We start from the raw sequence: 71,460 nt of genomic DNA, 5'->3' as shown, positions 1-71,460 counted from the left end.
TGTCTGCGCCTCCCTAACCTCTTTGTCAGCTTCAATCACCTCTTCTTACTTTCATGAAGCTTGCTGATTGATTACTTCTTACTGGCTTGTCTGACTTTCCAGCCCTTTGTCTAAATTTAAAACATCGGAGCCCTCCTTCAGAAAACATTCCAGTGTCAATCAGTTGTGTGTGCTCATAAAATGGCTTTTGTTTTTTGGAACAAAAGTTTCTTGATTCTGACTCATTTCCATTCCCGTTGCCTCTGTCTGAGTCCAGACCTTCGTCTTGCCTGCAATATGTTGGTCAACTCTTAATTAATCCCCATGGGTAGTTCATTTTCTACTTTATTGCTGGATTCTAGAAACAGATTTTAAAAACCAGATTCGTGCACGTGTACATGCATTCATCGGTTCTTCAATCATTCATTAAGTATCTCCTTTGTTTCCGGCATCATGCTAGGAAATGGGAACACACACCCTTATTTTTCATAGTCAAGCACGTTCCTAGAGTCTCAAGTTTAGAGAAGAAGGCAGGTAAGGAGTCCTGTATCCACAGCCCATGGCCATGGACACAGGAGGTTCTGATAGCACCCAAGAGGGAAGGCAAGTTTCCAGGATTCCTTGCTGTGAGAGCTAGCTGGAAAGAGCCAGGTAAAGAGTCACGGGGCCATGCTGTATAGGAACAAGCAGCAAAGGCAGTGGTTGCACAGTGCGAAGGTGTATCTGGTCTCTAAGGCTGGCCAGTTGCCACAGATGTGGGAAAGTCAGCACGAGGCAGTGGAGGTGGTCCTAAGTGTCCATGCAAAGGAGTTTAGCACAGTTTTTTTTTTTAAGAGGAACAGACATGTGGTCAGTTTGCCTCTGTGAAGATGATTATTAGGATTTCTGGAGGATAGTAGAAGGGTAAAAGCCCGGAGTCTGGGAAGAAAACTAGGAAGGTATTATTTCACCCATCTAGCTAAGAGTGGCAGATAATCCAAATCAATAGAGTCCTGGTAGCAATGGGGAGAAATGGACAGTGGGGAGATTGTTAGCAAAGAATCTGATTGGGTCTGAAGATCGAATTGTCCTTTTGGGAGTTTGTGGGAGAGAAAATTTAGATATTGATATGCGCATACTTGATTCAAGCCCATGGGATGTTGTGAGGAACAATGGAGAGGAGACTGTTTGGGCAGAGAGAGTATGGTAGTAGCACTTGAGTATATGAGCTGGCTCTCATCTGAGGGGTTTTCATTGAAGCATTTATTCACTCAACAAATAGGCATTATTTGTACATTGTATGATCCGCAGTACCGTAAGTACTTGGGGTACAGTGAAAACCAACCAGGGCAAAGCATCTGTTCCCACGGCACTTTCAAACAAGTAAATGAGTGTGGAAGATCAATGAGGTATATACTTTGAAGACAAAGGAGGTAGAACAAGAAGACACAGTGTGGGGAATGTTTATGTAAGGCTGTCCAGCAAGAGTGTCTTTGAAGAAATCATATCTGAGCGTGCATCTGAATGAAGTCCCCAAGGGAGCTAGAGGAGAGAGTTCAAGGAATAGCACACAAGGAAGAACCAAGAGGGGTAACCAGCTCCCTAAAATGGGTGGGAGAAGCTGTAGGGAAGAGGAGAAAGGTGTTTGTGTAATAGGACCTCTAATAGCACCTGGAAACCCTTCCAATAGACTTCACTAACCATTTTTCACAGTTTGGTTGCCCGTGATCGACTATGACCTGAAAATGTTAAATGGAACATTCCAGAAATAAGCAATCTCTACATTTAAAGTTGTGTATCATTGTGAGTTGCATGACAGAACCTTGCTTTGTTCTGGTCCATCTCACCCTGGGGGTAAATTATCCCTTTTTCAAGAGTATATGCTATACTCATTTTATGTGCTACCCCACTTGGTAGACACTTGACAGACATTGGTTACTAGATGAACTGTTGCCACATCTCAGTATTTCTACTTAAACAACCTTTATGTGATTAAAAGTGTTCCAAGAACACAAGGGAAGTGACTCAGACAGTTCACATATGCGGAAGAGAAGCCATACACAATGTACTTCCTCTCACGAGAGGAAGGATAAGCACAGTACAATGTGGTATCTGTGGAGAGAGAAGGTAAGCACGTGTATCCTTCTTATGGCTGTTGTAATTGTTCTATTTCATTACCACCAACGTGGAGCTCTTACGGGGCCTAATTATCAACTTCAATTATAGGCATGTGTGTGTAGGAGAAAAAAGAATGTACAATGCTTGATATTAACTGCAGTCATCCATTGACAGGGGTCTCGTATCATATTGTATCCTTTGCAGATAAGGGGGAGCTGCCGTGCATCTTGAGTGCTCGACACTTTCCTTCCCCCTGAAGCCCTCCTTAACTCCAGGGGCAATACTAATTCCTTCCTCCACTGTCTGGTGGGTTTTCTGTTGAATGTCATAGAAGTTTACGTCACTTAAATGTTACCTGTGTGTGAGCCGAATGTTTCCAAGTTAAGAATGCTAGTCATCTTGGTGAGTGCCTTTCCCCTTCTGCCTCTCGGGGACTCAAGGAGCTGGGTGCTTTCTAGCCTCACCCTTGGAAGAATGATTAGGCACTTGGCTAATCACCCAGGTAATTGCGGTACCCGCTATGTTTGCTAGGAACTTAAGAGTGTCTGCAAATGTGTGTTGACAAAACAATGACAGTGTGGCACAGCAAAAATCCAGTTTCCTTCTGGGAAGTAGATGGTGATAAATAGGCATGAAGAACTAATGTTTTTAAAAGACAAAATTGCACATTGTAAAGCTCCGTAGTTAGATTCGCTTCCCTTTGATGCCCTTTAGTGTTCAGTTCCAGATAACTGCCTTTTTTTTTTTTTTTCAATTTTAGGCTTTATTCATTGACTTTCCACCATAGAAGATTAGGAATCAATTTTCTGAGTATCCTCTTCTATCCCAAACACACACACACACACACACACACACACACACACACACACACACACATGCACGCATGCACGCGAGCACACACACACTTCCTATCCCAGTATCAAACCAATATCAGTGCCTTATAATTTTGGTTAAATTAACATTTCATATGCACATTTTACTACTTCATAGATACTCTTCATAGTAGAATATTTGGTATGTTATATTTTTCAGCAGTGACCTTCCCCCCACCCCCACCTCCCGCTACACTTTCTTGCACAATCTTTCCAGTCAGTATCCTTTAGTTTTTGGTAAGTTGTTTGGTTTCCTAGTTTACTACAGCTCCAGCGAGAATTAAGGTCAGGAGGCCTGGCTTTTTTCATGAGATCTGAGGATCAAGCTCAGGTCCTCATGCTCGAACACCAAGCACTTTACTGGCTGAAGTTTCTGAAGTATCTCTGCAGCCTCTGTGTGGACTTCCATATACTTGGGAGACCAATTGCTGTTCTTTCTCCCTCCCTCCCTTCTTTCCTAGCTTTCGGAGTACTTTTAAGTACGCAGGGATATTGCCCATTTCAAATGCCTTTGCTCCATGTAGTTACACAATTATAAGCATTTTCTAATTTTTAAATACAATTAACTATGTTGATTTTTTCCCTTTTTGTAATTGAAAATAGATTAGTCTCTCATACAATAGGTCTGGACCACAGTTTCTCTCCCCCCTCCCCCGCCCCCCCCTCCCTCCCCCGGCAACTCCTCCCAGCTCCTCCCTACCTCCTTTCTTCCCCAGATCCACTCCCCCTCTGTTTCCTCTTCAAAAAAGAGCTGGTCTCCAAGAGACCACAGCCAAACATGACAGAACAAGATACAATAAGACAAGGCAAAAGCCCTCATTATTGAGGCTGGACAAAGGAATCTTGTCCAGGAGGAAAAGAGTCCCAATAGCAGACTAAAGAGTCAGAGACATACCTGTTCCCACTGTTAGGAGTCCCACAAAAACACCAAACTAATAGCCATAACATGTATGTAGAGGACCTGGTGCAGACCCATACAGGCCCTGTGCTTACAGCATCAGTCTCTGTGAGCCCAGGTAAGCCCTGCTTAGGTGATTTGGTGGACCATGTCCTCCAGGTGTCCTCCAACCCCTCTGACTCCTACAGTCTTTCCTTCCTGTCTTTTCCTGGGTTCCCCAATCTCCAAGGTGAGAGACCCAGTGGAGATTTCCGATTTTCGACTCTCTGTCCGCATAATGTCTGGCTGTGGGTGTCTGCACCCGCTCCCATCTGCTGGTGGAGGAAGCCTCTCTGATGATGGCTGGACAAGGCACTGATCTATGAGTATAGCAGGGTATCATTAGGAATCATTTCATTGTTTGTTTTGTTTTGTGTTTTTCTTTGCCTGTCACGTTTGGTTCTACCCTAGGTCTCTGGGCTATCCACTCTCTGGTCCCTGACCCTTCAGGCAGTGTAGGGCACAGGTTCCCTCTCATAGTATGCACCTCAAGTTAAATCAAACATCGGTTGGCCACTCCCATAAGTTCTGTGCCACCATTGCCCATCTTGCAGACAGGACAGATTGTAGCTCGAGGGTTTTGTGGCTGGGTTGGTGTCCAGGCTTCTCTTTCTGTAGTCTGCAGAATATTTTCTTGCACCAAAGACACTAGATCACAGCGGTGAAGCCTTCCATGTAGACACCAAGACGACCTCTCTACACTCAGTGAGCTGTGTGGATGTTGTCCTTGGCAGTGGGGCCCTGCGGTCACTTTTTAGAGCGCCACCTTCTGTCCTAGCATTAGCCTTAGGGATCTTCACAGGACCTCCTTGGCCAACAACTCAACCAAATGAAACCCGGTCCCACCACTGGAAGCCTTGTGGGCTACAAAAGACGGCCAGTTCAGACTCTGTATCTTCTCTATTAGTAGGGGTACTCACTAGGATCACCCTCATAGATTCCAGGAAGTTTCCACAACACTAGGTTTCCACACTACCTCTCAAGTTTCCCCCAATTCTCCCTCCATCTCCCCACGCCCTGATCTCTCCCACTCCTGTCCCCACCCATCCCTAGTGTACTCGAAAAATCTATTCTATTTTCCCATCCCGTGAAGGTCCATGCATTCCCCCAGAGCCCTCCTCGTTACCTAAACCCTCTGGGTCTGTGGATTGTAGCTTGATTATCATTTACTTAAAAGCTAATATCCACTTACAAGTGATTTGTCTTGGGTCTGGGTTACCTCACTCAGGATGATCTTTTTCTAGTTGCATCTATTTGCCTGCAAATTTGATGATGTCACTTTAAACAGCTGATTTACACTCCATTGTGCAAATGTACCACATTTTCTTTATCCATTCTTCAGTTGAGGAACATCTAAGTTGTTTTCAGTTTCTGGCTATTATGAGTAAAGGCACAATGAACATAGTTAAGCAAGTGTCCTTGTGATAAGATGGAGCATTCTTTGAGTATATGCCCAAGAGTGGTGTAGTTGAGTCTTGGTGTAGATCAATTTCCAGTTTTCTGAGGAACTGCCATAGTGATTTCCATAGTGGCTGTACAAATTTGCACTATCACCAGCAATGAAGGAGTGTTCCCCTTGCTCCACATCTTCACCAGCATGAGCTGTCACTTATGTTACTGATCTTAACCATTCTGATAGAATCTCAAAGTAGGTTTGATTTGCATTTCCCTGATGGCTAAGGATGTTGAAAATTTCTTTATGTGTTTCTCAGCCATTTGAGATTCTTCTATTGAGAATTCTCTGTTTAGATACATACCCCATTTTTAATTGGATTATTTGTTTTTTAATATCTAGTTTCTTAAATACTTTATATATTTTGGATATTAGCCCTGTATGGAATGTGGAGTTGGTAAAATGTTTTTCCCATTCTGTAGGCTGCCTCTTTGTCCTATTGATGGTGTCCTTTGCCTTACAGCAGCTTTTCAGTTTCATGAGGTCCCGTTTATTAATTGTTGATCTTAGTGCCTGTGCTAATAGTTCAGAAAGTTGTCTCTTGTGCCAATGAGTTCAAGGCTATTCCACACATTCTTTTCTATCAGGTTCCGTGTGCCTGGTTTTGTGTTGAGGTCTTCGATCCACTTGGACTTGAGTTTTGTGCAGGGTGATAAATATGGATCTATTTGCATTCTTCTACATGAATACATCCAGTTTGACCAGTACCATTTGTTGAAGATGCTGTCATTTTTTCAGGGTGTATTTCTGGTTTCTTTATAAAAAATCAGGTGTCCATAAGCATGTGAATTTATGTCTGGTCTTCAGTTAGATTCCATTGATCAACATGTCATATGTTTATGCCAATACCATATGGCTTTTTATTACTGTAGCTCTGTAGTACAACTTGAAATTGGGAATGGATGTATATCCAGCAGTTCTTTTGCTGTTTAGGATTGTTTTAGTTATTCTGGTTTTTTTGTTTTTCCATGTAAGTTAAGAATTGTCCTTTCACGGTCTGTAAAGAATTGTGTTGGAATTTTGATGGGGATTATGTTGAATGGCCATTTTTACTATGCTAATCCTACTGATCCATGATCATGGGAGATCATTCCATCTTCTGATATCTTCTTCAATTTCTTTCTTCAAGGACTTGAAGTTTTTATCATACAAGTCTTGGTTAGAGTTACCCCAAGATATTTTATATTTTTGAGGTTATCATGAAGGGTGTTGTTTCCCTGATTTCTTTCTCAGTCTGTTTGTCATTTGTGTATAGTAAGACTACTGGTTTTTTTTTTTTTAGTTGATCTTGTATATTCCCACTTTGCTGAAAGTGTTTATCAGTTGTAGGAGTTCCATAGTGGAATTTTTAGGGTTGCTTATATATCCTATCATATCATCTTCAAATAGCAATTCTTTGACTTCTTCCTTTGTAATTTGTCTCCCATTGATCTCCTTCAGTGTCTTATTGCTCTAGCTAGAAATTCAAGCACTATATTGAATAGATATGGAGAGAGTGGACAACCTTATCTTGTTCCTTATTTCAGTGGAAAATTGCTTTGAATTTCTCTCTATTTAATTTGATGTTGGCTATTGGCTTGCCATAAACTACCTTTATTATGTTTAGGTATGTCCCTTGTATTCCTATTCTCTCCAGGACTTTCATCATGAAGGGGTATTGGATTTTGTCAAAGCCTTTTAGGTATCTAAGGAGATGACTGTTTTTTTTTTCTTTCAGTTTACTATATGGTGGGTTACATTTACTGATTTTCATATGTTGAACCATCCCTGCATCTCTGGGATGAATCATACTTGATCATGGTGGATGATCTTTTTTTGTGTGTTCTTGGATTCTGTTTGCAAGTATTTTATTGAGTATTTTCACATTTATGTTCATAAGGGAAATTGGTCTCTAATTCTCTTTCTTTATTGAGTCTTTATATGGTTTGGGTATCAGAGTAACTGTGAACTGCGGCCTCATAAAACAAACTGGGCAATGTTCCTTCTGTTTATATTTTGTGGAATAATTTGAGAAGTATTAGAGTTAACTCTTCTTTGAAAGTTGGATAGAATTCTATACTAAAATTGTTTGGCCCTGGGCTTTTTTTTTGTTGTTGTTGTTGTTGTTAGGAGATTTTAATGACTTGCTTCTATTTCACTAGAGGTCTATTTAAATTGTTTTTTTAAAATTTTTTCTTCACTAAGAAATTTTCTACTCACTCCACATATCATCCACAGATCCTCCCTCCTCCCTCCCCTAAACCCCAGCCCTCTTTCTCAAGCCACCCCGCATCCCCACATCCCCCAAATCGAGGTCTCCCATGGGGAGTCAGCAGAGCCAAGCACACTGAGCCTAGGCAGGTCCAAGCTCCTTCCCACTGCACAAAGGCTGTGCAAGGCATCACACTGCAGGCACTGGATTCCCAGAAGCCTGACCATAGACCAGGGACAGATCCCAATCTCCCTGCCAGGGTGCCCCCCAAACAGTTCTAGCCAAACAACTGTCTTCCGTATCCAGAGGGCCTACTCCAGTCCCATGGGGGCTCCACAGCCATCAGTCCACAGTTCATGGGCTTCCACTAGTGTGGCCGGTCATCTCTGCATGTCCTCCCACCATGATCTCGATGTCCCTCGCCTGCAGAATCCCTCCTCTCTCTCATCAATTGGATTCCCAGAGCTCAGCCTGGTGCCTGGCCGTGGATCTCTGCATCTGCCTCCATCAGTCACTGGACAAAGGCTCTATGATGACAGCTAGGTTATTTGCTAGACCTGTCACCAGAGTAGACCAGTCCAGGCACCCTCTGGACCACTGCCAGTAGATCAAGGTGGGGTCATCCTTGTGGATTCCTGAGAGCCTCCCAAGAATCCTGCCTCTTTCTTATCTGATCTTGATTCAACTTTGGTAAGTCGTAAGTACCTATTGGGAAAATTATCCATTTCTTTTAGATTTTCTAATTTGGTGGATAACAAGTTTTTATAGTATGTTCTTATGATTCCCTGATTTCCTCGATGCCCATTATGTCCCCCTTTTGTTTCTGATTTTATTAATTTGATATTTTTTCTCCATCCTTTAGTTGGTCTGGATAAGGGTTTATCTATCTTGTTGATTCTCTCAAAGAACCAACTCCTTGTTTCATTGATTCTTTATATTGTTATCTTTGTTTCTGTTTTATTGATTTCACACCTCAGTTTGATTATTTCCTCCTGGATGTGATTACTTCTTTATATTCAAGAGCTTTCAGGTGTGTGGTTAAGTTGCTAGTATGAGATTGCTCCATTTTTTTTTGTAGGCACTTAGTACTATGAACTTTCCTATTAACTCTGCTTTCATTGTGTCTCATAAGTTTTGATATGTTGTGTATTCATTTTCATTGAATTCTAGAAAGTTTTTCTTTATTTCTGTCTTGACTCATTTTTCATGCAGTAGAGAATTGTTCATTTTCCATGACCACGTAGTAAGCTTTCTGTTATTGCTATCAGCTTTAATCCATGGTGGTCTGATAGGATGCAAGGAGTTATTTCAGATTTCTTGTCTCTGTTGAGACTTGCTTTGTGTCTAAGTATGTGGGTCAATTTTGGAGAATACCCCATGAGGTGCAGACATGAAGATATATTCTTTTGTATTTGGGTGAAATGTTCTGTAAATATCTGTTTGGTTCATTTGGCTTATAACATCAGTTAGCGCCAGTGTTTCTCTGTTTAGTTTTTGTCTGGATGACCTGTCCATTGATGAGAGTTGGATATTGAAGTCTCCCACCACCAGTGTGTGAGGGTCAATATGTGATTTAAGCTGTAGTAGTGTTTCTTTTATAAAAATGGGTGCCCTTGTGTTTGGGACATAGATGTTAAGAATTGAAATGTCATTTTGATGGATTTTTCCTTTGATGAGTATGTAGTGTCCTTCCCCATCTCTTTTGATTAATTTTGGTTTGAAGTCTACTTTATTAGATATTAAAATGGCTACACCAGCTTGCTTCTTAGGTCCATTTGCTTTTTATAACCCTTTACCCTGAGGTAATGTCTATCTTTGATGTTGAGGTGTATTTCTTGTATGCAGCAGAAGGATGAATCCTGTTTACAAACCAATCTGTTAATCTGTGTCTTTTATATTGGTGAATTGAGACCATTGATACTGAGAGATATCAATAATCAATGATTTTTAATTACTGTAATTTTTGTTGTTGTTGGTGGTGGTTTTGTGTGTGTGAGTGGTGTGTATTTGTGTTTCCCTTCTATTGGCTTTGTTAGTGTGAGATTATTTATTCCCTGTATTTTCATGGGTGTAGTTAACCTCCTTGGGTTGGATTTTTCCTTCTAGCACCTTCTCTAGGGCTGGTTTAATAGACAGATATTTACATTTTACTTCATCATGGAATATCTTGTTTTCTCCATCTGTGGTGATTGAAAGTTTTGCTGGGTATAGTAGTCTGGGCTGGCATCTGTGGTCTCTTAGAGTCTGCAGCACATCTGTCCAGGCCCTTTTGGCTTTTGCAGTCTCCATTGGGAAGTCAAGTATAATTCTATAGGTCTACCTTTATATGTTACTTGGCCACTTTCTCTTCAGCTTTTAATATTCTTTCTTAGTTCTGTATGTTTAGTGTTTTATTTATTATGTGCCAAGAGTACTTTATTTTTCTGGTCCAGTCTATTTGGTGTTCTGTTTGCTTCTTGTACCTTTATAGGCATCTCCTTTAGGTTGGGAAAAATTTCTTCTATGACTTTGTTGAAAATGTTTTCTAGACATTTGAGATGGGTTCTTTTCCTTCCTCTACTCCTATTATTCGAAGGTTGTCTTTTCATAGTGTCCCAGATTTCCTGGATGTTTTGTGTCAGAAGTATTTTAGTTTTAACATTTTCCTTGACCAGTGTATCCATTTCTTCTATTGTATTTTCAGTGCCTGAGATTCTCTCCTCTGTCTCTGTGTTTTGTTGGTGAAGCTTGCCTCTGGAGTTCCTGTTTGCATTCTTAAATTTTTCATTTCCAGAACTACCTGAGTATTGGGTTTAGGGGAACAGAGAGAGTGGAGATGGTCATAGGGCAGCTTACCTGTCTTTTGGCAGGCATGGCCTGTGGTTGAGCAGTCTATGACCACTTGAGGGGGGAGGCTGGAAAACAGTTGGGGGTGGGTGGAGCCCAGCAGGGATGGTCTGTGGGATTCACAGGAGGTGTGGAGAGGGGGAAGGAGAAGCTGCAACTGGTGTTCTTTTGCAGTGCTAGGGATGATCCTGAGGATTGGGTCTGGGGGAGCATCAAGAGTGGAGAAGGTCCAAGCTAGCCTACCTCAATTATATTGATTTTTTATATCAGACTTGAATTCATGGAATAAACCTTACTTGGACATGATACATATATATATGGTATTGGATTTGTTTGCATATATACATGTATATCTATATATAACATTGTCTTATATATAGAGGGGTATGAATCTATGGTTGTTTCTTCTAATGCCCTTTTCAATGGTTAGAATCAGAGTCATATTGTCTTTTATAAATGAGCTTAGGGTATTCCCTCAACTTCTTTATCATGATTGTGTTTACTGGTATTATTTCTTCCTTACATATTTGATAGAACTCAACAGCAGCTCAGGCTGACCTTGAGCTTGCAATCTGAGAGCTTGCCATCCTCCTGCCTCAGCTGTGGTGGACCAGCCGCCACTTTTATGACCCAGGGTACTCTTGAGTAGGGAGAAGTGAGAAATATTAGCTAGAAAGAGATACCTAGACAACAAGAGGAAAGACAGAAAACACAGGATAGTCTCGGGAGGGCCTGGGTCTCAACCTACCAGCCCTGAACTTTATTCCAAAGGGCTTTTTATCACAATGCCAAGGAGAGGAGCAAAGACCTCTCCCTTGTGAGATACAGCCAAGTGTAGACCCTTCCAAATACCTGCTACTCAGGCCCGTGGTCCAATAATCCTCTTTATGCAGACCTGCTGGGCAAAGCCACCAGGAAACCCAGATGGGCTCCAATACTCAGCCCCTAGCATGCTGAGATTGCAGGTGTGCATCACCAAACCTACATCAATTTGTAGGTTGTGTTTTTTTTTCATCTAGTAAAATGTTTTCTATTTTCATGATTTATTTCTACTTTGATCCAGAGTTGTCTAGAAGTTAAAGTTGTTTAATTCTCAGATGTTTGGAACTTTTCTAGATTCTTTATTATATTCTATTTATGTTTAGCATTATTGTGATCAGAGAACCTGGTCTGTAAGGTATATTCTTTTATAAATCTATTAAAACTTGTTTAATTCTTCAGCCTTTTATTTTTACAGATATGTAGTTGAAGAGGATGGTAATCTTGTCATAGTTGGGGCAAGGGGGTAAAGTCCTCTGTGCATGCAGATAGTTGACTGTATCCCAGTCTCTACTTCACTAGCGATTCCTCCCTCCCTGATAGGAGAGAATTTCGCTCAAATTTTCAACTGTGATCATGGAATATGCTCACTCCTATGATGGCTATTCTTGGTTGTCCACTTGACTACATCTGGAATGAACTAAAAACCCAAGCTGCTGGGTGCACCTATGAGGCACTTTCAGTTAACTGGATCATTTGAAGTAGAAAGACTCACCTTAAATCCAGATCACTTGAGGTCACAAGACCCACCTTAAATTCGGGTCATTAGATCTCAGAGGACACACCCTAAGTATGGGCTACACCTTCTCCTGGCAGCCCATACAAGGAGCAAGGAAGAAAGAATCTGACCTTTATTCTCAATGGTGAGTTCATTCCTTCACTGGGATAATTCACTACTTCTTCAGGACTCTGACATATGCTCAAGACCAGAAGAGACATCCAGCCTTGTGGACTAAAGAGCTACTGGATTCTTGGACTTTCTGTTGTTGGACTAGTTGGACCACAGCCAGCAAGTCACTCTAATAAAGCATATATATGTATACATATATATATATTCATGCTATCAGTTTCATTCCTCTAGAGAATCATATTTACTCCTGTTTTCTTTTCACATAATGTCTTTCTGTGTAGCTCAGGCTGGCCTTGAACTCATGGAAATTCTTCCGCCTCAGTCTCTTGGATGTTGGGGTTACTAGTGAGAGATACTGTGCTCAGCTTATTTACTTTCATTGTTACGGAATCTTTCACTTTTAATAGAGGGATAGTTTAATGTCAACATTTCCCCCCACCATATGATACAGTCTTAAGTATTCTTGCTGGTTTCACTGTCAGAAACTTGTCTTTTCTGTTCGAAGCATTCTTATCTTCACTCGCCCCAGTTCTTCCTTATTCTGCTTTCTCAGGTCTCAACGTTTTAGGCCAAATCCCCAGCAAACATCAGATGATAAAACCCAAAGCTGCCAGTTACACGAGGCAGATACTACTCACTGCCTTCGTATTTTGCTTGCTCCCCATCCCTCTCCAGAAGCTGAGTAGGACTTCATCTTCCCCTCTGGGGGAGGTGGGGACTGAGACATCGTAGGTTTCCAGTTGGGCGATACGGGTGTAGATATCTGGGATATTATGTATCCAGTTCTGAAACACATCCTGTGTGCACCTGGGACAAACGAGTGAACTTTCCATTAGAAACACCCTCTCAGGAATGGAAGTGGGAATTGTCACTAGAGCAGTCTCTTAGCAAGGACCTTGGAAAACTCAGGTCGCTCGCCCCTTTTCACCCTGAGATAAATTTCCTTCAAAAGAATAACCACCGAGACGGCGTTCATGGAACTGACCCAGCAGCACATGAGGCTTGGCATTTGAAGACAGTTAGCTCCAGAGGCTTAGGCCACCTCTGAGTTTGTTCTCAACCTTCAGGGTGAAGGGTTCGGTTTGGGTTAGATGTTTCGTAATGATCAGCTTCCCATGGCTTCCTCTTTATGGAGCCCTCTCCTAAACCAGCATCCATGTTAATTTCCTCTACTAGGGACTCTGTCACATCTTCTTTTTGATAACTGCGATACCTTTTTTGTGGTAGCTGGCAGTTGCCCACGTTGGCTTCCAATTTCCCACCTTTTCCTCTGTTATTCTTTGTCCTTTACGTTTACATACAGACTTGTTAATACTACACTGGACTGTGAGCTCCATCAGGCCAGGGACCTCTGCGTGTCCAAAGATCTCTTGTTCCTCTCGGCTAGTTCCGCCAGTGCACACCCACAGCCTAACACAGTGCCTGGCATACAGCAGCCAGCCCACAAAATAAGTGACAAAACACAAAACAAAACAAAGCAAAGCAAAGCAAAACAAAACAAAACAACAACAACAACAAAAAAACCAGCTACAGGAAAGGATAAACTTCCTCTGCACCGCCCTAGTCCGGGCTCCCACCCAGTACCCGCTGGGCAGGACGCTCCGAGTACGGCCTCTCCCGTGACGTCACGCGGGGCGGGACTTCCGGCCGCCCAAGTTTAACAGTCCAGGCGGGAGCCGGAAGCGCAGCGCGGAGCGGGTGGAGCCGGGGCCCCCCGTGTGTGCTCCCCACGCCTGAGAGGTGAGGTTCCGCCGCCGGACGAGGGGGTGGCTGTGAGCACCCGGCTCAGGGCCGCGGCGGGCGGCGGCGGCGGCGGCGGGGTCCCCGGGGTCAGCCGCGCGCCCCCGGCGGAGAGTGGCCCGGGACGGGACGGGACGGGCCGGGACGGGGTCGAGGGCCCGGCTGCCCCGGGCGGCTCGCTCTCCTCCTTCGGGTCCGCAGCCGCCCAGGGCCTGGGGGTGCGTCCCGAGGGAAGCGACCCCGGAGAACTCTTCAGAAGAAGTGCAAGTTGGTCGCTGTCACTCGACTTCCGCGGGACCTTCGCTGAGCGACTGATGCCAGGTCCCCGGAGTCCTCGCTTAACTCAGCTTTTGGGGGGACCTTGTTCCACCCGCTGCTGCACCACACTGCCCAGTAGGCAGGCACCTTGTGTTTGGTCGTGGAAGCGACCTGTTGCACTTGTGTTGACTGCGCTTCAGAGTTCGGCTTTCCTACGCTTTGTTCTTCCTTGAGCAGGGGAACAGGGGGGCCTAGGGTCCATGTTCAGTCACCAAGTCGAAACAGTGTCGACAGTCCAACAGGTGACGCTTTTTAGCAGCCCCTGGATCGCACACTTTTACACCCGAACCGCCCAAACACTTCTGTATCTCGAAAGCACAGCCATCGCGGGAGTTTCTGGCTGAAAGTTTTATCCTTTCCCTAAACATTAAGTATTTTTGTTAGCTTAAAACATTTTTCTTGCCGGGCGGTGGTGGCGCACACCTTTAATCCCAGCACTCAGGAGGCAGAGCCAGATGGATCTCTGTGAGTTCAAGGCCAGCCTGGTCTACAGAGTGAGTTCCAGGACAGGCGCCAAACTACACAGAGAAACCCTGTCTCGAAAAACAAACAAACCAAAAACATTTTTTTTTTTCTCTTGGGAATGAACGGTTTCTACCTTAAGCATTTTATCTTGCCCTCTGGAGCCCATTAGAGATAAGTGTGGGGCTTTGTTGATGATATGGGGGGTCCCGTCTGTGACCACTGTTGGTCTGTGGCATTGGTGGATAAATTCGGCCTCCACACGTCAACACGTGGAATCAGTTCAGTATGTTGGAGCAGTAATAGTAGCCTTAAAAAAAAAGTAACCACTTTTTATTAGACTTCAAATATCAATGAAACTGTGTTGACCTATAAAGAGAGATATATTTTGTGTGGCTACCATAGATTTAAAAAAAAAATCACCAATTTAAAAAATAGTGTATATGCTTGTGCCCTGGTTTTTGTCTGTTGATTTTATTTACAAAAAAACTGATTGTGACCTACTTCATCCAAATTCATTGCTGTATATTAGTTTTTAGATAGAGGCAGTAGAATTAGTTGTATTGCTGACAGTTTATTATTGAATAATAATACAGTACTCTGGTTTGTTTTGTTTTTTGAGAAAGGGTTTCTCTGGGTAGCCCTGACTGTCCTTGGAACTCACTCTGTAGACCAGGCTGGCCTTTAACTCAGAGATCCAACTGCTTCTGCCTCCAGAGTGCTGGGACCAAAGGTGTGCACCACCATGCCCAGCTCTATAATAATAGTCCTCTTTCTTGTACCACCTATACTGAGTGTGGGAGTATATTTCTTTGTTTTGTTCTTTCCTGTGTATTTCTACATACCCTGTCTTCCACACCACCTGTTGCTCTTCAGAGTGCCTGGAGCAGCCCCTTGGATGTCTTTCTAGATCGCTTTGGCTTGCGACATCACTTTGTTAGAATTATGCGGTGCAGTATCACACTGAATAAAAAATGAGAGGCGGTGGACCAAGAGTTGGTATTGGGACACAGTGGCAACTTCTGTAACCATGTTGCTAATTGTAGAGTTTGGAAAATTTGGGATACTGGGATTGAGACTTCCAGGAATACTAGATTATGGTACATTTTTTAAAAGATGAGAACATGAGTACTGTGTGTGTGTGTGTGTGTGTGTGTGTGTGTGTGTGCGTGCGCGTGCGTGTGCGTGCGCGTGCGTGCGTGTGCGTGTGTGTAGTACTGGATCAGGAATGTTTCAAATCTTCTATATGAGGAGGCAGACATTGTTATGGGAACAAACAGGACAGCAGAAGTTTCATGAAGAAAGTTGAGTTGGGTGGTGGAATATAGGGTAACTGATAAAGGGGCTACTTTTGCTACAGTAGATAGGCAACCCACCTTTTTGTAGGAGACTAGCCCGCACACTTATTTACCCCAGGAACTCTTGAGGAATGACTTAGTTAGAAATAGACAGTGGAGAGAAAACACAGGATAGACTCGGGAGGGCCTGCATCGTTATCCTGCATCGTTATCCGGCGGCCCAGAACTTTATTCCAGAGGTCTGTTTATAACAATGCCAAGGGGTGGAGCAAAAGACCTCCCCCTTGCTAGTTAGATCCTTACAAACACTTGGTACCCAGGCCTGTGGTCCAATCAACCTCCCATGCAGTCCTTCTGGGTACAGCCACTATGAAACCTCCAACACCTGTTAGAGGCAGTGATGTTTGAGCTGAGACCTGAGTGATAAGAAGATGTTTAGGGGAATCTGGGGGCAACTTTTCAGTTAGAGGGCCAGGAAGTGAAGAGGCACTAAGGTGAGGATGACCTTGGCTTGATACATAGACACGAAGAAGGCCAGTGTTCAGGTCTAGTGGTCCCAGACAAGAGAGGTAGGAGATCTTCACGTGCATACCCATCCTATAAGGTGGGCTGAGGAGGTTGGGTTTGTTGGAGTTTCTGGGGGAGACGCTTGGAAGGATGAGCTAAGAGTATGTGATTTGGCTGGTCACTGGATTAGATCACTGGAACTACCTTCTAGTGTGTGCTGTTTGGAATAAAAGTGGACAGAAATGGGCAAGTAAAACCACTGCCTTTACATTAGGGGCATTTCAGCTTTTCCAAATTGCTTTTCTGTAATGTGTATGTTGTTCTAAACTTTTTATAGGTTCAGTCATGCAGGAAAACCTCAGATTTGCTTCATCAGGAGATGATATTAAAATATGGGATGCTTCATCTATGACATTGGTGGATAAATTCAACCCTCACACGTCACCACATGGAATCAGTTCAATATGTTGGAGCAGCAATAGTATCCTTTTAAAAAACAGTAACCACTTTTTTTTTTTTTTCGAGACAGGGTTTCTCTGTGTAGTTTTGCGCCTTTCCTGGAACTCACTTGGTAGTCCAGGCTGGCCTTGAACTCACAGAGATCCGCCTGGCTCTGCCTTCTGAGTGCTGGGATTAAAGGCGTGCGCCACCACCGCCCGGCGAGTAACCACTTTTTATTAGTCTTCAGTAATCAGTAAAGCTGTGTGGGCCCATAGAAAGAAAAGTGTTTTATGTCGCTGCCATAGATTAAAAAAAAATACAGATAAAAGCATTACATGTGCATATGCTCTTATTTTCTCTGTTGAGTTTATTTTAAACAAATTGGTTGTAACCTCCTTCATTCAAGCTTGCTGTGTATTAGTCTTCAGATACAGGTGGTAGAGTTCTGTTGTCTACAGTTACTGAATGCACAGAATAAGGAGGGCAATAGGAGAGCAGGGGGCGATTTGAGAATAATTTTCTGTATCTCCACTTGGGTATTTGTGAATCTGATGTGGAATTCAGTGAGAGCTTGGGGGCAGAAGCAAGATGGGGAGGAGATTAAAACAGCTGCCCAGCGTTCACATCTTCCTGATGACAAGGAGATTGAAATGAAAACAACCATTCATCATTGGCATCTTCCTGATGCCATGTTTGGATTTGTCTTTACTGTCCGTGATGAAAAGCAGCACCGTTTCCCAGCAGAGGAAACAGGTTGAGGATTCCTGTGCTTTCCTGATTGCTACCCTCCCTGTATTGACGAGCTTCCGAGTGGGTATGGGGGGGCGGGGGGGCTGTAAGCTGGGGTCTGTCACCCCCACATCATTGGCAGTTTGGCCTGACAGTTCTTCGTGGGGACTTCCCTGGGTGCCGTCAGATGCTCGGAAACGTTCCTGGCCCCCTCCTCCCCAACCTCTGGAGGCTTTTCACTCCCCGTTGTGATGGTCCAAAGTGCCTCAAGTTGCTGGACTCACTCAGAGGTTGAGGACCTCTGCTGTCGATGAAGTGCTCTTCGTTGTCTTGATGTGAAAATAGTCCATGTCATTGGTATGCTAGAAATTAATCTTCTGGGAAACACATACTGTTTTGCAACAACCATTAAGTGTTAAGAATTGTCTGGTTTTTACCAGTATCAAAGTATTAATATTCTTCCTGATGAAAGGGAAATGACAAAGCTTTAAAATGTGACTGATTTATGAACAAACGTATTAGGATTTTTTAATCTCCAATGCCTGTTCTTGCACATACATAACAAATGACAACTTTTCTTATTGAATTAAATTTCCCTCTTGATCATCCCTTGATTTCTGCACTGGAGCAGTGAAACCAATTACTTTGATGCTCTATTAATCAAACTTGTGTGAAGAACTCTCCAGCCTGTCATGTGGAAACTGTTTTAAGGAGAGTGGCAAGTGTGTGAAGTTGATCCTCTCTGTTTTTAGTTTATTTTTTTTTTTTATTTTTTGGTTTGTTTTTTTTTTTTTGTTTTTTGAGACAGGGTTTCTCAGTGTAGTTTTGGTGCCTGTCCTGGATCTCACTCTGTAGACCAGGCTGGCCTCGAACTCACAGAGATCCGCCTGGCTCTGCCTCCTGAGTGCTGGGATTAAAGGTGTGCGCCACCACCGCCTGGCTTATTTTTAGTTTTTAATTGTGTTAACAGTTTCTTTTTTTTGGCGGGGGTGGGGGGGGATAGGGGACTGTTTAAGAAAAGAAACAATTCTTAATAGGCTGTGTTTTTTTCTGCTCAGCTTGGTTTCAGGGAGTGTTACCAGGAGCTGGCATTAATGACTGGTGTGGCAGTGAGGGAGTGCCACGTGACTTTCAGAAGCTGGTCCTAGTTCTGTTCCCGAGAGCTTCATGTTAGCCGTACTCCATTCATGAGGCTGTGGTCCTTCCATGCCAGTTGTTACTGAAGAACAGAGTTCTAAACTCAGCAACTTAGGGTTCCAGTGTGTAAGATTCAAGAGCAGCTTTAGGACGAGGTGCCAGGGAAGTTCTTTATTCTTTTGGTTTCTTTAGCTGATGCTCCGCGATCCTCTCATAACTTCTAAAACTACAAGAACAACTTAGAAATTAGTTTCCCCTCTTCTTTTTCTGTGCCCTAAGGGGTGAAATGTAGTAAACAAAGGAAGAAGCCAATGGCTTCTTTCTGTGGCGCTGTGTTGGTAGAAATTATTGTATTTCCCCTAGAAGTGATATGCGCATATTGCCCTGTAATTGGTAGGGGAACTTCCACTCAACACTTACCAGGGCTTGCTTATTTCAGAGATGTGCAAATACTGGGCCTGTAAAAGCAAGCCTGTAGTTGAGTTTGAAAGGAAGAGCATTGGTGACTAGCTCTGTGGATTTCGGCCCTGTGCTGATTCATTTGATGATCCACAAACCAGAGAAACTTGGACTCTTGTGTTTTTACGATGAGCAGTTCATGTCAATGTCAGCTTGCCTGTTAACCTGGAGTCTTCATTCTCAGGGTAGAAGATGCCACTCCATCCTTGACTCAGATGGGGACTTGTTTTCTTAGCTAGAAGGTGACACTCTGTCCTTGAGTCCAGTGGAGACTTCATTCTCAGGGTAGAAGGTGACACTCTGTCCTGAGTCCAGTGGAGACTTCATTCTTAGGGTAGAAGGTGACACTCTATCCTGAGTCAAGTGGAGACTTCATTCTCAGGGTAGAAGGTGACACTCTATCCTGAGTCCAGTGGAGACTTCATTCTCAGGGTGGAAGGTGACACTCTGTCCTGAGTCCAGTGGAGACTTCATTCTCAGGGTAGAAGGTGACACTCTGTCCTGAGTCCAGTGGAGACTTCATTCTTAGGGTAAAAGGTGACACACTCTCCTTGAGTCCAGTGGAGTTCAAAATAAATAACTTCTTAATTTTTTAAATAATACATTGGCTGGGGGTGTAGCTCAGTTGCTAGAGGCTTGCCTAGCATGAATGAAGCCCTAGGTTTGATTGTAAGCATCATGTTAAATCAGGCGTGGTGGTGAGTGCTTGTAATCTTAGCATTTGGGAGGTGAAGATAGGAGGGTCAGAATCTCAAGGTCATTCTAGGCTGGAAAATGAGTTTTGAAGCCAGCCTAAGATATTTGAAGCTGTCTCAAAAGCAACAACAAAAAATTGTTCCAATCCATGGTCTATTCATAAAATATCAGAGTATTATACTCACTGACCAAAATAATAGAGTAAGGATCATCTAGACATTTCCATTGCTTCCATACATAGACTTTGCTTCCTGAAAGTTGTAAGTTTAAAATTCCTGTATTCTGGAGACAAGAAGATGACTCAGAGGGTGAGGATCCTTCTTAATCATTCTGGTTTAAAATACTTACATTGTTTTGTGTTTACTTATTACTCATGTGTAATTTATATAGACTAAGGTAATTAACTTAAAATGAAGCTAAATTTGCATAACATAAGCAGTTTCTATTTAACCACACTCATTTGTGTTTACTGTACTCTCTAATACTCGTTCTTAATATATCCATGGTTGAGGCGTCTATGACGGTGAGTCTAGTCCCGAGAAGACATCATCTTCGTTTTCTGCTGGAAGGAGTAGAGTGGTGTGCATACTAGCTTTCTAACTGAAGTTGGTACTGAGCACTGGGTTAGTAAGTATGTCCCCTGGGCAGACTTTGTCCACGACAAAGCTGGTTATTATTTGCATGTGCTGCTTTTATCATGTTCTCACTCTGAAGGATAAAATTAGACCTGGCCCACCCTGGGAAGGGAGTAGTGTTTCACAAGGGCTAAGTGGCTTTCAAATGATAGCCTAGCCAGAAGGGATGGTTCTCCCTGCCATCCTGAAAAAGAGAATTCGTAGTTAGCGACGGGAACCATTTTGAAAGCTGTGTCTGACCTGTCTTGGTGTTGGCTTACTTGACTGTGCTCTGTGACCATAGTTGGGTGCTGTGGGTGCCCACGGACTGTTTGATGCTTCTTAACTCTCCATTTAGATAACTTCCTAGTGACAGCCTCTTCCAGTGGTGACAAAATAGTGGTGTCAAGTTGCAAATGTAAACCCGTTCCACTTTTGGAGCTTGCTGAAGGGGTAAGTTTGCTTTTTAAACCGTTTAAAATCTCAGTTTCGCTTAAATGACAATGACTTACTTGTCTTGGTTCTTTGTGTTTAAAAACATTTTTCTCCTCAACCCCGACTACTACAGTACCAGGTGGCGTGTGTATGCTTACTTGAAAGGCTGTGAACTGAGGTTATATTGCGTCCCTAGCTTCTGTGTCCCCTCCTGTTGATGTGTGACTTAGGTCACTAGGTTGACTTGGCCATATGAACCCTCATGATGGAACTGTCCTGCTGACTGGGTGCATGATCATCAACAGAAGACTAGTTCTCAAGGTATCCTTCCACTTTAGATGCTGAGCACTTAGGACGCAGGGACCTGCTGGGGCCTTAAGCACCTGGAACAGATCAGCTTTTCAGTGAGTCCTGGGCCCATGGCACACAGTGACTACTGTGCCTTTATCCTTCTGTTTTTTAAGTTCATTCAGTATAATACTGGTTTCTTCCTTTCCATTCATACAGTCACAAAAGCTATTCTTCGAAGAGAATACACCTAAACAAAAAGGAGTGCTTTACTCTAGTCTTGGTGCTGCCTCTCTCTCTCTCTCTCTCTCTCTCTCTCTCTCTCTCTCTCTCTCTCCCCCCCCCCCCTCCCTCCTTCCCTCCCTCCCTCCCTCCGCCCAGGCGAGGAAGCTTAGACAGACAGAATGTCTAAGGGTAGACTGGGAGTTTGAGGCAGATGGGCCTAAGTAAAGTTGAAGAAGAGACTCTTCCTGGTCAGTAGGCAGACTGCACTCTTCAGGACAGGAAGTACAGCAATCTTGGTGTCTTTGGGACCTTGAAAAATGGCCAGCAAGCTGCCATTGAATTTAATGGTGAAGGCAATTCAGTTCCTCCAACTTTCATAACTGGATGCTCTTTCATGCATTGTGTTTTCAAATCAGTGTTAGCATCTCTGCCCTCTTTTTACCCCCTTTGGATCTGTTCGTTTATTAATTTGTTTATTTAAGACAGAGTCTCCGTGTAGTCCTGGCTGTCTGGAACTTGCTATTTAGGCCAGGCTGACCTTGAAGTCATAGAGATGCACCTGCCTTTGCTGCCTTAGTGTTTGGATTATTACTATGATACCCTACTTTTCCTACTTTTAAAAAACGTATACTTTATACTTTTATACTTCAAATTCTATTTATGCTTTACTACTTTAACAGATGATTATACAAATGTGAATCAGTCATTCTGAGGACTTGGTGAATACTCCATTTATTCGTGTAGTTTAGCCCTCCCCACTTTAACACATTACATTATGAAGCTGGTACACAAATACTTATAAAAGCTTTTTGCAAACAGTGATTTCATACTCTTTATTAGGAATTTCTTATAACATATCTGGCCATTATTTTGGTGGGGTCCCAGCCTTGTTAATGCACATGCCACTTAAGCTTTCAGGACTTTTCTACTTGGGGAAAGAAATTTCCACCCTACTTATTTTAAAATTATTTTCAGAATGAAATTTAACTTCTTGATTTTGTTTTTAATTCTGTGTATTTCCTCTTTGAAGTGGCCAGATTGATGTTAGTAGTATTATGATGGCTTTGGTGGGCTACAAAATAACTTTTAAATTTAAGGTTTAAAAAAGAATGTCTGTTGATTTTTTTCCCCCTATGGGTACAGGATTCCTATATAGCATGCAATTTCTGTTAATTATTTAAGTTAATTAGATGCATTAATAATACATTAACATAAAAAGGAATTCTTTCTCTCAACAAGGTAAGCCAGTTTTAAGTGTAGGTTTTGTTTTGATACCTTAACAATAATTGTACTATGACAGCTGGCATCCAGTATATCAATATTTGGTGGACACCATTCTTATTTATTTCTTTTAAAAGTTATTTTAATGGTTATTAGAAATTTTTGATTTGCAATGTGGTAGATTCTAAAGTAAATCTTACTCCTTCAGACCTGTTCTTTCCTAGGATGGTGCCTGCAAGGACATTTTTACTAGAGTTAAAACACTGATGGTGTGTGTGCGTGTGTGTGTGTGTGTGTATGTGTGTGCACGTGAGTGTGTGTGTGTCTTGCTCTTTTTTATATGTGTTACTTGGTACTGTTGGTTAACACCCAGTGGGGTTGTGGAAAGGGGACCGTCTGTAAGAGTCTTTGGAGCCCAGGCTGTTCTGGGGATGCCTGACTCTCAGGGTAGCAACAGTTGATCTAGTACTCATCTCAAAAGTGTGAGGTGACTTGCCTCAGCCTGCACAGCTTGTCGTTTGGCTAAGTCAGGGAGTCTTTCCTTTGGACTTCATTCTGAGTTTGATAGCCTAGACAAATATTGGCTCTGACAGCAAGTTGATGGGTTTGGGGTTTCTTCTAGGTGTGCTTGTGAGCCACTGAAAACCTTTATACCCAGCTCTGGCTGGCTTTTTACATTTTTTTGTCCACTGTATTTGTGGGGCATGGGCTTTCAGGAAACAGGAGTGGAAACAGGAAAACTAGCTGGGAGACTGCTGCCATTTGGGTTAGTGCTAGTAATAGATTTGGATGCAGGGAGGCATGTAGAATTTATTGTAGGATTGGAGTTTATAGACCTTGTTGGTAAGTTAGGACCAGGGTGACAAGGAATTGAGGGCTATTCAGCACCTTCACCTTGATAATTTGTGCCCTCGCTAAGTTGAGGAAGGATATGTGGCCAGGTTATTTTGTTTACATGTTTATGCATGCATTTTTGGTGGTATTTGGTGGTAGATTTCTCAGCGACCTCACAGTCACTCAGAAAATGCTCAACTACTGAGTCATTCCACTAGCCCCGAAGTCTGGATTTGCTGAGATGCTTAAGACTCCTTGGGGTGAAATTGGCTAGGAGACTTGGGACATATGTCCTGATATGTTTAAAACCTTTTCTCATTTGTAAAATGGGGGTCTGTGCTAGAATTAATTAATTAATTTGGTTTTTCAAGGCAGGGATTCTCTGTGTAGCCCTAGCTGTTTGAACTCACTCTGTAGACCAGGCTGGCCTCGAACTCAGAGATTGCTTGCCTCTGCTGAGATTAAAGGCATGCACCACCACTGCATGGCTTAGAAATTATTTAAAGGTCTTATGTTTAGCATTTTCTGAGCAGAGATTAATTTTAAGATGTTGTATAGAGATCCTAGAGCAGGTCTTAGCAAGGGGAGATAGTGAGCTCATGCTTGATGGGAGGCCAAGGCTCACTGGTGTTTCTTAGGCTTCCTCTCAGGCTACCCTTCAGTAAAGAACACCACCTTCTTTGATTTTCTTGACATCTGATAATGAATAAGCTGTTGGATCCCTATGAAGGATGAGGAGAGGCGAATTTTTAGTTGCGGAAACTTTTAGTTGCAAGTATCAGCATCCTTTTGCCTGTAATTCAGCATATTCATTGTCCTGCTTACTGTGTTGGGTGAGACTGTATCATCTCTGGGCCCTGGTAAGCTAATTTTGTTTGTTTGTTTTGTTTAACTAGCAAAAGCAGACATGTGTCGATTTAAATTCCACATCAATGTATTTGGCAAGTGGAGGCCTAAATAACACTGTTAATATTTGGGATTTAAAGTCAAAACGAGTTCATCGGTCTCTTAAGGTAAGTGAATATATTTTAAATATTTATAGAATGATCAGTTCACACTCTGTTTAGGATGGTTACCAAACTTTGCCCTCATAATTGAAGTGCTTTTTAATTAAAGTGAGACTTATTAGGGAAAATCTGGGTGCTGTCTCGCTGAATTTTTTTCCTCATAAAAATTGTTGATGCATGTTGCCTTTTTCTTATTACTTTTTTTTTTTTTCCCACGTATTCACATAGTTCCTCTGTTTTGAATGAACTACTTCCTTGGGCTTTTCTATTCCGGAGGTGTGGTTTTGTCATCAGGATTTTTTTGTTTTTGTTTTTTTTGGGGGGGGGGGTTGGAAAAGTGTGTGGTTCTGGAGTTCAGTAACCAGAGTTGAGGGTTCAGCCTCTTAGTTCTGGGGTGCGTGTGGCCGCCACTGTTGATGGTGTTTTTGCTTGTGTATCTTTAAACTTGGTAATGAAATAGTTCTTAAGATAATTTACTATTTAAAATTCGTGTTCCCTCAGGCAGTTCTTTGCAGGTTCAGAAAATAAACTTTCATCTCAGGAAGGCCTGTGGTCAAGACTTTCTTCACTCTACTTTTTGCCTTTTTAATGTTTAGAAGGGGAACTACAAAGTTATTTTTGAGTTTGTCATTTAAAAAGATTTAATATGAAACATATAAATAGTTGTATCTTTGTACTCCTCGGCATACACAGAAAAGAACTTAATATGAAACATATAAATAGTTGTATCTTCGTACTCCTCTGCATACACAGAAAAGAACTTCCTTTAATTGTTACATTATGGCCAGTACTGTTTTCCCTGCTCTCCCGTCATCCCATCTCCAGACTGTTTTGTAGTAAATACATCTTAGCATCATTGAGTTAATTCTAAAGGAGCTATTTTGAAGAGTGGTTCTCTCTCTCTCTCTCTCTCTCTCTCTCTCTCTCTCTCTCTCTCTCTCTCTCTCTCATAACTAAATGGAAAAGTGATCCCATAATTGCTTTTGTGTTCCCTTTGGAAGGCTCTTGTTTAAGTGTAGCTAAACTTGAAGCCTCTTTAAACTCGGCTGTGGGAAAAGGCAGGTGATTGAAGAGTTGCTGCTCAGGAAGTAGTTAGCTTTGGTCCCTTTCCTTAATGTGCTAGCCGTTGTGCTCGCAAATGCTGCTTCTGTTTATTTCGGTAACTGCAGAGCAGAAAGCAGTATTCTCATGTGCTGATGGAGAAACCGAGTATGATGTTAAAGATCTGGTTCTTTGTTAGCTTCACAGAGGTCCATGCAAGTGCAGACCCTGCCCTTCGTTTAGTATTTTGATTGTGCACTCTTTGAGTTCACACGGCTTAGAGGGGTGTCTCATTCTGAATAGGGGGTGTCTTACAGAGCTGAGAAGAGGCGAGTCTTTGATCCGTTGGTCAGTTTTTTGACATTTGGTTGGTGCATAGTAGATGTTTCCTGATGATGTATTTTCCACAGCTGGAATTAGGAAGACACCTGCTCCTTTACTAAGTGGCAGAAATTCTGTTGGATGACATGCTCTTAGTTCCCCATGACAACATTGCACACAGTGTTGCTTATTTTTCTGCATCAACCCCCCACCCCCTAGATACTTGTTCTTTGGTGGAAGAGAGGGAATGTTTGAAGGATCGTTTGATAAAGTTGTAATGTAAGTGTGATGTCCTGGCCACACTAGTTTTGATAGTCTGTTAGTTATTTTGTATCAAGTTTAGTATATTTATCTTAGTAAATAACAGGACACTATATTGTTAAAAAAGCAAAACAAAAAACCCACCCTTCTAACTCAGGTCAGTGTTATTAAATGTTCCTGCTAAACACCTCTGACTTGATGTTTGGAAGCAATCCTGTGACTCAGTTTCTTCAAAGTCTTGGACTTTTCACTCCCTCAGAGTAGATGCTGTTCATATTTAAGAGGCAGTCTGCTGTGTTGGGAGGGCCGAGGGCTTTGGAGTTTGACTTGGAGTTGAACACTAGTCTGTCTCTGAGCACGTATGTGAGGTGGCCCCAGTCTCCTAAGCTTTAGTGTGTCGTGTGCCTCATCTCTAAGTGGGGAAATGACAGCTCTTAGGACTTTGAAGGATTGACTAGTTGGCATGTGAAACCCCAGCAGAGGAGGTAGTCGGCCAGTGGCAGCAGCTGCTGTCCCATGGCTCAGATGTGTCTTTGCTTTTCTCCCACTTTGTCATGTCTGCCGTCCTTCCTTTCCCCGTAACTTACCTCTTCTTTTGTTTATTTGCTCGTTTGTTCTTTGAGATAAGACTTGCCATGTAGCTCAGGCTAGCCTAGAACTCTATGTAGTACAGGCTAGTCCTGAGCTCTTGATTACATGTGTCTTTTGCCACTCCTCACTCTCATCCTGTCTCTAAGGTTGGACTCAGTTTTCTCTCTCTCTATCAGTTCAGGTGAAGTGATACCTTTCTTCTTCTGACCCCTTGACACCACTGTTTATTTAGCATTTATTTATTCTGTCGTTTTGGTGCTAATTTCAGTGTCCTCTAGTTGAGCAGTAATATTCAAGAGCAAACATTTAACGTGAAATAAATGTTGTCTGTCAGGGGAAATCAGTTCTCTAAGGTGAACTGTAAATAAGTTACCCTTCGAGAATGGTTATTGTTTCAGAGTCCGTGGACATATAATGTGGCTCTGAAAACCTGTCTTCTGAGGAGCCTCCATGCTGATTGTGTGGTTTCCTGATCGACGCAGTAGTGTGGTGGTGGAAGGGAAATGTTAGCACAGGTATTGACTGGCAGTCGTGCTCTTTCCGTTCACCACAGTATGGGGGTTAATGCTGCTGTTCTTGTGTTTGTTTCTTTCAGGATCATAAAGGTGAAGTAACTTGTGTGGCGTACAATTGGAATGATTGCTACATTGCTTCTGGGTCTCTTAGTGGTGAGATCATTTTGCACAGCGTAACCACTAATATATCCAGTACACCTTTTGGCCATGGGAGTAGCCAGGTACAGTATGGTTTCTTTTAAAAATAAAGCTGATAAATTATATTTTGAATTACTTTATATAAGAAAATAAGTTTATTTTTTTCTTTTAGAAAGATTTTTTTTTTCTTTTTTTTTTTTTTTTTTTTTTTTTTTTGGTTTTTCGAGACAGGGTTTCTCTGTGTAGCTTTGCGCCTTTCCTGGGACTCACTTGGTAGCCCAGGCTGGCCTCGAACTCACAGAGATCCGCCTGGCTCTGCCTCCAGAGTGCTGGGATTAAAGGCGTGCGCCACCACCGCCCGGCCTAGAAAGATTTTTTTTATTAAGAGATTTTCTATTTGTTTTACATATCAGCCACGGAGTCCCCTGTCTTCCTTCCTCCCACCCCCCAGCCTACCCCCCCACTTCCCACCTCCTCCAAGGTAAGGTCTTCCCTGGGGAGTCAGCCCAGTCTGGTACATTCAGTTGAGGCAGGTCCAATTCTCTCCTCCCTGCACCAAGGCTGAGCAAAATGTCTCAGCATAGACCCTAGGTTCCAAAAAGCCAGCTCATACACTAAGGACAGGTCCCGGTCTCACTGCCTGGGGGCCCCCTGAATAGTTCAAGCTAAACAACTGTCTCACTTATCCAGAGGGCCTGGTCCAGTTCCATGGGGGGTCCTCAGCTATTGGTCCACAGTTCATGTGTTTCCACTAGTTTGGCTAGTTGTCTCTATACTTTTTCCATTCATGGTCTCGATAACTCTTGCTCATATAATCCTCCTCTCTCTCATCGATTGGACTCCTGGAGCTTTGCCTGGGGCTTGGCCGTGGATCTCTGCCATCTGCTTCCATCAGTCACTGGATGAGGGTTCTATCATGACATTTCTGGTGTTCAGCCATCTGCTCACCAGAGTAGGTTAGCTCAGGCACCCTCTCGACCATTGCCAGTAGTCTATAGTGGAGTCATCTTTGTGGATTCCTGGGGACCTCTCTAGCACTCTGCTTCTTCCTATTCCCATGGTGTCTTCATTTATCATGGTATCTCCCTCCCTGTTCTCCCACTCTGTTCCTGATCCAGCTGGGACCTCCCACTCCCCTAAGCTCTCTTTCTCCCGACCCTTGTTCTCCATTACCTCCCCTCACCCCCAGTTTGCTCATATAGATCTCATCCATTTCTCCATTGCTGGATGATCCATATACCCTTCCTAGGGTCATCTTTACTAGCTAGCCTCCCTAGAGCTGTGAGTTGCAGTCTGATTGTCCTTTGCTTTACATCTAGTATCCACTTATGAGTGAGTACATACCATGTTTGTCTTTCTGAGTCTGGGTTGCTGTGGGATGTCCTGTATGCTGTAAATATATGTTGCTATGATTGATAAATAAAACACTGATTGGCCAATAGCCAGGCAGAAAGGGTAGTGTAGGTGGGACAAAGAGGAGGAGAATGCTGGGAGGTGGAAGGGTGAGGCAGGGCTTCCATGAGGAGCAGGATGTAAAGTACCAGTAAGCCATGAGCCATGTGGCACGGTATAGATTAATAGAAATGAGTTAATTTAAGATAAGAACTAGATAGCAAGAAGCTTGAGCAATTTGGCCAAACAGTTTAAATAATATAAGTGTCTGTGTGTTTATTTGAGTGTGGTGGCTGCCAGCTCAGGCGGGACTGGAGATAACTCCAGCTACACTGGGTTACCTCACTCAGGATGATATTTTCTAGTCCATCCATTTGCCTGCAAACCTCATGATGTCATTGTTTTTCTCTGCTGAGTAGTACTCTATTGTGCATATGTACCACATTTTCTTTATCCATTCTTCAGTTGAAGGGCATCTAAGTTGTTTCCAGGTTCTGGCTATTACAAATAATGCTGATATGAACATAGTTGAGCACATGTCCTTGTGGAATGATTGAGTATTCCTTGGGTATATGCCCAAGAGTGATATAGCTGGGTCTTGAGGGAGATCGAGTCCCAATTTTCTGAGAAAGCACCATACTGATTTCCAAAGTGGCTGTACAAGTTTGCATTCCCACCAACAGTGTAGGAGTTCCCCTTGCTCCACATCCTCTCCAGCATAAGCTGTTTTCAGTGTTTTTGATCTTAGCCATTCTGACGGGTGTAAGATGGTATCTCAGAGTCATTTTGATTTGCATTTCCTTGATGATTAAGGAAGTTGAGCATTTCCTTAAATGTCTTTCAGCCATTTGAGCTTCTTCTGTTGAGAATTCTCTGTTCAGCTCTATAGCCCATTTTTAATTGGACTGTTAGGTATTTTGATGTCTAGTTTCTTGAGTTCTTTATATACTGTGGAGATCAGCCCTCTGTCAGATGTGGGGTTGGTGAAGATCTTTTCCCATTCTGTAGACTGTCATTTTTGTCTTATTGACCATGTCCTTTACCCTACAAAAGCTTCTCAGTTTCAGGAGGTCCCATTTATTAATTGTTGTTCTCAGTGTTTGTGCTACTGGTGTTATATTTAAGAAGTGATCTCCGGTGCCAATGTGTTCAAGATTACTTCCTACTTTCTCTTCTATTAGGTTCAGAGTAACTGGATTTATGTTGAGGTCTTTGATCCACTTGGATTTAAGTTTTGTGCATGGTGACAGATATAGATCTATTTGCAATCTTCTACATGTTGACATCCATTTATGCCAGCACCATTTGTTGAAGATACTTTCTTTTTTCCATTGTACAGTTTTGGCTTCTTTGTCAAAAGTTAGTGGATTAATGTCAGGGTCTTCAGTTTGGTTCCATTGGTCTACATGTTGGTTTTTATGCCAGTACCAAGCTGTTTTTATTACTGTAGCTCTATAGTAGAGCTTGAAGTCAGGGATGGTGATGCCTCTGGAGGTTATTTTATTGTACAGGATTCTTTTGGCTATCCTGTTTTTTTTGTTTTTTCATATGAAGTTGAGTATTGTTCTTTCCAGGTCTGTGAAGAATTGTGTTGGTATTTTGATGGGGATTGCATTGAATCTGTGGATTGCTTTTGGTAAGATTGCCATTTTTACTATGTTAATTCTACCTATCCAAGAGCATGGGAGATCTTTCCATTTTCTTATATCTTCTTCAATTTCTTTCTTCAGGGACTTAAAGTTCTTGTCATACAGGTCCTTCACTTGCTTAGTTAGAGTTACCCCAAGGTATTTTATATTATTCGTGGCTGTTGTAAAGGGTGATGCTTCTCTGATTTCTTTCTCAGCCCATTTGTCATTTGTATATAGGAGGGCTACTGATTTTTTTTGAGTTAATCTTGTATCCTGCCACATTACTGAAGGAGTTTATCAGCTGTAAGAGTTCCCTGGTAGAATTTTTGGAGTCACTTGTATACTATCGTGTCATCTGCAAATAGTGAAAATTTGACTTCTTCCTTTCCAATTTGTATCCCCTTGATCTCCTTTTGTTGTCTTATTGCTCTAGCTAGAACTTCAAGTACTATATTGAATAAATATGGGGAGTGCAGACAGCCTTGTCTTGTTCCTGATTTTAGTGGAATTGCTTTGAGTTTCTCTCCATTTAATTTGATGTTGGCTGTTGGCTTGCTGTGAATTGCCTTTATTATGTTTAGGTATGTTCCCTGTGTTTCTGATTGCTCCAAGACCTTTATCATGAAGTGGTGTTGGATTTTGTCAAAGGCCTTTTCAGCATCTAATGATCATGTGGTTTTTTTTCTTTCAGTTTGTTTATATGGTGTATTACGTTGAGAAACTTTCGTATGTTGAACCACCCTTGCATCCCTGGGATGAAGCTACTTGATCATGGTGGATAATTGTTTTGATGTGTTCTTGGAGTCTGTTTGTCAGTATTTTATTGAGTATTTTCCATCAGTGTTCATGAGGGAGATTTGTCTGTAGTTCTCTTTCTTTGTTGTTGTATGCTTGTTTGTTTTAGGACTCAGGGTAATTGTAGCCTCATAGAAGGAGTTTGGTAATGTTCCTTCTGTTTCTATTGTGTGGAACAATTTAAAGAGTATTGGTATTAACTCTTCTTTGAAGATCTGGTAGATTCTGTATTGAAACCATCTGGTCCTGGGCTTTTTTTGGTTGCGAGACTTAATCACTGTTTCTATTTCCTTAGGGGTTATTAGTCTATTTAAATAGTTTATCTGGTCTTGATTTAACTTAGATATGTGGCACCTATCCAGAAAATTGTCCATTTCTTTTAGATTTTTCCAATTTTGTGGTATTGCTGAAGTTTTCTCCAGTCTTGCCTGGCTCACGGTCAGGACAAATCTCTCTCACCCGCCAGTCCCGCAGCCGCTCAGACCCAAACCGAGTAAACACACAGAGGCTTGTATTGCTCACAAACTGTATGGCCGTGGCAGGCTTCTTGCTATCTAGTTCTTCTATCTTAAATCAACCCGTTTTTATTAATCTATACCTTGGCACGTGGCACGTGGCTTACTGGTACTTTACATCCTGCTCCTCACTCCTCCTCCACTCTGCCTTCCTGTTCCCCCAATTCTCCTCTCTGCTAGTCCCGCCTATACTTCCTGCCTGGCTACTGGCCAGTCAGTGTTTTATTTATCAATCAATCATCCACAGCATTGTAGAGTACAGGTTTTTGAAGTAAGACCTGATGATTCTCTGGATTTCCTCAATGTCTGTTGTTATGTCTCCCTCTTCGTTTCTGATTTTGCTAATTTGGATGCTCTCTCTCTGCCTTTTGTTTAGTCTGGATAAGGGCTTGTCTATCTTGTTGATTTTCTCAGAACCAACTCTTTGTTTCATTGATTGTTTGTATTGTTCTCTTTGTTTCTATTTTATTAATTTCAGCTCTCAATTTGATTATTTCCTGGCATCTCTTCCTCCTGGGTGATTTTGCTGCTGCTTGTTCTAAAGCTTTCAGGTGTGCTGTTAAGTCACTAGTGTGAGATTTCTCCAACTTCTTTATGTAGGCATTTAGTGCTATGAATTTTCCTCTTAGCACTGCTTTCATAGTGCCCATAAGTTTGCGTATGTAGTATATTCGTTTTCATTGATCTCTAGGAAGTCTTTAATTTCTTTATTTCTTCCTTGACCCATTGGTGATTCAGTTGAGCATTATTCAGTTTCCATGAGATTGTAGGCTTTCTGTAATTTCTGTTGTTGTTGAAATCTAACTTTAAACCATGGTGGTCTGATAAAATACAGGAGGTTATTCTATTTTTTTTTTGTGTCTGTTGAGATTTGCTTTGTGACTGAGTATGTGGTCGATTTTAGAGAAGGTTACATGGGGTGCTGAGAAGAAGGTATATTCTTTTTTGTTAGGGTGGAATGTTCTGTAGATATTAAGTCCATTTGAGTCATAAGATCAGTTAAGCCCCTTATTTCTCTGTTAAGTTTTGATTTGGCAGATCTGTCCAATGGTGAGAGTTGGGTGTTGAAGTCTCTCACTATTAATGTGTAGGGTTTTATGTGTGGTTTAAGCTTTAGTAATGTTTCTTTTACATATGTGGGTACCCTTCTGTTTGGGGCATAAATGTTCAGAATTGAAACTTCATCTTGGTGGATCTTTCCTGTGATGAGTATGTAATGCCCTTCTTGATCTCTTTCGATTGATTTTAGTTTGAAGTCTTATTTTGTCGGATATTAGGATAGCTACACCAGCTTGCTTATTAAGACCATTTGATTGGAAAGACTTTTCCCAGCCTTTCATTCTGAGGTAGTGTCTATCTTTGAAATTGAGGTGTCTTTTTTGTGTGTAGCAGAAAGATGGGTCCTGCTTTCGTATCCATTCTGCTAGCTTGTGTCTTTTTCTAGGTGAATTAAGTCCATTGATATTAAGGGACATTAGTGACCAGTGATTGTTAGTTCCTGTTATCTTTTGGTGGTAGTTGTATGTGTATTTCTCTTCTTTGGGTTTTACTGCTGTGGTGTTATCTATTGCCTGTGTTTTTGGGGGTATATCTGACTTCCTTAGGTTGGAATTTTCCTCTAGTGCTTTCTGTAGGGCTGGATTTGTGGATAGGTATTGTTTAAATCTTGTTTTGTCTTGGAATGTCTTGTTCACTCTGTCTATGATGATTGAAAGTTTTGCTGGGTATATTAGTCTAGGCTGGCATCCATGGTCTCTTAGTGTCTGCATTACATCTGTCCAGGTCCTTCTGGCTTTCAAAGTCTCTATTGAGAAATCAGGTGTTACTCTGATGGGTTTGCCTTTATAAGTCACTTGGCCTTTTTCCTTTGCTGTACTTAATATTCTTTCTTTATTCTGTACATTTAGTCATTGAATTATTATGTGGCGTGGGGACTTTTTTTGGGGTCTACTCTGTTTGGTGTTCTATAGGCTTCTTGTATCTTCATAGGCATTTCCTTCTTTAAGCTGGGAAAGTTTTCTTCTGTGATCTTGTTGAATATATTTTCTGTGCCCTTGAGTTGGTATTCTTCTCCTTCTTCTATCCCTATTATTCATAGGTTTGGTCTTTTCATGGTGTCCCAGATTTCTTGGACATTTTGTGTTATAATTTTTTGGCATTAGTATTTTCTTTGACTGATGAATCCATTTCCTCTCTTGTATCCTCTACACCAAAGACCCTCTCTTGCATCTCTTGTATTCTGTTGGTTACGCTTGCATCTGTGTTTCCTGTTCGTTTACTCAGATTTTCTATTTCCAGCATTCCCTCTGTTTGTGTTTCTTCATTGTTTCTATTCCCCTTTCAGGTCTTGGACTGTTTCTCTCACCTGTTTCATTGCTTTCTCATGGTTTTTTTTTGGCTTTCTTTAAGGGATTTATTGATTTCTTCCAACTTTTTATTTGTCTTTTCCTCTATTTCTTTTTTGATTTCTTCCAATTTTTGTCTTTTCCTCAATTTCATTTTTTCTTGAAAGGCCTCTAGCATCTTCATGATGCTGTTCTTAAGGTCGCTTTCTTCTCCTTCTTCCACTTTGTGATGTTCAGGTCTTGTTGTTGGAGGAGGGCTAGGTTCTGGTGATGCCGTATTGCTCTTTGTGTTGTTGTATGTATTTTTGCCTTAGCGTCTGCCCATCTCCTCCTCTAATAGGTATAAGAGGTGCCTGTGTCTGAGGGAGTTGCTGTTGGTCCACTCTGTGCTTGTGTCTGTGTCTCAGGGGGCCCCTCTGGGTCCAATTTTAGTTAGCTCTTGGTCTAATTGGAGCAGGCAGATTCTGCGTCTCAGGGAGCGGCTCTTGGGTCAACCCGAGGTAGTTGATCTGTGACTCACGGAGCCTCTCTTGGTCTTATCAGGGCCCTTGGTCCAGTCAGAGCTGACAGATTCTGTGTTTCAGGAAGCCTTTCTTGGTCCAATGGGAGGTGGCAGATTCTATGTCTCAGAAAGCCACTCTTGGTCTAATGAGGGCTGGCGGATTCCCTGTCTCAGGAGGTTACTCTTGGTCCATTGAGAGCTCTTTGGCCAATGAGAGCTGGCTGTTTGGTTTCTGTGCCTCAGGAAGTTGCTGGGGTCTCAGGGGGATGGGTATTGGGACAGGGTATGTAGATTTCAGGGTCTGGTGTGGGGTTTTGGTGAGGGGGGGCCTCCCACAGGAGTTTTGCCTGCTGGCCAGAAACTGGGACAGAGTTGGGTGGGGGTTCCCCATAAGTTTATTTTTTTGACATTTAAAATTTTTATTTAGCTTGATTGAAAATGTCTAGCTAATTTTTAATGATAATGTTTGAAAATGATAAAGTAATGCTTGTATGAATTCATTTATATAGTAAGTATTTGATCTTTTTATGCTTTTTTAATGCAACTATTTGCTAATAATACAATCCTCAAACTAGGATTTTATTCTTTCCATGGCATTTCTGTTACAGAAGTGTTACATAATTCAGAGTATGGACCATAAGACAGATACATACATTCATGCTGTTCTGTGAACAGGGCGTTATTTTATTTAGATAGAGCGAAGTAAATTTTGAAGAAAAAAAAGGTTTTTCTTTCTTTCTTTCTTTCTTTCTTTTTCTTTCTTTCTTTCTTTTTAAGCATGTGGTAGTTAAAAGGAAAAAGCTTACTCATACGTTTCAGATTAGTACAGAAATCTTTAGGGAAACTTTTAAAAAGAAAAATTAGTCAATTAGATATTTTCCTTGGTCAAAACATAGTTTAATTTTTTTCTTAAAAGAATGATAAATGTCTTAATAAATCTATTCATTGGCTCACATTCCTCGAAAATTTCTACAGATAATTCCAATAGGGTCCATCTTTGAATGTGTTTAGTCTCAGTGGAATGATATAGGTGTCAGTGTGAATTCTTTGTACCAGGCTTTCTGTTCTTACCACTTTGGCCACAACTAGTATTAAATAAAAGACACGAGGTCTTTATCGTTGGAAAATTTTTTTTTAATTATTATTTTAATAATATGTACTATTTAAGGAAAATTTAAAGGATGCTTAATTGGACAGGCAAATAGTACCTTTTGAGGTCCATGTGTATAAGGAATATGGGAGCTATATACACAAGTTGTGAGTTGAGGGAGTGGTTTAGAATAGTTGGAAAACTTGGAATAAAAGAGGGAGAGCAGGAGGAGAGAGGGCTTATTTTTTTTTTTTTTGAGACAGGGTTTCTCTGTGTAGCTTTGCGCCTTTCCTGGATCTAGCTCTTTAGACCAGGCTGGCCTCGAACTCACAAAGATCCACCTGCCTCTGCCTCCTGAGTGCTGGGATTAAAGGCATGCACCACCACCGCCAGGCACGAGAGGGCTTATTTTCGCAGTGGCAAGTGACAGACCTTCTCCAGTTGCTGCATGCTGGTTGTTAGGGTTAGCTCTCTACATGTATGCATTAGAGTGGGGACCACAGCGTACGTCTTGGTCTTCAGCTATTCTCCAGCTTTGTGTCTTACATGGAAAAGACCCAATAAACATGTGGCTGTGCAAACATGTTTAGAAATTACTGAGCTGTTAAGAGGCTGGTCTAGAACTCTGGGAAAAGAGTGATTCATATGGAGGAAATGACGGAAACAACAAGGGAGGAACATAATGGATTGATAGAGGGGAGGAGTGAGAACAGATTGGAGGTGAGGAAGTGCAGTGTTGGCAGGAGACTAGCTACCCTGTGCGATATTTGGCTCTGTTCTCGACAGCATTTAAACTACTTGGTGGTTTTAACAAATCAGTGTGAGAATTAGAATTGCTGAACAGCAACAGAACCCTTTAGGGATAACAGCGCTTTCCAGGTTTTGTGGATGAGAATTAATGCTTTTAGTTTTCATAGATAGGTTCTTTAGAATATTAATATTGTTGTAAAAACAAACTGTTTTATTTTTGTGTTTTCTCTTTATTTGTGTTTTGATAATATAAAGCCTAAGCCTGCAGACTGTGGAACCAATATAAACAATCATACCATGGTCAAATTTATATCTTTATGAGGAACTAGAGTAATGGGTTTCTTCTGTTGTGTTTTGTATTGGGGCATAGCATATTCATAAACTTCAGCCTGGCTTTTTACGTACAAACTAGGTCTGGTCTGTGTACTCCACACTTCTGCTTTCCTGTGTTTTGCTGGAGTCTTATTGCCAGCATAGAGGACTTGCCACTGTTGACTGTTTCGCACCCAGTGGCCACTGAGTTCCATTGCCTTCGCCTCATTTAGGCGTTGTTACGAGTGAGTGTGTGATTCCTGGGCTGTCGGTTCAGAGGACGGACTGACTGGAGGGCCCCTGCTACAGGAGCCTCATTTCCTCTCGGCCCACTTTCTAGCTTGGTGGAAGTTGTGAGTGACTATTTAAGGCAGAGTATCTGAAGCTTCTGGGTACAGTTGCAAGATGTATCATTTTAAGAAAATAGCAGTAGTAGATTGTCCTTGGGGATCTATGACCTCTCCAGCCGTGGGTTCTTGCTGGGTTTACAGTACCAGGCATGAGTTCCCTCCTACTGGACAGGCCTTCAGCCCAGCTAGAGGCCCGTTTGTTTACCCCAACAGAAGTGCCTCTGCTGCACTGTGGTGGGTCCTGCCGGGCCAGTGGTTACTGTGGTTCACAGGCTTTACAGCTGGTGGGACTGCTGGTCACTTTTCTCCCCTTGCAGCCTGCCTGGCACCTTCCAGTGCTGTGAGAACTAGTCCTCAGGGAGGACCTTCCAGCTCCTGTCAGTACCAGCCTGACGCCTCAAGTCCCACGACAAAAATCTGTGGTGTCTTCAGCAATAGGGTCTCCTCTTCAAGCTGTAGAAGGCAATCAATGGCTATGGTGCTAGCCTATACTGATTCTGGGGTCTTTTGGACTTCCCTGACCAATGATCAAAAGGAAGTTTCTCATGTTAGTACTGATGTTTTTGTTTAGATAATCTAGACCAGTGGTTCTCAGTCTCCCTAATGCTGTGATCCTTTAATACAATTCCTCATGTTGTGGTGACCCCAACCATCACATTATTTTTGCTGCTAGTGCATAACTAATTTTGCTACTGTTATGAATCATAACAGAAATAGTGGTTTCTGATGGTCTTAGGTGACCTCTGTGAAAAGGTCGTTCATTCCCAAAGGGGTTGCGATCTACATGTTGAGAACCACTGGGCTATGGCTCTTGGAGGAAGCATTATCACCTCACGTGGTATAACTTCATTTGGTGTGTGTGTATACACATATACACACATATATGTAATTTTAGGTAAACATAAAATTATGACTTGCTATGGCTTTTTCAGACATCTTTAATGTTATTTACCCTCCTTCCTCTATATTATCCTTCCTCCCAGTTAAGGCCCTCCACTCCATTTCCCCCCTTACCTCTTCAAAGCTCTGGGCTCCTACTATTTCCTCCTTAACCCCCCCCCCCCCAGAGAGCTCCTTCTCACCCCTCCCCTCTGGTCACAACTAGATGCCTTCAGGTGTGTAGTGATCGAATGTTTATTCTTATTCCTCTCTCACATGAAAAGAAAAACGCTTAAAATCTTAGGTGATAGATTACTGTGATGTTAATTTTCAAAGATTTTTAATTGATTAGTGTAGATGTAACCAACCATCTTATTAAATAAGAAACACAGAACCAATGCAAAGAAGAAAGCCAAGAGGTCAGAGCTAAGAGCTAAAACCTTACCCTTCCTCCTGCGGTGGTCCTACCTATCCGAAAGAGAGCTACTTCCTGTGTTAAAGTCTTTATAAAGACTTTTGGTTTTGCCTTCTCATTGGTTGTAAACCCAACCACATGACCGCCTCGTCACTGCCTGTCTGTGCAGACCTCCAGGTCTTCTATGGTTGGTATTGAGATTAAAGGCGTGTGTCTCCAATGCTGGCTGTATCCCTGAACATACAGAGATCTACCTAGCTCTGCCTACCAAGTGCTGGGATTAAAGGCGTGCGCCACCACCGCCTGGCTTTCCTATGGCTTGCTAATAGCTCTGACCCCCGGGCAACTTTATTTATTAACATACAAATAACATTTTAGTACGAAATAAAATATCACCACAGATTAGTTTTTATCAGAAAACCAAATTAAGTTTATCTTGTAGTTTAGGAAAACAGGAATGCATAAAACTCATCTGCAGGGTGAGTCGAGATCAGTCAGAACCTGGGCTTTTCCTGGGCCTGCTGCCTCCTCCTTGGGCAGCACGTATGTACCTCTGCAGGAGCCTTGGTGACTTTGTCTACCTGGCAACACTAGGCTAAGATCAGTGAGTGTTAGTTGTTGTTGGGAGCCTTTAAAGAATCATTGTAGAAGACACTAGAATCACCTTTGTGATTACTTCCTCAACCTGGTTCGAGCGTCTGTAGTTTATGTGATTCTTTCAATCCCCTGCTAATTTACCAGCTAGAATGTTTCCTCTGGAATTGTGTTCTGCATTGAAGACTAGAAGGCCTCTTGTAGCTTTCCCAATACTTAAGTGGGCAGCCTTAAACATGTGTATATATAGGAAACACTAACTAGACTCAATGGGGGGTGTGTGTGTCAATAAGAAGGTAAAGAAAAAAATTAGGGTACATTTTTCCCTCTGCCAGGGACAAGGGGTTATTTTTTTTAAAATATATACTGTATTATCTCATATTCTTTGATAAGCTATACCATTAAGAGAAAAATATATAGGCAAAAAATAGAAGTTGGCTTTATAAAGATCAGTTCTAGAGCTCTTAGGAAAGTCATTGTAATGATTCTGCACACTCAAGTTTTTACTTAACATAATTGAAATCTTTGAAGGCAGTTTTACATTAGTTCTTTTCTTACAACTTAATTGCAGTTTATCTTTTATTACCAGAAGCATAGAGTTGGCACTTGAGCATTCATTAAAAAATTCTATTATAAGATTTCTTAAAATTCATTTTAGAGTTCAAATAAATACACATTTAAAAAATTTAAACAGTTCATAAGATCTCAAGTTGTCAGAAGTTGACATTTTAAAATTCAAATATACTGTTGTTCAGTTCAGTTTTGCGTTGGTTGATTTTATTGTACCTAGGGTCTTGGTTATTGAGAAAAAATAGTAGACAGGACACAGGACATAGCCATGATTACATTAAAAAAACTTTATTTTTGTTTCTATAAACAATCAAGGATTTGAAGTTGTAATAATCACCAAATGGCTTAGGGAGAGTGAGAAATCCTTGGCATCTCACTGAGTCTACATCAGACTGAAATTCATCAGAAATGAGATGGCCTGAATATGTTTAGAGTCTGACTTTGAAATGTCGGAGCTGAATTGAAGCTATTAGTTTTCTGTGGAGCAGTGTCTTTCTCCAAGGGAAAAAGAAAGGCATTGCTTCTGCGGAGCTGCTGCCTGCCGCCTCTGAAACTCTAATTGCTTGTCAGCACAGGGCAGGGTCAGTGGCCTGGGCTCGATGAGAGCTGAACCCGTGCTGCCTTCTCCCAGGCAGTTCAAACTGGGGATCTGTATCATTGAAGCCTTAGATTAAAAGGGATTTTTAGGTAAAGCAGGTGAGATTTTGACGTATACCGCAGTACATGTTCAAACCCACTTCTTTTCCTTAAGTGAATATTTTGTTTTGTGTATAGATTTTGTAAGTGTTAATAAGCATGCTTGAGTACAGAGATCTGGTAACTGTAAGTAATTATTAATTACTTTCTAAAATGATAATTAGTTTGTAAAGAATAAGTTTAGGGCTAGAATATAGCTCAGCTCTAGAGACCCCAAGAAGTCCTGAGTTCTATTTCTGACAGTATAGAAAACTTTTAATTATAATTTACTTTGTTTTACATGGGTTTATGCTCAAAAAACTTGACTGCAGAGCTTTATTTCTAGACTAGTGACCCTTAAGTTTATAGGAGCATTAGTATAATTTATATTGGGGTAAAGTTTGGCACACTAACACGTCCTTACTAATCTGGGTATTCTTAGCACTTGTTATGTGCTTGCCTAGCCCCTGTGTTATGTTCTTAAGCAGTCTTATTATTATCTGAGCATAAAATAAATTGATACTTTGTACCTATTTTCAAAGATTTTTTCTTATGTTTTTCTCTAACATTAATGGAAATTATTTGAAAAACTTTGTGTGTTTCTATATATAGCTTTGGCTTTCTTACATAATCCTTTTCTTTGTCTAATCTTGTTTCCTGCCTTTCTTTGGTCACCGTTTTGTCCCAGGTGTGTCCTCACGGATTCTAACTAGTGTTCAATGACTGTGTGCCTTTTGGTAGTACTTAATGCCACTATTTGTCTAACGATTCTCCTGTTTGAGACAGTTTCCAAATGTTTCTAATCACAAGCACTGTATTTTCATACTGTTCTGAAAAATCTCTTCTGATTTTGACCTTTTTCAATAAAATTTAGGAACAGGTTCACTGAGGAGCTACTATTTAGTCATAGACAGTGAGTGGGCACCAGAGCAGTCATTAATCCTGAGGTGTCTGCTTCTGTGACTTGCACTCTGATGGTACTGATAGGCGGCAGAGGTTCTGGGTTCTGGGAATCTAAATAAAGATCAGGGAGTAGGCGTTCTAATGAGTGATATTTCTCCTGTTCCTGTCTTAGTCAGTGATGTGCATCTTTCCTGTAGAATGTCAGATGCCTGGCAAAGGGAAAGGAAACAAAAAGTAAGTTTGCAAAGGACAAATTAACCCAGCAGACAGCTTCACTGTCTGTTCTCTGTAGGTTAGTAATTGGATCTGCCAGAAAGAACTGACACCAGATTAACGAGAGGGAGGTATGCAGGCTCATTACATGCAAGTCCGAGGGCATGTTGCAGGGGTAAAAGGTGAACCAATACCCGAGCTGTGGTAGTTCACAGTCCCCAGCAACGTCTTCATGGACGGCTACAAGTCCCCTGCAGCAGCCTGCTTATTCGTATTCATGGTCAGGAACCTTGAACTGCTCCGTATTGCCACCCCCCTCCACACACACACACACACACACACACACACACACACACACACACACGCACATGCAGAAGCAGTCACTGGGTCGTCAGTGGCCCTTATTTAAGCATGCACACTGCTCTTAGTGACTCAGAACTGCCACATGTGCTTGAGTCTCTAGGCTCTGCCCTTCCTAAGGCTGACCAACCTGTAGCTGAACCACAGCCTACAGTGTGCCACCCAGAAAGCAAGGCAGTAGTGCTGCTGGCGTTCAGCTGTTTAGAATTCGCAGGGAGCTCGAGATGTGCTTCACAAAGAAAATGTTTGAACACTGGAAAATTAAGTGTTACATAAAAATGACAAATAGAAAATATATTTTAAAAAGAAAGGAAATGTTGAACCTTATGTATCCAGCAAATGCCAGACCTAGCAAACTATGATAGTCTTCTATCTTTGATTTAAAAAATCAAAGATAAAAATAGTAAAATATAAAAATAACTAATGTTTTATAATCTCTGGGGGAAAATCAGCAAAGGACTATCATTTAAAGCAGTCCTTTCTTTAATTTTGTAATTTTGGACTGTGGACTACCTTAGGATGTCAGCTCTGTTTAACAGAATTGATAAAGAGCAAGGAAGCAGAATTTTCATTAGAAAATTCTTGATTTGATTAAAAACTCCTTAAATAATTGAGCGTGTGTGTTTATGGGTTTACCTAGTAACCCAATGAGACTGAGCAGCTTATGTATGCTGCAAAGCAGAGGAGGAAGAGGAGAGCTGAAAGTACTTCTTGGGGTGGGAAGTGAGTTGACGGGGAGTGAGAAAAGGACCCTGGCTTGTCTGGAAGTCAGGCTATCCCTGAAGCCGTGAAGGGAAGGTATCCTGGATACATACCTACAGCTCTGGAGGGGAAGTCAGGCTATCCCTGAAGCTCGGGTCTGGTGGGGGATGGTCTCCCCACAGGATCCGGCAGTCCTTTACAGCTGACCTCTGCTCTGGCCCAGAAGGGAGTTTCCCAGCAGAGACACCTATTTCTTCTTAGCTCCTGCCCAAGATGTTACTTCCCCTTCACTCTGCTAAGGGGAGACCCCTGCAGAAATGTGGCAATCTGCTCTGGCTCCTGGGAAAAGTTGTTATTTCTGCTCCACTCCCAAGGGAATTTCCCAGCAGAGGTATCCCTTTCATCTTCTGCTCTGCCCCGCTTAGGGAGCTTCCCAGCAGAGATTCTGCTCCATGCTGGCCAAAGAACATTGTCACCCAAAACTCTTTTCAGAAAGCGATTTATTTGGGAAGGAGTCCAGCAGAGTGGCTGCCTCTGCCAGGGTGGAGAAGGACAGCTACTAACTGAACAGGCACAGGGCTTATATAGGACTTCCTGGGGGCAGTGTTTCCAGGGAGAAGATTGTCAGGGGGAAATGGTCAGATTTTGATCCCTTGAGCTTAGACAAGCTCAGACTGGCTAGATTTTGTGCTCAGGGACTGGTTGGTTTTCCTGCTCAGCGACTGGTTGGTTTTCCTGCCCAGGGATTGGTTGGTTTCCTGCTCAGGGACTGGTTGGTTTTCCTGCTCAGCGACTGGTTGGTTTTCCTGCCCAGGGACTGGTTGGTTTCCTGCCCAGGGATTGGTTGGTTTTCCTGCCCAGGGATTGGTTGGTTTTCGTGCTCAGGGACTGGTTGGTTTCCTGCTCAGGGACTGGTTGGTTTCATGTTCAGTGGGACAGAGGCAGAGTTGGCTCTGGTTTCAGGGCCACACTGTGTTTCTTTGATTGGTCCTTTTTAGCCTTCTGGCTCTAGTTTCAGGGCCAGGGTGTGTTTCTTCACTGGCTCTGGTTCCAGGGCCAAAGTGTGTTTCTTTGGTTCTGGTTTTAGGGCTAAAGTATTTCTTTCATTGGCTCTGGTTCCAGTGCCAACGTGTTTCTTTGGGTCTGGTTTTAGGGCTAAAGTGTTTCTTTCACTGGCTCTGGGTTCAGGGTCAGGGTGGGTTGTTTCTTTCACTGGCCTTTTTACCATACAGTTATATTAACAGTTTTCCTCTGAAATGGAGGAGATTGAAAAAGCTGTGTTCTTCCAGATAATAAAATGATGACAGATACTCAACTAATAGAACACTGAAATGTTGCAGGGTCACCTTACAGCACGTTAAATAACGTGGTGGGGTTTGTGGCCAAAACATGTCTGTCCTTAAATCTGGGAATACCTAAAGCGGTGTGGACAGAATTGGTAGAGTTCAGTCATGTTCATGGATGTTTATGAATGTCAGCCATCACATCCGTGTGTCTTTACATCACAGCCTGTCCGGCACATGAAGTACTCCTTGTTTAGGAAGTCTCTCCTGGGCAGCGTTTCGGATAACGGAGTAGTGACCCTCTGGGATGTGAACAGCCAGAGTTCATACCACAGCTTTGACACCACACACAAGGCTCCAGCGTCAGGCATCTCCTTCTCGCCTGTCAATGAATTGCTGTTTGTCACCATAGGCTTGGATAAAAGAATCATCCTCTATGACACTTCAAGTAAGAAGTAAGTGTGATAATGATCCTGAGTATTTGTTTTGAGTTCGGATCTCACCTACCCAAGGCAGGCCTCAAACTTGCCAGTTAGCTAAACATGACCTTGAACTGGAGATCCTTTGGTGGTACTGAATGCTCGAATTACAGGTGTGTCACCATACCCAGCTTCTGTGGTACTTAGGGTCAACCTAGAGTGCTGGGTATGCTAAGCAAGCACTGTCCACTAACCTACACCAGCTCTAAGGTGTCCATGCTTTAATTTACCAACAGTTACTTCATTAACAGACATGTCTGTGACTTAGACAGGGTTCTGTTACTATCAGCGGGATCTAATATTTGTACATTGGATGTATCTAATATGAAAATTTTCTTGTGTTTTCTCACATAGAAAAGAATAATGAATATAGCATGGACATTAGGATGCTTTTAGACTATGAATGTTTTGAGAGAGAGAGAGAGAGGGAGAGAGACTGAGATTGATTCATTATATGTCTTTATTTCATCAGTCTTAAGATTCTTTTGTAAAATACAACTGAACACACTTATTTTTTTAAAGCAGTTTTGTTTTAAATTTATTTTCTGTACCAAAGTTTCTAAACTAGTTATATTTTGGTCTGGTGTTTCTCTGTTATGGGTGCCGTCCTGAGCTCTGTAGTATCTTTCAGCACTGTCCTTGGTCTCTCCCCACCAAGCACAGTGGCATTTGCTGAGTTATGATAGTCTCCAGACATTACCAGAGAGATCCCTGAGAAATGTTGGCCCTGCTTAGCTCGATGATCTTCGAACCGTTCAAACCCTTCTTTTGGGATAACTGCTTAAGGTAGAACTTTATTTCTTTTTTTTTTTTTTTTTTTTTTTTTTTTGGTTTTTCGAGACAGGGTTTCTCTGTGTAGCTTTGCGCCTTTTCCTGGAACTCACTTGGTAGCCCAGGCTGGCCTCGAACTCACAGAGATCCGCCTGCCTCTGCCTCCCGAGTGCTGGGATTAAAGGCGTGCGCCACCACCGCCCGGCTAGAACTTTATTTCTTAAAAGAAGAAAAGGCTGCTAGAATTGTGTTTAACGATAAGCAGTATTTAAAGATCATGTAGAATTTGGAGGTTGCTATCGGGAGATTCCAGACTGGGGCCTTTCGCCAGTACACCAGTGACATGGTTCACTGTCTGGCAGCCTCTGGGCTCAGTAAGCCTCTTTTCCTCCTCTTTGTCTAGTACCAGATAGACCAGCAGAGAGCAAGTCAGTCTCCATCGGCCACATGAACTGTGTTGTTTCTAGCCTCTTGGTCAAGAGATGTACAACTCAGAACAGAGGAGCATCTGCTCCTGTGAAAGGTCGCAGTCCCCCCAGAGACAAGCAGGCCACTAAGTGGAAACTGGATATGTGGTGCCCGCTCAGCCCTGAGGCTGGTGGCTGTTTGTAAGTGACACTAGGGACTTGTCACACTCCCTGCCATAGAGTACTGGCTGGAGGGAGTAGGTGGTCTACCTGGAACATGTCAGTTGTGTCTTTGATGTGAGTAGAAAGTAGGGTGCAGTGTCCAGTCCTTTACAGGACAGACTCCAGGCTGCTGTAAGCAGCTGTCTGTGGTATGCATTGCTTGCCCAGGTCTGACCGAGTGTTTTTGATCAATAGTTGTGTCCTCCAAGCTTCTACTCCCATGTATACTAATACGATTGCACATCTCCTCCTCGTCCAAAGGCTGGTGAAAACTCTAGTGGCTGAGGCTCCTCTGACCGCCGTAGACTTTATGCCTGATGGAGCCACTTTGGCTGTTGGATCCTCCCGGGGGAAAATCTATCAGTATGACCTAAGGATGCTGAAATCCCCCGTGAAAACCATCAGTGCCCACAAGACATCTGTGCAATGTATAGCATTTCAGTACTCCACGTCTCTGATGAAGGTGAGACGTTCTCTTCCATATTTTCAGGTTTACAAAAAATCCCTAGCTCAGAAAATGAAAATTATATCTTGTCCACGAAACACAGCATTGTATTGCTTCCTAGTGATTTTATATGGTGACATTATACATAGTTTTAATATAAAGCCATCTGAGACTTGATTTTAAATTTATTTAATATTTAATTCTTATGTAAACCTTCATCAAAAGTACTCTAAAATGCATTTTTGTTTAGAGCAAGCTTCAAATATATAAAAAGAAAAATTAAGTTTTTAATTTAGCAGAGCATTTATGAAATATTAATGTATAGTATGCCATATTAGTAACCTGAGCTTTTAAATATTCTCTTCCATTCAGGCAAGTTTAAGTAAAGGCTGCTCAAATAAGGCCCCATCAGGGACCAAACGGAGTGTTGCTGTGAGCAGCAGCGGTGGGGCTGCTCAGAATTCTGGAACTGTCAGAGAAGTAACCACCCCTTCCATTGCCACAGTTCTCCCACAGCCCGTGACGACAGCGTCGTCGGGCAAAGGAGCCGGTGCTGCCCAGGACAAAGCAGGTAATTTTCCTTATGTTGGAGTGTGCTGAGGACTTTGTCTTTCCCCAAATATCACGTAATTAGCACCTTTTTTTGAGAACCTTGGACACATTTGAGTATTTAGGTAAAACTGACTTGTAGACACTGTTGAAGAAGTGAAGCTTACTAACTTTACCTTGTTAAAGAGCTCTTGGGAGCACTTAGCTGAAGTCCTGTTGTGAGAAGGAACGATTCTTTTAGAGAAGTCATTCCTCTTGAACACTCCCTCCCTCAGACTGTCTGAGTGTGTGTGCTGAGCAGAGGGTGGGAAGGAAGAAGGAAGGTCATGCTGTGTGCTGAGCAGGGGGTGGGAAGGAAGAAGGAAGGCCATGCTGTGTGCTGAGTAGAGGGTGGGAAGGAAGGCCATGCTGTGTGCTGAGTAGAGGGTGGGAAGGAAGGCCAGTGCTCTGTCTTTGGTTTGACCTCATGGTTCCCGATGTTTCATGTCATAAAATGGAAAGTCAGTCAGGTGATAGGACGGATATTTGGAAATGGCGAATAGTGCCTGGCACACATTTACCTGTTAGTTTGTTCATGGAGAGTTTATAGTGTGCAGATGATCTCCTCTGATAACCTGTTGACTCCTTCCGGTCAGAGAAAGGTGCAGTATAAGAGTGGGTTCACTGTACCGAGAGCAGAATCTAGGACCACAGTCTGTGACTTCTCAGAAAACACCTTACCCTCCATAGTGACGCACATACCCTGTCTTCTACTGCACAGGACGGGTCCTCCCTTCTCAGCATGAGCTTACTGCTTCTACATAGCAGCAGATCCAAACGTGCTGACTCCGATAGTGTGGGGGTAACTTTTCATTATCAGTTTCCTGTGAGGGTCTGTGTCGCTCTCACAGAATAGTCACAACACACACACACACAGAAAAATAACCAGGTCCATATTTAAGAACTTGAAGACTGTCTACTTAGAAGTTATTTTTGAAGTATTAACTGAATAATGTCTCCTAAAATGCTGAATTAACTGTATTATGAAAATTTGCCATGATTTTCATAAATGATTTGCAATTCTTCTTCATAACTTTAAAAGATTAAAACAGTAGCCTATAAGCCGTGAACTAGCGTTATTGGTCTTTAATAAGTAGTTCTTCTTCAAGGATAACTGCACGCCTTAGCAATTGAAGGCTTGGGTCTGCTGGGTTACTGGTTAATGACAGCTCTTAACAGAGTCTCAAAGTTTCTGGCAAAGTAAGTATTTGGTTTGTCTCTGCAAATAGCTTTCTGTCTACTTTGAAATAACTGTCACCTTACAGAGAAGTTTTGCTCACAGTGGTGAGCTCCTCAGCTCTGCCCTTTGGCAGACTCAGTACTGCATAAGCTTTGTCCTACTTGTGCTTCTGTACTCTGTCTCACACACACAGACACAGTTTTGTTCAGCCTGTGTGTCTCGTGTGTGTGTGTGTGTGTGTGTGTGTGTGTGTGTGTGAGAGAGAGAGAGAGAGAGAGAGAGAACATGCACGTGTTCTGGTGCAGGTGTGCTGTGTGTGCCGATGTGCATGGAAGCCTGAAGACAGCTTTGGGTGCCACATTCCTTAGGTACTGTCCACTTTAATTTTGGAATCAGAGTTTCTCTCTGGCTTGGAACTTGCCAAGCTAGCTGGCCAGCAAGTCACAGAGATCCATGCTTCTGCCTCCCCATTGCCAGTGCTCGGATTGCAGGCACCCTGCTATTCTTTTCTTGTGGGGTCTGGGGATCATCTTCAGCTTTTACTGCTTATAGGGCAAGCACTGTTCGGACTGAGCCATCCTGGGCTCTACTCTCATTGGCTTCCCTTTATACACTAAGATAATGTTTAACATTTAAGATGATTATGGCAGTCCGAGAAGATGTATCCCAAATGCCTGGCACAAAGACACTCAGTGAACCATAGTATTGGTGATACTGGGCCTGGCACATGAGACACTCAGTGAACCATAATATTGGTGATACTGGGCCTGGCACACGAGACACTCAGTGAACCATAGTGTTGGTGATATTGTAGTCATGGTCATGACCATGACGATGACAGACTAAAGTTTTAAAAATTCCTGTTTTTGCTGGAATTATCCAACTTACTTATTGAAAAGAACCTCTGTAGACTTGTTGCTGGTCCTCAGTTTAAGTAGGAAATAGCAATTTTTAAGAAGTGAAAATTAAGGCTTTAGTACTGTTTCTCTATGATACTAACTCTCTGTTTCAAAGGCTAGGACATCCATTCAGATATGTTAAAAACCTAGAAAAAAGGAAGACACTCCTCCCTGCCCTCATTCTTCCTTTCATCCCGCTCACTGTGTAGCCGAGCTAGCCCTGAATTCCTTAGCCTCCCAGTGCTGGTTTACAGCTGTGCATCACTGTCCCAGCTGAAACCACTGCTGTAAACACCTGTCAGTGCTGGGATGGACAGGAGCTTTGGTTTTCTAGCAGTTGGTTAAGTTCATTTCTTTAGCCAGGCTTGGTCAGCTTTGGAAATCCAGTCATCTGTTCCATCTCAGGCTTTTCAGCTTGAGATCAAGGTGCCAAGTCAAGCTCCTTTTAAAATATACAGCAGCATGCTGCCAGTCCAGGAACTGGAGTTCACTTAGTTGCTGCATCTTCGGAGAACTCACACCCCTAACACAAGCAAGATGGTCCTTGATCTATGGTTTCTCCCAGAGTCTTAGCTCTAAGGCCATGCACTAGCAAGCCCTTAGCTGTTGCCCACTGTACTATCTTTATGAATCTGCTACTCCTTTCCTTATTGCCGGTAACAAAGTGAGTTACTGAGTCCTGTAGTTTGAGAATGCCGAGAGTCGGGTTAAGCCCCCACTATTAGTGAGGGAAGAGTTTGGATGGGGATCAGAGGCCTGCTTTCTGCAAGGTGGGGAACAAATGTTAGCTGACTCCTGTTGTACCTCAGGCCTCATGCTTATGCCTAGTAGATTTGTCTCAGTCATTTATAGACAGTCAGAAGCATAACAGACATACATTGTATTCGGTGTACTTTAAGAGGGCAGCAAAAACATATTGATGATATTAGAAACTTTCTACTGAAGTGAATCCTATGAACAAATGAGCTGTTTGTTTTGAAAAGTCCTTCACTGACATATTCTGCTGCTTTCCTTGATGCTCAATTATAAGATTGCCACAATATGGGTAACGTTCATTTTTGCAATCTAGCTTCTGGTGGTAACAGCTATTTAGATGTATGTTACAGCACTGATTTTTGTATCTGATTCTCCCAAGGCCTGCCTCGAAGCATAAATACAGATATTTTATCTAAGGAAACAGATGGTGGAAAAAGTCAAGATTTCTCCAGCTTTGATGATACTGGGAAAAGTAGTTTAGGTGACATGTTCTCACCAGTCAGAGATGGTAAGTGTGCAGGTCAGTGGGCGTAGTCTCTCGCTTCTGTTCGACGGGGGTCTGAGCCATATAATGGTTTATTGACTTTCTCAGTTCCTGAGTGGGATCTTTCCTGTACCCTGTATGTGAGAAGTTAACATGCCAAAGCAAATGCTGGCCGTTGGACATGGCTCCTAAGATAGCATTTTAATTTCCATAAGGGTTGATCCTCCCCACACCCCTGTCCTAGGGATCCACCCTAGGTCTTCTGTATGTTAGGCAAGTGCTCCATCTCTGTACTTAGGTGCCAACAGAATTTCTTAAAGGAGTTTCTACCATTATAAGCAATCTTTGACTTGTATGTGCTTCAGATAAACCTCCCTAAAACCTTGGATGCTTGGTATATAAAAATAAAGATTGTTAGTATTTATTTGATATTAATTCAGTGTGTTCATGGGTAGGGAATAGAGTGCCTCTTCTTTTGCACTTCTGTACGATAGTTTCATGTGTATATTGCATCATCTCCGCCACCACCCTGCAGATGTCACATTAAAAAGAAGCCTCTGCCGCCTTGATGCCTAGACACAGTGTATGTCATTGTCCGGCTGTGCTTTCTCAGCTCTCCTGAGGCTCACACGCCTTCGTGGGATGGGTTCAGTGCTAATAGCAGGTGTCAGTGATCCAGGCAAATATCTAGAGGGTTATTGGATAGTTCAATTATTCATACTTTCTGTTAATTCCATTTCTACCAATTACCTCAGAAAATATTCAGAGACATCTGTAAGATTTGTGTGTTTACTGTTTTATTTATAATATTGAAAAAACAGAAAAAATCTAAGTGTCCATAGTAGAGGATTTAAACACACACAGAGGGGGCGGGGGATAGAGCAACTTTTCATTTAAGACTGAAGAGCTTTTTTGCAGGTGTCTAAGTTCGTGAATTCTTTTAGTTGCTGCACTGTTTTTCAAATGTAAAATGTGAGGTGTGTGTCTCCATTTATTGAGGCTTCATCTTCGTGGTAAGGAAAACATGGTCAGATACAATGTTTGCTTTTGTTGACTAGAAATTGGTCGGTCTCAAGGGTGCAGTTCTCCAAGGAAAAGGCTTAATCTTTGTGCCTCGGTTTCTTCATCTGTTAAATAAAAACAATTTTTATATTAGGAAGAATCCAAAAACTTACTTTAAAAAGTCTGCATGCATACACACATGCACGTGTGTGTGTGTGGGGCGGGGGGGAGTGAGAGGAGAGGGTAAGAGGTGGGAGTGTTAGTATGTGATGTGTAGCTTCTAGGTAAACATACATACGCAGATAGCAAGATTTCTGATCAGGTAATCATTTGCTATTGGCTAACCATGTGTATTTCTGATGAATTTGTGAGTGACCTTTGTCCATTCTTCTGTTAATGTGTTAACATTGAGTTCACAGTTTTTGTTATATATTGGTAAATGAATAATTACAATATTGCAATAGTCTGCGATTGACGTTAATGTCAATAAAACCATATGTTTTTATGACATTGTAATACTTGTAAAATATTCTTATTTAAATTAATTACCCAAACAATTTTGCCAGATAATCAAGGCATTATCTCTAGTGTAAATATGCAAACATTGTAGTTTAACTGTATCAGAAGCTTGCCCCAATCAGAAAGGCACCAGATAGAATAAGCAAAACTGGGTCTTTGATACCTACTTCAGGGATTGTTCATGCTCTGCTGTCCCCTTCCATGACCATAGGATGGACCTTCAGATTTGCTGTTCGGCAGGAAGCTAAAAAAATCAGAGGGAACATGTATTCGTCTCCTGATGATGTTTGACTTCAGTCATACTCCAGAATGTCAGTCTCTGGACTCTTGGGAGAGCCAATAGGAAGCCTAAGCTGCTACAGATTGTTTTCCTGCAATTTTCCAAAACTTAAAAGTTTATTATTTGAAAATGTTGCAAATAAATAAATAACTTGATTTTGTTAATTTATTCTAGATGGTGTAGTCAACAAGGGAGGTGATGAATCTGTAGGCAAAGGCGATGGTAAGAAATCTAAGGACATATTTTCATGAAAATCCGAAGCAGTGCTGTCCCCGCCGCTGCGTCACAACTCACCCACTGCTTTAGCTTTAGGTAGCAAACGCTTGGCCTCTCACTGTTCCTGTGACTTGAGCATCGCTTGGCTAGCTGCCTTGGGCTTCAGGTCATTCCTTCCTTGATGCTTCAGTTGAGGAGTCAGCCAGAGCTGCATTCAGCACTGCTTCCAAGCTCATTTGTGTGGCTTCTAACTGGAGAGACCGTTTCCTGCCCCTTGGGTATGCCCTTGGTCAAGCTGCCAATAGAGCAGCTGCTTTCTTCAGACGAGACAGAGAATGGGCTTCCACAGCGAGGCCATGCTGTACCCTGATCTTGGAAGTGATGTCACACCACTTTTCCCACATTCCTTTTCTTTGTCTAGCTCACGTGCAGACCTAGGAATGTACACAGCATGGAGGTCGAAGGCACGAATCATCAGGGTCGCCTTACAGGCTGCCACAGACACATGCAAATTAAAACACTTAGTTATCAAGAACTAATGCTGTTAAAACAATATTGTGCTTTGTAGTTTTCAAAGTATTGTCACAAGAAAAGAAACTTTTTAAGACATTCTTGCCATGTAGTCCAGGCTGGCTTGTGCACATTAGTCTTCCGAAGTGCATCGATGTGCCTGGGCATGTGTGGTTTTAAAGGCTCACCACACTTCCACATAGGAAATACAGTTTCAAGCTGTGAAAGAATATACTCCCAAATCCATATCAGCTCTGGGAAATAGCTAAGAAATAAGCCAGTCCTCGGACTCCAAATCCCATTTTTTTGCTGAATTATTTGCCATCATTTTGAGTAGGTGCTTATACCAAGTGTTGTTTAAGGTTGGTAAACATTGTGTGCATATGGCATTTCTTTTCCCTTTTTCAGGCCTGGACTTTCTGTCACAGCTGAACTCCGTGTTCCCCCCGAGAAAGAATCCAGTCACTTCTGGCACTCTGGTCCTGCACTCCAGTCCTCTTAGTGTCTTTACGGGATCCCCAGTGAAAGAGGAAAATGAAAGTCATGAGCTGACGGCTGAGGCAAAGAAAACTTACCTGGGGAAGCAGGAGCCTAAGGAGTCCTTGAAGCAGGTATCCACTGAAACGTAATACCCGAATTCAGTGTCTGTCACTCAAAACGGGGACCACCGGTGGATGTCTTCATTATTAATGCCATGTACTCACTGGGCAGGAAAAGTTTAAATCTTGGTGTCAGTTTTTAATAACTGAAGAACATCTTTGAAGCCTGTCAGACCTTGTCTGTGTTGAAGGTAACTACTCATCTGCAAGAAAATACCTCATAACTCTCCTTTTTGGGGGAGAAATGATTTTTATTCTCATGAAGGCAAGGGAAAGAATCAACTTCAGGTTTAAAAGAGAAAATCAAGTTAAAATAATGTATGTCGTTACCCTAAATCTGTGTACGGTCTTCATTCTCGTTGAGGAAAAGAAAGTTCCAGCTAACTCTTACTTCTGAGAAGTAAAGCTAAACAATGGTGATGTGTCTTTGTTTTCATTCACTGTGTCTGCTTTGAATAGTGCCCATACTTAATGAAAAGCTTAATTTCTTAAGTTGAGATAAAAGAAAATTGCTATGTAGAAAAGGGGAAAATTCTTTTAAGATGTATTTCCACTGCAGCCTAGAACAAGCTGGTGCTCAAGTTGTTCTTAGTGTTCAAGCAAATCTGAGGTGGCTAAGAACCACTAGTGTTAGCACCTTGAGGTCAAAGGTCGTAGGAAGGTCGAAACTGTAGGTGTGCAAATGTCTGTGTTTTCTAATTTATATTTAAAACTAGAACTCAAAAGATAATGAAGTCGGAAATGTAAAAATGTCTTTTATTTCCAGATCTTTCTGTCTAGTTAATGTGGGGCGTCCAGGGATGGCCTCCTCCCCTTCTCCCTCCCCACCTCTTTCCGGAGTTTGCATTTGAGTGTAATGGACAGGTGCTTAGTAAATGAGCCTTTTGTAAATAGTCACCTCTTTATTAATTATTAACTTGGTTTGCTGCTAGTATTAGCCTCTCAGTCTTTCTCTGTTCCTCATTTCCCCGACCCTACCTACTGGGGGGGAAAAGGGAGAACTGGAGAAAAATTTTATGGGGAATAAGGTCAACTAAGCAACGACATATTAAAGTGACTGTTTGTTTTCAATACAAAGTTTACAAAGTTGATCTCTGGTGCTGAACCTGGAATTCTAAATACCTCTCCATCATCTAACCAAACAAGAAATCTTGAAAAATACGAAAAGCCAGAAAAAGAGATTGAAGCCCAGTTGATACATGAACCCTCCGTCAACGGATCCTCAGCTCCAAGTAAGCACATTGAAGGTCCTTGTGTTTGAAAATGTGCAGTTGGTCCCAGCGTGAGTGAGTGGTTAAATCCAGTGACACTGGTTTGAGCTTCCTCCTCACTCTAACGTGGAAGGGTTTGATTTAATTCACTGTACATAGAATGAAGTGAGACTCTTTGAAAAGGCATGGTTAATTACCTGAATTCTGTAAAATATTTGTATTCAAGTTTTATCCTTAGAATCATGCCATAGACTCCTAAGACTCAGTTGCATATAAGGGAGCTAAGTTGATCTGTAAGAACTGCCTGAGAGAATCTCTTTCCAGAGAGGCCAGCAAGTCCACTGCATTTGTTAAACTCTAGGGCTTTGCCTGGGGCACTGTTCACTCCCGTGGTCCTCCTGTTTGTTATAATAGTCCTGGCTTATCTGGTTTGTGGTGCAGCTTGTCACATACATCTTTTATAAGAGGAATGATTCAGGGACTCTTCAAGATGAATCCCTCTGTCATGTGTTATTACATTAGACAGTTGGCGGTTTATATATACAGATAAATGACTATTAGAAATAATGACATAGAAAGTTTCTAAAATTTGTATTCCAGACCCTGGGTTTTTCTAAATGACACAGGAACATCGTTCTTTTGCAGTTCCCCAAGTCTTCCTTTACCAAACCTTATTTAGAAATGTTTGATGTCTCGTAGTCCAACTAAACTATTACTGTTTCCTCCATTTGTTTAGTTCCAAAGGTAGCACCCTCTGTCATCGCTGGAGTAGCCAGTTCCCTCTCAGAAAAAATAGCCGATACTCTTGGGAACAGTCGGCCAAATGCACCCCTGACCTCGGTTCAAATCCGCTTCATTCAGAACATGATTCAGGAAACTCTGGATGACTTCAGGTAGCAGCAATGAGTCACAGAATTTGTTTTTGCATGTGTGAAACCAGAGCCATTGGTGATTGTGTTGTGTGTCTAGGCTCTGACGGCCACAACACCGTAGAACACGGGAAGTCTTATCTTTCTGTGCTGAGCTATGGAAAAAGGGACATTAATCTGGAGCAGCAAAAAGATAACGTGATGGAAAAGTCCAGGGTGCAGGATGCCCTTGCAGATTCGGTCTTCATCATCAGAATGTGGGCAGATTTTTTATATACTCAGATGTAGTTCTTCCATGCCACACTTATAGATCACCGTTAGATGCGCTGTGGGAAGTGATGTGTGAGACGTAGACGTCTACGCATGTTTTATCTTGTTTGGGGGGCTGGGATGGGGGCAGACGTCACTTTACACATGTGACAGTCAAGAGGCCAGCTTGCAGGGTCAGTTCTCTTTCTGCTCTGTGGAACTCCAAGTCTGCGGGCTTGACAGCAAGTGTCTGCAGCCACTGAGCCATCGCCCAGGCCTGACAGATACCTCTAAAGTGTACTTCTGAGTGTTTTCGGATAGAGCACATCGGAGTGTTACAAGTCAATAGGAAATCTCTCTGTAACTTAACTGTTCTTCCCGTCATTTGAATTTTCATTATGAAGTTATGTTTTGATGACTGTTCCTCCTACTGCCTTTAGGTATGGCTCTAGGATTTTAGGTCATCATAAATTAAAATTGATTTTTTTCACTCAGAGAATATTAAGATATTGGAATTATCTATATATTCTCTGAAATTTGCGGGATCAAACAATCTTTTTTAAGTTGCATGTTCTAGAATGTTGCTGCCTCCTATTCTTTGTTATTTCAGAGTTTGGAAGTTATTTTTAGTTACTGAGATTTGTGTGTGTGTGTGTGTGTGTGTGTGTGTGTGTGTGTGAGAGAGAGAGAGAGAGATGTTTTCCTTTCTGACCTTTAATTGCTTGGATTATAATGAGAAGAAAATCAGAGATGTATAGTTTTTAATTGGTACACATTTCTTTTTAATGTTTAAAATATTTTAAAATACATTTTAAATATTAGAAATTTTCTTTTTGAAAAATTGTCTTTTTGATAATGTGTGTGCTTAGTTTATGTGTCAGATATTAAGAATACAAAAGTGGGAATCTTCCCACAGTGGCCATAGTTTCTTTGGAATAAATATGTTGCATCCCAATATGATGAGTGTGTGTTTAATGTGAATTCATTCATTCCAGATTGGCAAATAGGGCACTGTTGACAGTATGACAGGGAAATTTTGCCATGTAACAACAACTGGCCTGAAGTAGATATGTGAACACAGCAGTGCAGAACTCTGTCCACATCCTGCTTTCTCGGCTCGTTGTGGCTGTGGGTCTGTTCTGAAAGCCTTTGTTCTGTGACTGGTCCGGGTCTCTGGGCGTGTTTTCCTTTGCTCTCTCAGCTTCACATCCTCAGTCTGTTCTTCTTTCCCTTCCATTAAGTTTTGCTCAGTAAGATCCTGTTCCTGGTATTTCTAATAGGACTTGTTTTTGTTGGTTCTCTACTTAGACAGCTGTATAGGTGATAAGTGGTCTGCCTTAGTCCTTTCTCTCCGAGTCCTCCTATTTGCAGGGCATGGTTTTAAAATACATAAGGGTTTTTGAGCACTGCATAAATATTTATGGCCTAATAGCAAAGCTGTGTAGATAACAGCTGAGTCCAGCGCAAGGAAAATGATGCTGGAAACACGGAAAGGGAGCAATTTTCTTGGGCAAATTTAGAAAGGTATTGCTGAAGAGATTTTTGTTTCCCACTGAAGTGTGTGGGAACAGCATGAGAAAAGACACGGTTATAAATTCTAAGAACGTCTGCAGCAAGAAGAAACTGGCCGAAAGGAGAGTTAGTCGGAGGGCTTTAAGAACAGGAGCAATGGGGTAGTACTTCCTGCCATGTCTACATAAGCATTGGAGTGTCAGTTCACACGGGGTCTGCTGATGCTCGAGGAATGGGCTCAGCCTGCCCTTCACCTGATGAGGGTCCGAGTCCTTCTCTGCTTTGTAGCTGCTGCCACCTCTGCATTGCCAAGGCCTGTCTCTGTACTGAGTCTGCCCCTGGCTTTCTGGGCCCTAGGGTCTCTCAGGTGGTTGCTCCGTCTGTGCTTCCGATAGGTTATGTGCAGCTGCCCTGTCATTGTGGGCACAGAGGGCCAGTGTGAGGGACTGGGCCATTCCCTTTAGCTCTCATGGTAGCTCCTGTCGGTGAAGGCCATACGGCTTCCGATGCTCAGTTCCCCGCCATGAGATAGATGTCCCGTGCTCTGTGCCTTAGGGACTCTCCTTCAACTCTGTGGCTTTGCTCCTCCTCCCTTATTTTAATACAAGCATTTAGTGAAGGTCCAGGGGAGGGAGTGGTCAGTGCAGACTTGACAGCAGAGGTTCTTGGGATTCTAAACTCTGCGGCCAGTCTCCAGTTGACTTTAAAATCTATAGAAATTTTAGCTAGTTCTTCACCTTCTCATGGTGAGTTTCTTCTGCACATGTTCAGTCTAGAGTCCTGAACCTCTTTTTTTTTTTTTTTTTTTTTTTCTCCAGGAAGAACTTGTCTTTGATTTTAGTTTAAATTTCTTTGTATTTGCAACTCTGGATAATTTTAACAGTTACAGTTTTATAGGTCACCAGGCTTGTTCTTGGTATTAGCCTTGAGAGGTGGTATCATAAGTTATCTTTCAAGGTTTTCATTTGTCAGACAGGTTCTTTGACTCTGTAGATACTGGGTTGAGGTTTTCTTTTGTTTGTTTGTTTGTGTTCGAGACAGGGTTTCTCTGTGTAGTTTTGGAGCCTGTCCTGGAACTCGCTCTGTAGACCAGGCTGGTTTCAAACTCACAGAGATCCGCCTGCCTCTGCCTCCCAAGTGCTGGGATCAAAGGCATGCAACACCACCACCCGGCTGGGTTTAGGTTTTCTTAAAGGTAGTTTACCCTAGTTTCCCTTTATTCCCCTGGCTCAATCTTTGCCTCTGTGGGACAGCAGGTGAAGTCTGGAGGAGTCACTCCATCTTTTAATCTTGGTCTTGTTTTACCAACATCTCAGGAATGTCCAGATGTCCTCTGCTCCCCAGCTGCTACTTTACCTTTGCTCCGCTGCCATCCAGTCCAGTGCAGACACGAGTGACGAGCTCACAGGTGTCTCCTGGGGACATCGCCTACACCAGCCTCGCCTTTCTTCAGGCTGTCCTCTGTAGTACCTCTTGCCTCTAACCTTGACTTTCCTGGTAGTCACATGGCCTTAACAGGGAAGGTGTTTTCCCCTACCGGGGAAGGGTATTTCAAGTGCCAGTCCCCGGTCGTATCCCAGCCTGGTTTGCCATACTGAAATAAATACACAGCAGGATGGAAAAGTAGAGATACGTATGGATCTGATCTAGAATTTTCCTTTTGTGCAAGACAGTAAGTTTTGGGACCTTGGCTGTGTGGATGATTGTCAGATCCGTTTTTTATTGCCTTTTGTTGTCTGTTCCTGGGAACTGCAGCAAGGGCCTGACGCATGGTGGCCAGCGCTCTGCTGGCTACACCTCCGGTCTTCCTAGTGCCTTCTTCATTTCAATGTGTGACTCTGAATTCTTCTCTGGTGTTGTGCTGGAGACCAGGCGCAACCTTAGGCACATGCTGTATCACTGAGCTGCGTCCCTAACACTTCCTGTTTTTCAGTAACAGCTTTTGTCATACTGAAAATAAAAGAGAGAAAAAATTAAATTTGTTATAGTTGCAACCAGAAAATTAAGTTGCTTGGGAATGTGTCTAACCAAAGATGATGGTCTTCATAGGAAGAAGTTATCTTTTTTTTTTTTAAAGGTTTATTTATTTATTATGTACACAGTGTTCTGTCTGCATGTATCCCTGCACGCCAGAAGAGGGCACCAGATCTCATTACAGATGGTTGTGAGCCACCATGTGGGTGCTGGGAATTGAACTCAGGACCTCTGGAAGAGTAGTCAGTGCTCTTAAGTGCTGAGCCATCTCTCCAGCCCCAGAAGTTGTCTTCTTAAAATAATATTTTGATTAATTCTGGAGAATTTCCTCCAGTGTATTTTCCTCCCATATCCACCCTACCTACCCCCAAAACTTTGAGTTTTCTTTAAAAAAAAAATTATTTACTTATTTATTTTACATCCCGTTTACCATTTCCCCTCCCTCCTCTCCTCTTAGTGCCTCCCCGCCTCCCCTCTGCCCCCGCCCCATCTACTCCTCCTCCAGTTCTGTTCAGAAAAGGGCAGGCCTCCCTTGGGTGTCAACAAAGCACATGGCATGTCAAGTTGCAGTAAGACTCAGCACCTCCCCTTAAATTAAGGCTGGGCAGGGCGACCCAGCATGAAGAACAGGGCCCCGAAAGAGTTAGAAACAGCCCCTGTTCCCACTGGTAGGACTCTCACAGGAAGACCATGCTCCACAACTGTCACATATGTAAGCAGAGTGCCTAGGTCAGAACCCTGCAGGCCCCCTGCTGGGAGAATTAGATTCCTGGGAGATTCTCTTGCACCAGGTTTTTACCTTACCCCGAAATGCGCCCATCCCCTTGTCTCTCTCAGTACTCTCTTCCTCTGTCCTCGCCACCCCCCATCGCTTATGCTCCCATCCCCATCTACCCTCAGACCTCTCAAGAAGTCTCTTCTGTTTCCCCTTCCCAGAGAGATCTGGGCAACCCCCATGAACCCTCCTTGTTACCTAGTCTCTCTGCATCTCTGGATTGTAGGTAGCATAGTTATCCTTTATTTTACAGCTAATATCCACTTATAAGTGAGTACATACCATGTTTGTCTTTCTTGGTCTGGGTTACCTCTCTCAGGATGATTTTTTCTAGTTCCATCCAGTTGTCTTCAAATTTCCTGGTGTCCGTGTTTTGAACAGCTGATATTCCATTGTGTGAATGTACCACATTTTGTTTATCCATTTCTTGGCTGAGAGGCATCTAGGTTGTTTCCAGGTTCTGGCTATTACGAATAACACTGTTATGAGCATAGTTGAGCATGTGGTATAGTTGAGTATCCCTTGGGTGTGCCCAGGAATGGGATAGCTGGGTCTTTAGTAGATTGGTTTCCAGTTTTCTAAGCAACTGCCACACCGACTGCCTCAGTGGATGTACACGTCTGCACTCCACCAGCCATGCAGGGCCTTCTCCCGTGCTCCACATCCTCACCAGCATGAGCTGTTTGTTGCTTGTGGTTTTGATCTTGGCCATTCTGACTGGTGTAAGATGGAATCTCAGAGTCGTTTTGATTTGCATTTCCCTGATGGCTACGGGTGTTGAACATCTCCTTAAATGTTTCTTGACCTTTTAAGATAATTCCATTGAGAATTTGGTGGTGGCGCACTCTAATCGCAGTTCAAGGCCAGCCTGGTCTACAGAGAGAGTTTTCTTCTTTACTGCACACCCCGTTGGATTCAGTTTGAGTTGCCCAACTGCTCTTGGGAGTGGGCCCTGCCCTGGAGTGTGATGGATGCCCCAAGCTCACCCCGTAAAGAAAGGTGACTCTGTCTCCCACCAGCGCTCAAGTGCTCGTGGCTCCTCAGACAGTAGGTTCGTGCCTGTCTCTGCCCTCCGTCCCAGAAAGGAATCAAAGAAACAGTCCCATTCGCAACAGCCTAGGGGTGGGGTGGGGCGGGGATAAAGCTAACTAAGGAAGTAAAAGACTTGTCTAGTAAAAAAACTTAATAATAAAATAAATAAAAGTTCCAGAGATTAAGAAAGGCTTCTGGCCGGGCGGTGGTGGCGCACGCCTTTAATCCCAGCACTCGGGAGGCAGAGCCAGGCGGATCTCTGTGAGTTCAAGCCAGCCTGGGCTACCAAGTGAGTTCCAGGAGAGGCGCAAAGCTACACAGAGAAACCCTGTCTCGAAAAACCAAAAAAAAAAAAAAAAGAAAAAAAAAGAAAGGCTTCTGATGCTCATGAATTAGTAGGATTAGTATTGTAAAAATGGCTGTCCTACCAAAAATTATTTACAGGTTCAGGGCAATACCCATCAAAATTAAGATATGATTCTTTACAGAACTTAAAAATTAATTGTAAATTTCATTTTGAAACACAAAATACCCAGGATAGGCAAAACAATTCTGAGCAATAAAAGAACTGCTGGGGCCTTCCAGTCCCTGACCGTGTTATCCTACAGGATTAGAGTAATAAAAGTAGCGCTGTACTGGCACAGGAACAGACACACCACTCCATAGCAGAGAATTGAGAACGCAGACTCCACACACTTACTCCACGTGAGTTTGTGACAGGAGCCACAAATACATAGGAGAGAAGACAGCATCCTCATGCTGGTCAGGCCACAGACTTTTCACACACTTACAGCCGTGTGAGTTTGTGACGGAGGAGCCACAAATACATAGGAGAGAAGACAGCATCCTCGTGCTGGTCAGGCCACAGACTTTTCACACACTTACAGCCGTGTGAGTTTGTGACGGAGGAGCCACAAATACATTGGAGAAAAACAGCATCTTCGTGCTGGTCCATTTGGATAGCTGCATGGAGAAGAGTGAAACTAGATCACTGTTTTGTCTAGCACAGAGCTGTACTCCAAGTGGATCAGGGACCTTGATATTAGACCTGATACTCTAGTAGACAGCAGGGAACAGTGGGGAATCAGCCTGAACTCATTGCCATAGGAAAGGACTTTCTCAGCAGGACCCCAGTAGCACAGGCATTAAGACCAACAATTGACAAATGGGGATGGCTTAAAACTAAAAAGCTTTTGTACCACAGAGGACATCATTTGAGTAACAAAGCAGCCTAAAGAATCAGAAATCTTCTATCAGTGATGTGTTTGATAGATGGTTAGTTTCTAAATTATACAAAGAACTAAAAAAAAAAATAATAACTCAATTAAAAAGTGGAGCATGGAGCTAAACATAGAGTTTTCAAATGATGAAATACAAATGGCTTTATGTTGTCTTAATCTCATGGCCAGCAAAGAACCAGATTTTTTAAGTCTACAGTGAGTCAGATGAGGTGATGCATGCCAATGATCCTAGCCCTCGGGAGTGAGGGGATCAGAAATTCCAAGCTAGCCTGGGCTACATAGTGAGGCACGTCAAAAAAAGACAACTTTATAATGAGTAATAAAAACTCACAAGCAGTATATTCCCGAAGAGAAACAGTGTATGAACTCAGAAAAGTACTCAGCCGCTTAGCTAATCAGAAAACGGAAGATTAGCTGGGTGGTGGTGGTGCATGCCTTTAATCCCAGCACTTGGGAGGCAGAGGCTGGCGGAGCTCTGTGCAAATGGAAATTTAATGTGATACCAAAATGTCACTTTCATGGCAAAGTCCTGTGGAAGGTGTGCTAATACCTGGCTTTAATGAGGTGAGCAGGAGCAGAACTCTGTTGTATTGGTGGTAAACAAAACCATCCATATGAAAAGCCATTTGTGCGAGTGCATAGAAGTAAACAGGTCTATACCCAATGTGTCATCTGTGGACACTGGAATGTATTAGTTGAGGGATATATATATATATATATATATATATATATATATATATATATAATCACTTAAAACAACATGGGGATAATGAAAATTCAATACCTGATGTGTCCTGGACACTGGAATGTGTAAGTCGAAGGTACATACATGGTTGCCTATAGCAAATGGGAATAATGAAATTTGAAAGTAGTTCAGGTGTCAGTTGCCAGGAGGATGGGCACAGGGCACAACAAGTGGATTGCTAGTACAGGAGGTATGGCATGTGCAAGCATGGGATTTCTAAACTATGTCATAAGCCACTGCAGGCTTCCTGGGGCATGGTCCATTTTTGTAACGTTAAAAGCAAGCACAGTGCAAACATGAGTACAGATTATATGTGATGCAGATCTACTTTTAAAGAAAAAGCATTTCTTGTTCAGTAACGTTCAGAAGACTGAAGACTTTAAGAGTTAAACAGTGACATCAGGTGGGAACACATGGAGGCGTCTATGATTTGGTAATGTGTGCTGTGATGTATTGTCATTTTATTGTAGTTACTAATTCTTACTGATTTCTTCATAGGCATGAAGTAGTTAGAGCTGAACAAATAGCTCCCTTCTACTGGCAGTCCTTTTCAGTAGCTAAGACATTGACAGTGAGAGAACCTTGGTAATCTCGTGAGCTTTCTGACTTGCTTGTTAGTCTATCTTTCCGCAGTGACCCTTTCTTTCAGAAGGGGTGTAGCGCAGGGAGATGTAGAGAAGGACTGCCTGGCTGGCAACTTGTTCACCTCTTTGTGTGACTTTAGATGAATTAGAACTGCTGTCTCTGTTTCATCATTGGCAAAATGCCGGTTATCATTGTGAAAAATTAATGAGTTCCTAAATTTTCAAGTTAAAGAATCACTGTCCTGCCAAGCACACAGTAAACATCACTGTACACTAGCATGCCTGTGATTAATACCTGATCATTTAAACAATGAAAATGCTTTGTGAACTGTTACAGTTCTAACAGGGATTTCTATTCTTCCCAGGGAAGCTTGCCATAGGGATATTGTGAATTTGCAAGTGGAGATGATTAAACAGTTTCATATACAACTGGTACGTATAGCAAATCGTGTGTTAAGAATGTAGAGTATGTGGATCTGAAAAAAAAAAAAATCCATGAAAAACCAATACATTTTTACTTAGTTGTTAGAGCTAATTGCCAAGGTAAGTAAATGGAGTTTCAGACATTTTACTAAGTGAATTAGATCTTAGCTGCTCACCTACTTTTGAATTTGTGATAGTTAAGGCTTTTTTTTGCACAGATTTGTTTTTTGATGACTAAGCAAAAAGATTCCCAAATGTGTGACTGTAAGTCTTCCAGATACTTAATTTCTCTAGTAATCTTTGTGGTGAAGCCCAAAAACTACCATGTAGCTAGTTAATTGAGCATGAAAGAAGTGAGAGCTCGGTGTATGTAGCACACAGCTTTCTGAGTAGTGTGCAGAGCCAGTGATTTAAAAACCATTCCCTTTTCCAGAATGAAATGCACTCTTTGCTGGAAAGATACTCAGTGAATGAAGGCTTGGTAGCTGAAATCGAACGGCTTCGAGAAGAGAACAGAAGACTCCGGGCCCACTTCTGAGGACTCGGACGACCCTCATTTTTTTATGAGTTGGGAAGTTTCTGGCACCTAGGAGTGACAGATTCAGTATTGTTTTCATGGCCTTGACAGTGGATGCTGTGGCAGGCACTGTTCCACCTATCAGCCATATTTATATTTTTATATTACAACTGCACAGAATACTGTCTTCCTGAGAGGGAGGTCAACGGGCTCTTTATGTTCTGAACGCCTTAGCTAGACACTAAGTGCCCTTTTCCTAAGAGAAGAAAATGTGCGTAGAAGGATAGGTTTATATTTTGTAAGTGACTTTTTAAAACATATTTTTGATGGACAAATTGTATTCCAAATTTTTTTTTTTTTTAGGTAGCCAACTTTTAAAACATTGATATACCTTCTGTTTCATGAAGAAATAACTTTAAAGTGGCAATTGGATTTTTTTCATGCTATCGATTAGTCATTATTTTGTTAGCATGATAACATTAAGTATGACTTATTGCTTGTGTGTATGGTACATGTTGAAGCTTTGAGTTGTACAGATACATGGTACCTTTAGCAATTCTGTCGCTGTGTTCTGAGGGCTCTCTACTCTGGTTACCGAACTTAACATAGGAAAAACTTCTAAGAGTTTGGAAAATTCAAGGGCTATACATCTGCTGATTGTCTAATGAATTAACAGTGTGCAAAATCATACTACAAGGTTTTAATCACCATGGCTCAACTTATAATCAATGAAAATTTATTGTAAGATACTAAATATCACAATATTGTTGCCATTTTTTTCCTCACAAATAAAAAGCATAGATTATTTTTTCTGTGCTTTGTACCATTAACTTTCTCTAATTATAGTATGCTACAAATAGTATTTTTCTATTGTTAGCCTTACCATAGTATTATTTATATAGGTTCATCATGAAAGGAATTTGCACATTGGCAGCAGCTCGACATGCTCATCTGCCTGCTGTGATCCACTGTTTGATAGAATGTGATGAGGAGCTGCTCATCCATCTACATTCTTGTTGCCTCTTGCCCAAAGATTTCAACCGTGTACTTTGTTTGTATATAGGTCTGTTGCCCAGTTTTGCTTTCTGGGATCAAAATATTTACTAAAATGCAGCTTAGTTTGCCAACTTTATGGTTTTCTAAAGTGATGGAAGGTGTAAGGATATATTTAATAGAAACCAATGAATAATTATTTCCAAAAACGAAACAGGAATGACTTTTCCCAGGTGACTCAGATGCTGTAGTCTTTTCTTGGCGGATATGGCGGCATTATGACTTGTAACAAGTTTCCTTATATGTCACTCAAACAAGGTTAGAATGCAGAAGTACTTTGTCTATACGCTATATTTTAATAAATTAATATTTTCCTTCTTTTATCTATAGCTGTATATACTGTGTATGAAAAGGGGTCTGATAAAACAGTTCAGTAATTTTTTGTGTAGGTGAAGTGCTTGTCATGACTTAAATACCAAGTACAGTCAATAAATTTTTTGCATTCAGAACAGACGATCTGAACTTGAACTTCTTGTCTCTGGCTGAAATGGAATAATAGGGATTACCTTAGCCTTCCATCGGAAATTTGAAAACAAAAGACAAGATGTACAAAATAGTTTCTGTATGTTAGCATGAGGACCACACAGTCGTCTCTGAGAGACACTGAATTCTCAGGGTAACATGACAGCAAATTTCTTCAAACCGGCAAGGGAAATTGAAAATAGAAACTGAAGAAAAGAGGGAAGAGGATGTCTTGGCAGAATGTCTTCAAAGTTTCTGAAGGTGGATCTGCAGTTTAGATTTATACTCAGTGAAAGTGGTTTTCAAAAATGAAAATGAAACTTTTTCTTCAGACCTCGAAAGGCTGAAAGAGTTCAGGGAGCTACAGGAAATGTTCAAGAAGGAAAAGGATACCATGAAAGTTGTAACTACACAAAGCAACCAGGACCCACAATGTTAAATACTAAAGATACTTCCCATTGTTTCAAAGATAAATGTAAGATGTTATCATGTTCTTAACCAAGGTAAAGCTGACATATGGGCTATGATCATGGTTGGGAGGATGCAGTGAAGTAGCCTGTCCTGAGTTGTTCACACTTCCGTAGCAGGATGACAATAACTGGAAGTAGACTGCCATAAGGAAGAATGTCAGCTGTAATGGAAAAAAATTGTAATAAGCCAGTGAAAGTGATCAGTTCCAACCATAAAACAGCAACAACAACAAAAGTCCAAACGGCCTGGGCGTGGCTAAGTGGGTGAGAACACCTTGATGAGAACCACTTTGAATACCTAGGGTCCACGGCACATCTGCAGGGCACATCTGTAATGCTGTTGCGCCTACTGCGAGGTGCGAGGCAGAGACAGAACCTCTAGAAGACTGTGGGCTGGCTGGATGGACTGACATCTACATAGCAAACCGAAGACTCGGCCTCACCCACTCTGGAAGGGGAAGATTGACACTACTGATCGTCTTCTGACCTCTGAGTGTGGACTGTGGTACATGCATGCCTGCACTAATGGACACTAATGCACACACTTACACAAATCCGAAAGAAGGTAGCTGAAAAGGTAAACAAGTTATGGGACAAATAAAAAATAAACAGCAAGATGGTAGACTTAAACACCTCTAGAATTACATTGCCTATAGGTTGTCAAAAGTTACTTTTATTATCAGATTGAATCTTTTAAAGACAACCCAACTGTACTGAACATAAGAAATCTAGTTTAAAGATGAATATATAAACTGTTTAAACGTGAAAAATAAAGTGAGCAGTGTATTGAGTTGAATGCAAATGAAAATGAGATTCTGGAGAGAAGGCTCAGTTAAGAGAACATACTGCTCTTCCAGAAGACCCAAATTTGGTTCTCTGCACACACGTTTGGTGGTTCACAACTTCCTGTAACTCCAGCTCCAGAGAATTTGACAACTTCCTTTGGCCTCTGCAACCATGCTCTCTCCCTCTTCCTCTCTCCCCCTCTGTCTCCCTCATTTTCATCTCCCTCTTCCTCTTAAATAATTAAAGATAAGTCCTTAAAAACTGTGGAAACCACACTGTAGTATTTGTAGAGGAATGCATAGCATCAAAAGATTATTTTAGGAAAGGAAAGACTCCTATATTCAGTGACCTCAGCTTCCATGTGCAAGTAGAAAAATAGGTGAGCCCCAAAGTAACAAGAAGAAAGGAAAGAATGCAGTGGAAACAAAATCAACTAGGGGGAAAATAGTGAATTAAAGAGCTAGTTCTTTGCAGTAAAACTGATAAGCCACTAGCCACAGTACTGACAAAAGTAGACATAATTTCAGAAGCAAAAGAAATCACCTGTTCTACAAGTATTTCTGACCAAAAAAAGCCAAGTATGAAAACTGATTAATCCCTTCATGCATTTACAGAAAACACCTATGGTGAACAAATGCTCGCAATGTTGAGACCAGAGTTTGGTATCCAACTCACAAAGGCCAGCCTCACTCTGCTAGTCAAAGAAGATAGCATTCTGACATAAATGCAGGCAATCCCACATCACAGTGTAGTAGTTCAAATCCAGCAGTCTTTAAAAAAAAAAAAAAAAAAGATACAGCCAAAGGAGGTCGTCAGGAGTGCAAGCTTGGGATAATAAGGAAATCTTAACAGTCTATCACAAAGCAAACATGCTTTTGGTAGATGCAGGAATGTTTGACAAAGCCAGTATTCACTACTCCTGATTTAAAACTCAGATGCAAGTGAATATACAAAAACTCATTTCTATGTAAGCAGTAATTAATGAGGAAATTACATGCCACTTAGAATAGCATAAAAATGTGAACTCATGAGGGATAGATTTGATAAAAGACTTGTACACTGCATTCTCCAGTGAAAAGGTAAACTTTAGTAGTGTGGTATGCATATCAGGGGTTGAAAACCTCAGTACTGTGAAATGTCAGTTTTCACATTGACTTGTATTCAACAGAACGACAATAAGAATGTTAACAGTTTTTTTTAGATAGCATTTTTGAAACTACCTTCAAAATTTTGAAGTACAAAATATTTGGGTAACCAAATAATGTTGGGAAAATAGCACATTAGTGTTTACATTTAATAATTTCTTGTTAAAAGGCACAACTGCCCAAGATAACAGGTAAGTATAAATAGTCAAATCAGTATGGTACCATAAAGTTCAGAAGTATATTCTCTCATCAGTACACATATGTTAGGGAGAGACCACCAGAGATCTCATAGTTGATAGCCAATTGTAAGTCTTTGTTGCAGTTAACTGGGACTACACTCATATATTTGAGACCCAAGTGTAGCACTGGGTGTTAGAGGTTTTTAAAGGCAAAAACTGCATCCTGAGTCTCACTTGGCAGCTACAGGGGGAGGTTTTGCATAGGCAAGCAGTTTTACAGAAGCTAAGATAAGCAGTTACACCTGAAGGGGGAGGTTTGCACGAGCAAGCTGCTTAACAGAAGTTAGCTGGAGCATCTTGACCTCAGATTTGTAGAATAGAGTTGAGTAATTTTCTTTGTGACTTCCCATCAAGTGAATCAAATTCTAGTTAAACCTAAAATGGCCTCAGCAAATGTACAAGATGGAGGAAACTCTGCACTGTCTTTCCCTGTCACACATATTCCTCAACAGATTTCTGACAAATACAAATCAATAGAGGAGGTTATGATTTGTTTTGTTGAATGAGTGGATATCTATTTGGAACAAAAATGTGAGGCATACTTTGTACTATATAAAAGTTAACTAAAATAGATTGAGCTACATAACTTTTTAAAAGATAGTTCTGGAAGACAACATAAGGCTTATGAGCTTATCAGTTTTGTATATGTCAACAAATAAAACTTTTGAAAGAAAAACCTAATTTTGACTTGAGCAACAATTGATACACTCTTCAAAAAAAAAAAAACCTCAGATTCAAAACACTAGGCATAATGGGAAAGATGCCATTTACTATCTTGCATTCAACGTAAGTTTTGAAGTGGGCAAATGATGTAGACAGGCACTTCAACAGTGATGGTGGTGAGTGTAAGAGACCAGCCCCCACACTTATTTACCCCAGGGATTCTTGAGAAATGAGGGAGAAGAGACTTAGTTAGAAATAAGGAGAGAGAGACACACAGAAAACAGGATAGACTTGGTTGGGCCTGAATCCGTATCTACCAGCCCAGAACTTTATTCCAAAGGGCTATTTATAACAATGCCAAGGGGTGGAGCAAAAGACCTCCCCCTTGCTAGTTAGACCCTTGCAAACACCTGGTACCCAGGCCCGTGGTCCAATCAACCTCCCATGCAGTCCTGCTGGGTACAGCCACTGGGAAACCTAGTGGGCTCCAACAGGTGAGGCTGCAAGTGTGCCCATGGGAAGAGCTGTGTAATCTCAGTCTTCAGAGAAAGACCAAGCCAGGAGATGCTGCTGCACATTCATTTAAGTACAGAGACCTAGAAATCCGGCTTGATCTTGGGTTGGTAAGGAAGTAGAACAACTGATTTTTACAGTTGAAGAAGACAGAATGGTACAGTCATTCTAGGGAACATCTTAGTTTCTCCCATCATCCACAAGTCACCTACCTTAGCCATTCCACTCCAGACACTTAAATAAAACTTGCACAGGAATGGTTACAACAGCTCTATTGTAACATCTGGAAGCCACCCAAACACCTGTCAATAAATAAAGGAATAAACAAATCACGGCACAGGTAATGGATCTCCACCCAGCTATGTGAAAGGAAGAATTCTAATGGGCAGTGATGTGGATTAGCTACAAAAACTATCAACAGAAGCCAGTGCTATATGGTGACATGCAGTTCTAGAAAATGCAAGCCTACCTTGGCAGCAATCAATGTTTGACTGTAAACATTAAGGAATAGGGTAAGAGAAGGTTACCAAAATGTCACAGGAAGACTTTTGTCGCTGATGACTGCATTGTTTGGTTTTTGATGATAGGAGAATTCATGCCAATATTTTTCAAATTATATGCTTCTTGTTATGAATATTTTACTGTCAACTGCTTCAACTTGTTCTTTTCAAGACAAAGTCTACATAGCCCAAGTTGGCCTCAAACTCCATACAAAGCTGAGGTTGACCTTGAACTTTGTTTTTTTTTTTTTCGAGACAGGGTTTCTCTGTGTAGCTTTGCGCCTTTCCTGGGACTCACTTGGTAGCCCAGGCTGGCCTTGAACTCACAGAGATCCACCTGCCTCTGCCTCCCGAGTGCTGGGATTAAAGGCGTGTGCCACCACCGCCCGGCTCGGCCTTGAACTTTTGATCATGCTATTTTACCCTTCCATGTGCCACCAACAAAGGGGATCACTTCTAATGTATGGTGCAAGTATGTTGAAATTACTTACTCTCACCCCTTACATCCTTATTATTATCCAAAATATGAAATAGAGATAATTGAAAGAATAATTTGATGCCAGCTTGGCACTCAGATCTTAGTTTACTTTCCTGTTGCTATTAATTCTCTGACAAAAGTAACTTACGGGAGAAAGGGCTTACTTGGCTCATAATTCCAGGTCACAGTCTGTCGTTGCAGGGAAGCAAGGTGGCCAGAACTGGGAGCAGCTAGTTGAATCCACAGTCAAGAGCAGAAAAAGAATGTATATATGAATTCTGGTGGTCTACCTACCCCTCCCCCATTTCCCCAGAGTGTTCTTGAGTGAGAGCAGTAGAAAATATTAGAAGGATTTAGGTGTGGAGAGTAACAGAAAATACCTGTTTTTAGCCTTGAGAGGGCCTGGAACCTATTCCAATGGGCCTGACTGTCTCTGCCCTAGGGTATTTATAGAGACGCCAAGCCCTGACTGTCTCTGCCCTAGGGTATTTATAGAGACGCCAAGGGGTGGAGCAAAAGATCCCCCCCCCCCCCCCAGCACAGTCAAGTGCAGACCGTCTCAGACACCTGCACTCAGGCCCGTGGTGCTAATCATCCTCTCTATGCGGACCTGCTGGGTAAAGCCATGAGGAACCGGAAAACGGGCTCCCACATTGCATACGTGCTATGGCTCATCTGACTCTTGTTATTCAATCTGAGGCCCAGCCCAAGAGATGGTGTTGCTCACATCCAGGATGGGTCTTTGCACCTCAATTGACCTAATTAAGAAAATCGTTCATAGGCATGCCCACAGGCCAGCCTCATCTAGACAGTTCCTCGTCAAGAATCTTCTCCCAGGTGATTCCAGAGTGTGTCGGGTTGGCACAAGTTCCACAGAACTAACCCTCACAGCACCGGTGAGGAGAGCCATCAATACTGAACCTGTAAGTATCATATCCAGACCACATCTACAGATAATAGTGACTAGGAACTGTAGAATTCGCAGGGTTAAGGTAAACAAGTGGATTGAGAATGACCGAATTTGGGGTTTTATAGTAAATAAAGCCAGCAAAATAATGAAGTTTACCCAGGATAAACTTTATTT

General features: G+C 42.1%; 1 protein-coding gene and 1 non-coding gene across 4 annotated transcripts; both read left to right on the top strand.

Annotated features, from left to right (window-relative positions):
* The first annotated feature begins 13,653 nt into the window (after positions 1-13,653).
* On the top strand, positions 13,654-65,573 carry Nedd1 (NEDD1 gamma-tubulin ring complex targeting factor). Of its 3 annotated transcripts, none has more exons than XM_052753117.1 (15): positions 13,654-13,764; positions 16,687-16,830; positions 20,784-20,878; positions 24,325-24,441; positions 27,245-27,385; positions 43,804-44,033; positions 45,719-45,920; positions 46,275-46,473; positions 49,705-49,833; positions 51,785-51,832; positions 52,745-52,947; positions 54,014-54,167; positions 54,883-55,039; positions 63,493-63,559; positions 63,984-65,573. In XM_052753117.1, exons 2-15 carry the CDS (start codon positions 16,695-16,697, stop codon positions 64,086-64,088), a joined length of 1,983 nt encoding a protein of 660 aa, XP_052609077.1. In that variant the 5' UTR covers positions 13,654-13,764; positions 16,687-16,694; the 3' UTR covers positions 64,089-65,573. The 3 variants fall into 3 exon arrangements, with proteins under 3 accessions (XP_052609077.1, XP_052609076.1, XP_052609078.1); XM_052753116.1 differs by lacking the exon at positions 13,654-13,764 and adding an exon at positions 13,979-14,085; XM_052753118.1 differs by lacking the exon at positions 13,654-13,764 and adding an exon at positions 20,077-20,119 and having other exon boundaries at positions 16,691-16,830.
* On the top strand, positions 55,677-55,819 carry LOC128120147 (small nucleolar RNA SNORA79). Its single transcript, XR_008221792.1, has one exon. It is a non-coding gene; the product is annotated as a small nucleolar RNA SNORA79 (small nucleolar RNA).
* Positions 65,574-71,460: the final 5,887 nt, after the last annotated feature.

The sequence above is a fragment of the Peromyscus californicus genome, unplaced genomic scaffold (genome assembly GCF_007827085.1).
Source record: "Peromyscus californicus insignis strain IS unplaced genomic scaffold, ASM782708v3 Scaffold_24__1_contigs__length_46423439, whole genome shotgun sequence".
Lineage (NCBI taxonomy): Eukaryota > Metazoa > Chordata > Mammalia > Rodentia > Cricetidae > Peromyscus > Peromyscus californicus.
This window is presented reverse-complemented; position numbering and strand designations above follow the sequence as displayed.

Excerpts from the sequence above, each read along its gene's own strand:
- Nedd1 (XM_052753116.1), top strand. Across the intron at positions 45,921-46,274 it reads ACTCCACGTCTCTGATGAAG|GCAAGTTTAAGTAAAGGCTG; the intron begins GTGAGACGTTCT and ends TCTTCCATTCAG. Across the intron at positions 51,833-52,744 it reads ATCTGTAGGCAAAGGCGATG|GCCTGGACTTTCTGTCACAG; the intron begins GTAAGAAATCTA and ends TCCCTTTTTCAG.